Here is a 72089-nt window from a genome sequence, read left to right as displayed (position 1 = left end):
TGGACAAAAAATATTATTTTCTAGGAAAAATGGAAAAATTACATTACTTCTTAATAAAGAGAAATCAAAACTATTATGTATGCACAAGGAAAGAAAAAAAGAAAACTGATATTGTATTGGCTAAACATGGTACTTTAATTTAAATGCAATTATTCTTATATGATTTTTATAGGTCATCTTTTTATAAGTCAGAAAATATATAACTCTTATTAATATTATAAATATTATCAATATTTCCATTTCTTTAGAAAACCAAGCTGTACTTGAAAATATTGAAAATAATTTAAATATGAAAATACCTTACGTGTATATAAGAAAACTTAACAATGGAATGGGTAAGAAAATAAGATGTATTTAATAGCGTCTTCCATTGGGAAGAACTCGCAGCACTGAGTGCTTGAAGCGTGTATCATTGGTAATTTTAATGAGCATGTTCTGAATGCTGCACATTTCATTGGGAGTGCAAACTATTTTCAGTGCTCATTGAGAGCATTTTGCACTCCCAATGAATATGCAGTATTTAGAACATTTTATTAATATTACTAATAATATACGCTTCAAGCACTCAGTGCTGCAAGTTTTTCCCAATGGAAGACGCTATAATATTATTATTTTTGAAAATTATATCAAATAAAACTTATCCAATATTTGTAACATTATTATATAATTTTCTGATATCTTTGTTTATAAATTAGATGAAACGCACTTTAAAAAGCGACAGCTTCCAATCATAATAGAAGAAAAAGTATTATTAAACAAATTTCAAATAAAAGGTATTTTCTTTTTTTAATTTATAATCTTATTATAAATTTTATATTTTTTATTTTATATGCTGGTTGCTGAATGCTTGTAGAGAATTTGAAATCTAATCATTGAATTATTATATTATTATTATATTTTTATTTTATTTCCATTAAAATCTTTCGATTGCTAATTATCATGCCAAAATAATAATTATTAAAATTATTAATAATATGTCATAATTTTTGAAATTATTAATTGCAGTTGTAAAAAATAAGTTAAATGCAAATCATAAAAAAAGAAAAAGAGAAGATCAAATTGAAATATTTAATAACTGTGAAAAAAACAAAAGCGAAATAATGGTAAAAATAGAAAAGATAAAAGGAAGTAAAATAAATTCAGACATTAATCTGCGTAATATTGATAGTGAAGAACCGGATGATCACATGGATAAGAAAAATAAAAAAATTAAGTTACATGATACTCTGCAAGATAAATCATGTATGTTGAATTATTATATTTAAAATATTTATTAAAAACTTTTAATCTGCGATTGTATGCATGTAATGTTATTATTACTTGCACAGCTAGTAAAATGTATGTCTCGCAAAACAATTGTGAAGATAGAAATATGGATAATAGGAATGAAACAACTATAGAAACGAAAATGAAGGATAAAAGTAATATACGCTTAGATATCATTTTACAAAAAAATGAAAGCAAGAATAATAATGAACTATGCAATAGCCATGAAATTAAAAGAAAGAGTAAATTACAATCATATGATAATGAACAGAATGAATTAGGAGATACAGGTATGTATTTAATTTTTGTGTCATAAAAAATCGTCAATTAAAAAATATAAACGTAATGTCTGCGTATTATTGCATATTATATATTAATACATAAACAAATGGAATTGAAAGTAGTAAAATAAACTATATAAATTATAACAAAATGTTTCATAAAATTATCGGAAGAGTAAAAAAATAAACAATTGTTTAATAGTACACAAAATAATTCAAATTCGAAAATAAATATCTGATAGATAAATTTTGACCTCTATTTGAAATATTTTACAGTAATCGTACTTATCACATTTACCAATATTAGTTTACTTATCAGTATTTGTCTACTTTTTTAATCTGTTATTTTGAAAATTTTGTTTCAACATCTGGTTATTTTTTATAGATCATCCATTTTTACTTGCTGCATTTAACCGCGCATTTTACAAAAACTTACCAAATAATAAAAATTCTAATAAAGATTTAATATGTAATAACAAGGAAAACAATGCTAAAATAATTACAATAAAGCCAGAAATGTGCAGGTAAATATGTATATTCTTATATGTAAATTCTCTTAATATTGCATAATATTATTGTTATAATTCCAAAATTCAAATAATTTATTAGTTATTAGATATGTGTAGTGAACTATAATTTCCTCTATTAGGAGTTGCGGAGTTATAAAATTATGTGAAGAATTTGACATAATCTATGACAGCAGAATTCTATTTTGTAAGCAAATATGAAATACATAATTTTATGTACTTCAGATATATATATATATCTGAAGTACATAAAATTATGTATTTATATTATATAGTATAATATCAATACTTGTGAAAGTTGTCAATAATGAAAATATATATGTATAAATTTTATTTCTAAACCAGATTTTTTATTAGATATATAAACAAACTTTATACATATGAGAGTTTACAACATATATGAATAATTAACTTCTTATATAAAAAATTTCTTAAAATGTTGTTTTTCTTGCAAACATCTTTTTGTTAAAAATACTTTTTTCGCTAGTTTAAGAAAGTTTTACTTTATTATTTTATATCCGCGATAGTTTATAACTCAAGTTTTTCACATCTGTATAAACACACACATATACATATATGCATAGTTTTGTTTTAATATGGTTGATTTTTCTATTTTCATAAATATACTATAAATTGCTTATGTGTCTGTATTATATGCTCTATAAATTACTATATTGTTGAGAATATTTTACTTTTTTTGGTGGCGAAAGAAATTTTTATGCAAAGCATATTTTCTACTTGTTGAGCTGCAGATATTTTTTTATTTTTTATTTCCACTTTCCTTTTTGTGATTAGTTTACATCAAAATTTATTATATGCATTTTTATATAATATGTTAAAGTTATATCATAAATATGTATATTATATTTGATTATAGGTATGAATCTCAAAGCGACCTGCTAAATTTATCTATATTTGACGAAGAATCAATTTTAAAACAGATTGAAAATAATGAAAAGAAAGGAAACTACTTGTTAAACTATAGTGATATTAACAATATATCTTTTATAATGGATGAATCAATACTTCTCAATAATACATATACGATAGAAAATTTTCCTGAAATAGAAAATACTATCAATAGTAAGTTAATAATAGTTTTGATTTTATTAATAATATTTTGCTTAAATATCATATTTATGTTTTATTAAAACATTGTTATTCAATTCACATTATACAATGGTTAATTCATGCTATAAATAATGTATATGTATATATATATATATATATATATTTATTTATATATATGCATTATACATATGTGATATATGTGACATATATATATATATAATGATATTTAATATATAGTATATTATACATATACATATAAAATGAGCTAATATATTTAATTAAACATACAGTAAAATTTTAATGTTTAATAGAATTAGAAAATATAAAACAAACGGAAGATAAACTGGAGGAAGAACAAAATACCGAAAATATCAAAGATGATAACAATCTTGATAGAGATTATGAACCATCGGAAGATTCAACAAGTGATACTGATTATGAAAGCAATGACGGCGAGCTAAGCAACGAACATATAAACGAAAATGAAACAAATACATCTAATAACTTACGCAGATCGACTTTATTAAATCTATCGTCAACGGCAAATGCACCGGGTACGTCGGGATGTGATGATGCACAGCTTACGATTGATAATTCTTGTAGTGGCATAAAGAAATACTACTGTCTTTTTTGTAAATTACCAAAATCAAAAATTGCAAGACATTTAGAAAATGTACATCGTAATGAAGAAGATGTTAAAAAATTCGCTCAATTGCCAAAAGGATGTCTTGAACGTAAAAGAATAATTGAAACAATACGCCGGCAAGGAGAATTTCAATTAAATACGGATAAAATGTTAAATGATGGCAAATTATATGTTGTTAGACGACCGAACATTAAATTTAATAAGAAAGCTAGTGAATATGGAGTGTGTATCAAATGCTATGAATTTTTTTCGAAGAACACCTTACGTAATCATACTCGAAAGTGTGTAAATTTAAAATATTCTAAAAATCGAACAATTACAGTTTTGGGACGGACAATTCTCGGAAGAATTAATGAAATAGCTTCTCAAACTCTAAAAAAAATGATTTTTCCGGTATTAAGAGAAGATTCTATTACACGTCTCATAAGATATGACGAGTTAATTATTCGATATGGTAATAAACTTTGTATGAAATATAAGCCTCAGCATCAACACGATATGGTGCGAAACAGATTACGAACACTTGGACGGTTTCTACAAGCATTAAAAAACATAAATAATGAAATTACGGATTTTGCCTCATTGTATCAGCCAAAATATTACGATGACTGCATTAAAGCAGTATATCAAGTAGCTCGATATAATCCAGAAACTCAGAAATTTGGTGCTGCTTCTACAGCATTTCAATTAGGTACATTATTAAAAGAAGTCGGTGAATTATGGCGATCACAATGTATTAAAAATCACGATTCTATTAAAAAGATTCTAGTTGAAGATTTTCTTTCGCTTCGTAAAGAAGATTTTGGCCATTCAGTTAATAAAACAGTAATGGAAACAAGAGCACATATCACACGACAAAAAGTGGAAATAGCTCCAAGCATAAACGATATAAAAAAGCTTTATAATTATGTAAATACTAAGAGATGTGAAGCATATAAGATTTTGAAAGAAAAATTTTCTTATAATGTATGGCAAGCTCTGGGTGAATGTACATTAATTTCTATGCAAATATATAACAGAAAACGTGCTGGTGAAATACAAAGAATATTATTGGAAGATTTTTATACTTATGAAGATTTAAATGAACAAAGTGATCCGGATCTTTTTAAATCCCTTTCAGATTCAGCCAAAGAAATTGCACGTAAATATGTGCGATTTCAAATTAGAGGGAAGTTAGGTCGTCCTGTTCCCGTTTTATTACAATCTGATGTTTTAGATTGTATAAAATTATTTATACAATGCCGAAATCAGGCTAATGTACATCCAAAAAATCCATATGTTTTTGGAATAGCAGGTTTCAATAAGCAAAGATTTAAATTTTTAAGAGCGTGTGACCAGATGCGGAAATTTGCATATGAGTGTGGAGCTGATCATCCTGAAAGACTACGTGGTACTCTTCTTAGAAAACATATCGCAACTAATTGTCACAAATTAAAATTAACAGAACATGAAGTATACGAATTAGCGAATTTTATGGGACACCAAGAAAATATACATAAAAAGTACTATAGATTACCTCAAAAAGAAGCTGATATTCTTAATATCAGTAAATATCTGGAAGCTGCACTCGGTACAAATAATAGTAACTCTGATATAGATAGCTCTGATATAGATGATAGCAATACTCATGACCATGATAATGATAGTATCAGCTATAATAATAGTGATATCAGCTTAAATGATACTAATGCTGACGATGATCTAGCTAATAATAATTTAGATAATAATAACACGCAAGGTACGAAATAGCAATCATTATCGCTGCTTTATAGATATTAAATTTTATATAAAAAGAAAACAATTGTTTTTATATAGATATAATTAACAATACTATATTATTTATAGAATCTTCCTATCTATTTATTAACAACAATCTCGCTCCGAAAAGAAAGAAAAGTGAGATTACAAAAGATCTAAAAAAATTATATAACAGTAAGTGTGTTAATTCTATACATGATTGAATTCGAAATAATTCATTTACGCATTATTTTAATTTTACATATATACTTCTATCCTATATACATATTTAATAAGTTAAAGTTTTATAATTATCATTATATATTGACGTACAAGTTTTATTTAGATTAATTATCTAATTCTATATATATATATATATATATATATATATATATATATATATATATATATATATATATATATTTATCTAAAAAATTTATCTTCTTACAGAAAATGAAATACAATTGAAGTGCAAACGTACACGCTGGAATGACGCAGAAAAAAATATAGTGCTGAGAAAATTTGGCACATATCTAAATACTTATAAATGCCCTACAAATAAAGAAATTGCAGCTTTAATAGCAGCTAATTCTTGTTTACAAACACGAACTGTGAACCAAATAAAAACCTGGTTTAATAATCAGCAAAAGATTTTACGTACTAAGTTTTAAATTTTACGATTTATTTTTGTTGTTTAACGATGAACAATGTTTTTGTTTAACAATGAGCAAAAGATTTTACGTATTGAATTTTAAATTCTACGATTTATTTTTCTTGCTTAACAATCAACAATGTTTCTGTTTAACAATTAACAGAAGATTTATTTTTGTTTTGATAAATATTTATAAAGTGTTTAAAACTCTCTTATTACGATGTTTTCAGTTGCTTAAATATAATTATTAAATTTATATAATTTATATAATAATGTATAATAATATAAAAATTATATAAATTTAAATAATAATTTTTATAATAAGAATATAATTTAAAATATTAATTATTTGGAAGAAACAAAAAATATTTTGTTACCTCAATCTCTTCAATCCACATAATTGAAAAAATTTTTGTTTTATTTTAAAAATTTCGTTCTTTTGTTTTAGTGGTTAATTCAAAAGTTCAACTTTTTATATTAACGTTAATAGTTTGTAGTCAAGTACAAATGTATTTTAATATTTTAATGTCTTGTATTAAGTATAAAGAGGTGAAAAGCATCTATACATGTTATAAAAATATAACGATATTTTATTATATGTTATAAATAAAAAAAACTATATGTTTTGTTTAGTACAAACTATTTAGTATAAAATAAAATTTAATACAAAGGATAAATAAAATATGTAAAACGTATAGAAAATATATGAATAAATTATTTGATATTGATATGATATTGATGCATATTTTTTATTTGTTTACTGAAATTAGGAATCTGCAATTACGATTATATGCATATACATATGTAACAAAACGATATAAACAAACTTGCTTATTAAACTCTTGGAAATGACATTTTCCTAGAAAATAAATTTTTATAACATTTATATATTTTTTTTAAATTGAGTTTTTTAGATTGCGCTCTAAGGTCAGATTTTGCAACCATCGTATCCATTCTCAAATTGTTATAAAATTTAATAAAAATATAGTGCTTGCAAATCATAAATGCTTGCAAATAAATATATTTAAAAAGATTTTCGTTACAAGCAGAAATTAATCAAAAAAATATTTGGAAAAGTAATTTTTAATTTCACGTAACTCATTCATTAATAGACGTACAAATTTTTTACTTCCTATAATCTGTGATGTATTAAACAGAAGATCTTTAACACGTTATTAAAAAAGATCTCTGTGCAAAACTTTAATTTAAATATTTCAAATAATAAAAATATTTTTTTTACTTTTATTTAAAATATATTGGTTAATATAGATATAGTTGTACAGGTATTATGTCTATAAATCGTACACATTATTGCCATAAAAGTCACAAAATTATAAATATAGCTGAATGCGTGTTTTTATACTATTGTATTGTATTAAGTGTATAAGTGCGTATGTATGCATGTGCGCGCGCGCGCATGTGTTTGTGTGTGTATATGTAAATATGATGTGATGTATGTATTTAATATGGGTAGCATATATCTCATATATTAATTTTTTTTTATTATCGATCTTTATATAAATTGTATTAAAACAATTATTTTACTTTTATGTCAAATGAATGCATGGACGAAAGAGAATCGAAACCATACACATTAATTTTTTGAATGTGAAATATATTAGAATAGAAAATAAAATTATTTAAAGAATTATATAAAGAATTAATAAAGAAAGAGAATTTTTAGACTGTTTCGCATCGAAAACACCGAACGTAAAATATAGAGTGAACCTCGCTTTGCATAAAAAAAGTGGAGGAACTATAAGGATTTATACTTTTTTAGATCTCGTTTTACATCCGAAACATGAGTGATATGAAGTAGATTCTTTATGCTAATATTTTCTAAAGATGTGAGAGCGATATTTAATATTTTTTTAAAAATATTGTCATTGTCATATTCTTTTATGTAGTTATATACATTTTATATTTATATAGATTATTTTATATATTTATGCAAATTATATGTACCGATTATTTTGAGGACAATTTATGAACGCAATGGTTATTTCGGGGACAATCTCTCTCTCTCACTCTCTCTCTCTCTCTCTCTCTTTCTCAACATGTATAATTAAATATATAGAAGATGGACATATTTGTTAATGTATACAATAATTACATTTCTTAGTATATACTCATTTTTAATTAATTATATTTTTATATATGTATATATAGGATAGATATCCCGCTTTTAATTTTGCAAACAGATAATTTAAAAATTGAAGAAAATACGAGAAAAAATGTTTCGAATACAAGTTCGACTCTTATGTGATATTCGTCTTAAGGTTTGTTGATTTTTCCTGATTTGTGTAATGATGCAAAAATAATGATTTATTTCTCTTCATTAGTTGAAGTTTTGCTTATCATCTGCAGAAATTGAAAATTTCATAAATAAATCAGATTTTTTGTATTTAAATTTTTTGAGATCAGTTTCATCGTTTTGCCCCATATGTGGATAAAATGACTTTTGTAGTAGATAAGATGAGAAAATAAAAAATAATATTTTTGTGAATAGAAAAATTAATTATCTAATAATGGATATATGTACAGATAAATATATAATGATTAGTTTGCGGACTTTAGATGTATATTGATTATTTTAGAATGTGTATTTCATATATTCTGAATATAAACTTATTTTAATATGTTTAAATATGATTTAAAAGAAGAACAGACATGTAATATTAACGATATAACAATTGGTCAATCACATTAATGAAGTACGAATAATTAATCAGCGAAAACAGTGAACAATCGCAGCATGGCTAAATAAAATACTTTCTTTTTTGAGTTCTACAAAGACTTTGGATCTCTTTAAAATCTTTGGATCTCTTTTTAAAATAAATAAAATTTAACACATTAAATCGTTTGATAAAAACAGTAACGTTAAAATATATTATTACTGGAAATTTTTTTTATATAGAAAATATAATTTCTTTTTTATTTATGTAATCACCTTTGATAACAATTGTGTCGTAAATAATATATTGTTATGCCTCGGGTGAGGCACGGTAATTTTCGGGATCGTTGCCGGATTTAGATTTAGGAATCTGGGATACGTCTGGCGGGTTACCCGAAATTCTGGACACTTTTTATATTCAATAAAACTTTTATTCACTACAAATGGTCTTAATTATAATTCGTCCTCGTGTCTATCATCTACTCGTGTCGCGTATCGCGTTATCTGACACTCGCGGACGCGTGTTTGGAGTCGGGTTTACGTCGCGAGACTCGCTTCTCGATCTTCACGATTTTCACTAAGTGTGACTACTCGCGACTATTAGCGTTACGGCCCGCGTAATATTAATGGTAAAGACTGCCCGCCGTTCGTTAGCAGTGGGCCTTTTTATTAACTCCCCTTGGTTTCCCAGGAGGGGATCGTTTAGCGACAAGACCATGCATCGTGTCGCTCGATTTTGCGGCAAGATCCGGATGCAAGCTAAGGAGTTCTAAGTAGGACTTCTTTGCTTGCATTTTCGCAATTTCCTTTCTGCTTTTCGGTAGGACTTCTACGTTGCATTTTCGCAACATCCTTATTCCGCGTGCCTTGGTTTCCGCGTTTTCGTAATGGGTGATTGCGCGGTCGCTCGGGCTTCGCGCGTGGCTCGCGTTGTCAGCGCTTCGTTCGGTCAACGTTCGTAACGTGATCTGTATTCGCGTTACACGTCGAGCAATATCTTATTGTACAAAATAATATCTCTCTAAAATAATATGTATCTAATAATTCGTATATAGCCTTCTCGGGCTATAACAATATGTTTCTGTTCTTTTAAATCATATTTAGAATAAGTTTATATTCTCTTTTTCTTTCAGAATATAAAATAAAAGTAATCAATATACATCTAAAGTCCCTAAAGTAATCACTATATACTTATCTGTACGTATATCCATTATTAGGTATCATACATTAAATACATGTAAAATACACAAATCAATAGCTAATTACGCAATGTATACAATTGTCATTTTAATCGAAAAAAAAGGTCCCCAAAATAATCGATTTGTGTATATATATATATATATATATATATATATATATATATATATATAATATTTATTACAATTTTTAAAGCGTTTGAATTGTCTGTCTGATTGTGCAATGCAAATATTAGGTTTTAGTTATTTCTATGGTTTATTCATATGATAGTTATTTCCGCGTTACCCGCTGGCGCGCTCGAGCGTCGGCTATATACGGGGTGACTCTCGAGTATGGATACTATTTTATAAGTTAGAACTTTGTCTTGGACGAATAATTTTTCCCGGATTTTTACTTCTTTCACCTCCTATGGGTGAATTAACAATAAATATATTGTTTAACTAAAATTTGACGTGCGGCTAAGACGTCACACCACCCCCCTTAGTTTAAATTTCGGAGTAACGAGTTATGATGAAATTTATTCGTCCAATCTGGCACGTAGGTCTCTGAATGTGTATACTATAGGTATAGTAGGTGGTTCTGTGTTTTCTGCTGGCGCATTTGGTACTATGTTTGTGTCTGTATGTTCCGGTGGATTTTCGGGAATTACTTGCGGTTGCGGTTGTGGTCTATTCGCCAAATACAATAATAAATGTGTGAAAGAGCTCCAAATGGCTCCGAGTAAGTGTAAGCTACAGCCGTAAGCTGCGTGTAGCGCATAGCCGTGTATCAATGTGTCAAATACAATTTTTATTACTCTTATAATTATAAATATTCCGAATACACCGGCGGTTGCTGCGCCGAATGTGGTGAAACCGTCCCATATTTTTGTTAATGTATTATTATAAATTTTATTTAACGCGCCTTCATCTAATAAGTTTTGTAACGAAACCGTGTCTGATTGTATCGATTGTCCGGTAAAGCCTCGGGCGATGGTATGTAAAACTGCGTTTTTTTCTGCAGGAAACATAATATGATCCCTTAGTTCGTCTAAGTCTTGTTGCGTATATATGCCGCTAGTGGCTAAGGATTTTGGGGCTAGGTATTTCCAGGATAATTTTGTAAGGGGTTTAATTTCGTGTGGGGAGGTTGCCATGGATGGGGTAGGATTAAACTGGAGCCATGTCCCTTCAATGTTATATAGGATTGGGAGTAATGGATTACAGTCCCTTATAGTACTGTGTCTGATTACTATATGGGATTTTGGTGTCATGAATAAAGAAGCATTTCTAAAGGTCACGGGCAGTTCCGTATGGCAAGTGATGGTCTTTCGCAAAGCAACTTCTATCGCTATGCATTTGATAATATGGATCCCTTCGCCTGAAGTCACTGCCATATAGCCAGGTGATTTCATCATTCGATAGGCGAATTCGTCCGGCTGTATTGCTGCCAGAGACAAGGTATTTTGAATTACTTGTTTTTCTAATTCACATTTCTGTATAATGATGTCTCTGTATAATGACGTGATTTGGTTTCTTATATATTTTTCAACATACACAAATTTTGAATTTGCGTATGTAAACAGATCCAAATTAGTTACTGCGATTTTAGACCTTGCCTTAAAAATGTTTCCCTTTTGGGTCTCAAAGATAAATAATTTTGGATGCTCCGTTCCGTATAGAGTATAGCCGCAAATAGTGTGTCTTCGCGTTAATGTCAATGCAAAAGTAGTGTCTTGGGATTCTAAAGTAAACATTGTGGTGTTTTGGGAATTGTGAGGCCTTGGATTTTAGTGGAAGTGCCCTCATATAATACGTCATAGGATTCAAATCCGCATGCAGTGTTTGGTACACCTTCCCAAAAGGTGTATCCATCGTCCAAGTCGATACAGGATTCGTCAGCTAGGTCGCAAACTGTGCCCGATTTTAGCATTATTTTTCCTGCGTTTAATCTAACCGGTACGTATGAATCTCTGAGGGAGATTTTTAGGGTTGCTTGGACTATTACGTCATCCCATGTGCCATAATAATCCGAGTATTGAATTCCCTTACAAGTTCCGTCTACGTTCACCTTGCCGGCAAGCGTGACGCTTCTATAATACGTGTGATTTGACTTAAGGCCATCAATAATTTGAGCGGTTCCTACTTTCAAAAGACCCTCCTTGTGCATCTGAATGCATCTAGGGCGGGATGTCTCTTATAAGTAGTTTGCGTAGCCATTATGAACGGCTGAAATATGCGAGTGCATTCCGCAATGTAATATGGTTCTTAAGATTTCTACCTTACATTGAGTTATGTGAGTTTGCGCGTAATTTGACAGTTGTAGCAGCTGTATGTATGTGTTGATTGTCGCAGGCGTCTCAATGTCGATGTCGCATTCGCCTGAACGTAGTAAAGATACAGTGGTTACGTTCAAGTAAGCTCCTCCACAATCGTAGGCTATTATGGCCCTTGTGCCAGAGAACATTGTGGTAATTAGAAGTATTGGAATGTAGTAGACCTTAAAATAGAAATATTATATTTGAGTATAAAATACAAGAGTAATATAGGTTGTTCGTGTTGTTTTATGTTACAAGATGTGTCAAGTATGTGCGTATGTGTTGTTAGAACAAAAATCTCTAATACTAATATGAAGGTATCTTAAAATTACTGGATCCGGGGGTCCAGGCCGTGCTTACAAAATTTCTCTTTTTCGCGCTTTCTTTCATCCCGGATCTATAAAATATGTGCCTTTGCACAACTTCAATTTATTTACGTGAACTACGCGTGGTTTTCCGCGGAAGTCTATCCTCGCGTTGTTCATTGGTAATAATTCTAAAATTTTGTATGGCCCAGTATATTGATCATCTAGCTTTCCTTTTGTGGGCTCTTTTAATAGATAAACTTTATCGTTAGCCTTAAAGTTTCGAATATTGATTTTTTTGTCATAATATGTTTTACTCTTTTCTTTCGATTGTATCAAGTTTTGTTTTGCTAGACCTTGTGAGTTTTTCAAAGTTTCAAAAAGGTTAGTGAGATAGTCCTGATAAGGCTGTTCGGTGACGTCCTCGGGAACTACGGAGGAGGATGGAGTTCTGGGAAGATGTCCAAAAATTAGGGAATAGGGAGTATAGTTGGTTCCTTCGTGGACTGACGTATTGTAAGCAAACATAGCAGGCTTAATGTGCTCGTCCCATTCATCATTCCGGTTGGTGTACATCTTCAAGTATTCTGTCAATACGTGATGTGAGCGTTCAATTGACCCATTTGATTGCGGGTAGTAAGCAGTTGTACGGCATTGCTTAATTTTAAAGTAGCTAGCGATTGCTTTCATCAAAGAAGTAAAAAAGGTCGGAGCTTGGTCTGTTAATAAGGCTCTCGGTGCTCCATATATGCATATGAAATCTTTTATGAAGGCGTTAGCTATTGAGAGGGAGTCTGCTGTTTCCATCGGAGTAGCAACTGAGTATTTCGTTAAAAGGTCTTGTATAGTTAGAATATAAGAGTTGTTTCGGCTCGTTACTGGCAATGGTCCCACTACGTCCATGGATACTTTATCAAATGCAGTTCCTGGGGTGTCAGTGATCATCATGGGTTGTTTTGTTTTTACTCTTGTCAATTTCTTGATTTGGCAATTCCTGCAATTCCTTATGTAATCCTGTATGTCTTTTTTCATTGTGGGCCAATAGTAGTTTTGTTTAATTCGATGATAAGTTTTATTCACACCTTTGTGTCCTCCAATCTTCGTAGCATGTTTTTCATAGATAATGTTAGCTCTTTCTTCTAGGCCAAGACATCTTATTAAGGACTTGCAAACTGTTACTATTATCGGCAAGTCTGAAAGGAATCTTTTTAAATTTTTGTATACAAAAATCCATGGAACTGTATCGTATAGGTCGTGTTGCGCTATACTGACGGTTTTTAGATTTAGTTCTATTATGGCATCCCTCAATGATCTTATTCCGTCTATAATGTCGTTGTGTTCTATTTGCGCTCTTTCATTTTGTTTAATAGGGATGTTTATTAAATATTTCCCGCTATTCAGGTTCGTTATTTTTACTCTTGTGAAAGTTAAGTCTTTATACGTGGGGAGTTTATTTCATGCTGAATAATCCTTTGCGCCCTTATCGTAGGGATGTCCTTCGAGTGTGGTAAAGATGACATGGTTATCCTTTCGGGAAAGCAGTGAATCTCGCGTTTCATTTACTTTAAAATCGTTCTCTTCACCTGAAGAGCGAGGTTGTGGAGATGCAGATTCATTACACTCACTTTCGTTTTCTGGATCTTCTTCCGACGTCTCCGAATTGCTTTGGTCGAACTCTTGCTCTTGTTCGTCTAGATCTTCATTTAGATTTTCGGGGAAGAAGATTTGGGATGGGATTTTTGTGGTTACCGGTGGAGTTAGCAAGGCATTTTCGTTTAGGTCTTTGATAATTGTTTGTTGTTGGTGGTCAGGATTTAATGTGTGATTAGTATCATTGGAAGAGAAGGTGATTGACGGTCTAGACTGTTGTGTAGCTGTCTGGTATGAGAAAAGAGATTCGTTTGAATTATCGTCTGGTTCTACTAGGGGGAGTATGGAAACGTTAGGAATAGGCGGGTTTCTAGAAAGTGCGTCTGCTACTACGTTAGTCTTTCCTGTTTTATATTGTATTTCATATTCGTACTCTGATAATTTTAATCTCCATTTCCACAATCGGGAGCTGGGATCCTTGACCGAATGTAGCCAAACTAGTGGTTTATGATCTGTGAGGATTGTAAATTTCCTGCCGTATAAATAGTGCCGGAAGTACGTTACACAGTAGACTACGGCTAAGCACTCCTTTTCTATGGTGGAATATCTGCCTTCTGCTTCATTCAAAGTCCTGGAAATATATGAAATAGGTAAGTCTTTCCCTATTTGTCCTTGGCTCAGTACGCCTCCTATAGCGTATCCACTGGCGTCGGTAGTTAATAAGAATGGCTCTCTAAAATTCGGATATTGCAACACAGGTTCTTTCAATAATTCATGCGTTAGTTTGTTAAATGCTGCTTCCTGCGACAGTGTCCATACAAAAGGCTTATCTTTCTTTAATAAGTCCGTGAGTGGTTTCGCGATTTTTGAAAAGTCCCTAATGAATCGGCGGTAGTATCCCACAAGACCCAAGAATTGCTTAATGTTTTTATGATTCCTTGGTTTTGGGAAATGTTGGACTGCGATAATTTTATTTGGATCTGGTCTTACTCCATCTGATCCGATAATATGCCCTAGGTAAACTACTTCGTGCCTTAGAAATTGACATTTGTCGGGCTGTAATTGCAGCTTTGCTTCTTTTAGTCTTTGCATTAATTCTTTGATTTTTATATCATGTTCCTCTAAGGATCTTGCATAAACAACTATGTCGTCTAGGTAAACGAATAGTTCGTTTCCTTGCAATCCGGTGAGGACGTTGTCCATCAACCGTTGGAATGTGGCGGGTGCATTTTTCAGACCGAAAGGCATCCGCTGGTACTCGTAATGTCCATATGGTGTGGAGAAAGCTGTCTTTCTTGATCCTCGAGGGCCATAGGTTAGGTTAGGTTAGGTTCAGATTTCATCTGATGAAATCCTTGTGCGAGGTCAAAAATGGAGAAGTATTTCGCACTACCCAACTGGTCTAATATTTCCACTATATTAGGCAGTGGGTACGCATCTCCTATCGTTTTTTCATTCAGCTTTCGGAAATCTATTACCATCCTCCATTTCTTTTGTCCATCGGCCGCAGATTTTTTGGGAACGATCCATAGAGGGGCATTATATGGTGATGCTGAAGGCGTTATTATTTCATCCTTCAAAAGCTTCGTCACCTGCCTGTCTATTTCCTCCTTGTGGACAGGCGGGTACCTATATTGTTTCACGTGTATTGGTAAATTGTCCGTGGTTGGAATAGTATGTTTAACCGCGGTGGTGAACTTGAGTTTTTCTCCCGGAAGATGGAAACAATCTCCATATTCTTCAAGTATCGCGACAACGTGGTCTTTTTCTTCTTCGTTCAAATATTCAGTATTTATAATGGGTTTAAGTCGTTCTATACGACTGAGAGATACAGGAAGTGCTGGAAGCAGATCAGTTGTATCTTTCCATCTAGAAAATGCTGGCTGCGCAGCTTGTTCAATAAAAGGACCTTCTTGGTCTGGAAGAGTATGAAACAAGGTTGATTCAGAAGATTTCCCGTCTTCGGAGAGCTCTTCTTGGCTCATGGTAGACTCCATAGGATCCCTGGAAGCGGGAGGTTGAGTGGAATTGGTTAGACTTGAAACAGCGGAATTAGTAATAGAGAGCTTGTTTAAGCTCTTAGAATTAGTATTTTCAGAATGTAGAAGATCCTCAAGTCCTATTGACCCTGGAAGCATGTCAATAGAATGTTCGAGGCTCGAAGATGCTGGCAAAGCATCTTGAGTAATGGCAAGACCTTCGTGGTCTTCTGGAACGGAAGATTTCCCATCTCTGGAGAGCTCTTCTTGGCTCATAGGATTCATGAAAATAGAAGAATTCAGTGAAGTTAGGTGCTCCTCGGAGTCATTGGGTATAAAGTAATCCTCAAGAGGCATTGGATAGACCTCTATGGTGTAGTTCTGCTCTGTTAAATTGTAAGCTTTTATATGCCCCTTCCCTCGGGAATTTTTAACAAGAGCTTCGCCCAGAAATAATCCCTTTGTTGGCTCATTTCGAGGGATATAACCTTCCCCTTTTTCCGGGTTTGTTATGTTAAATGCAATGTCCACGATAGTGCGCGAGAGCACTATGATCTTTTCTCTTTTGTAAAACGGTACCTGTATGTTATCAAAGGTAAGACATTCTTGTTGGTAATTGATGATAGCATTATTATCTTTCAAAAAACTGGCACCTATTATACCGTCAGCAGGTATACCGAAATTGTCTCTGACGACATAAAATTTTGTTTCCTTTCCCATAATTTTGAATACCGCCGAACCTAATGTCCTTATTGGCTTCTGGGAAATGCCTTTTAATCTTAGTGTGTCTTTTGAGTTTATGGGGGTATTCCTCAATATTTTTATTTTAACTAAATTTACGGAAGATCCTGAGTCTATCATAAAAAAACAGTATCCTTTAAAGTTTCTGCAAGTGAGGGCGATCCTTGGTTGACACGTTTTGGGTCCTAGGTTCGCCATTCCAATACTGGCTTTTTCATTTAGGGGTTCCTTGTTTACTGGTCTGATGACCGACGCTGGGTCATCGTATTTCTTTAATAGAATTTTAGGAAAATTAGAGCCTTGATTTTTATCGTTAATGCTCAAGTTTGGCTCGTTGATGGTTCTGCTTGTATCGTTATGGGATGCGCTGTCGCTTGGGCCGGTTCCTTGGTCGCGCTCACCGTCGGGCGGCCCTCCGCGTTTCCCGACGCTTGCGTTGCGTTTCGATATGCTAATTTCCGACATTCAGTGACCTTGTGTCCAGGATATTTGCAATAATTACATACGATAGGTGAATTCGGTCCCGGCTGTCCTGGTACCAAGGGTCTGATCCATGGTCGCGGAACAAAATTGTTATTAGGATTCTTTAATATGAATTTTGGTTGTTCTGGTTCTATAGGTCTAGGGTTATTTATGTCCGATCGCGTAACAGGGAATTGTCGAGGTGTAAATTGTCTTTCGCGCTGTTTCTCTATTTCCAAATTCCTCGTAATTTTGACAGCCCATTCAATTGCTTCGTCTAGGGTGCCTATGTTCCGGTGTTCCATTCGCGTGATTACGTTAGAGGGTAATCCATTCACGAAAGCTTCTAAAACCTCTCCTTCAACTTCGTTATTGAATAACCGAGGGTTGTTGATGCCCTGTCGTCTGTTTCCATCTAGTATGGCGAGTTTCAAGTCTTTAATTTTACCCGCGTACTTCAAGACTGTCTCGTTTGGCATTTTATACGCGTTGGCTAATTCTCCGCGATACTGTGCTACGGATTTATTCGGAGCGAAGATATTCTTTAGCTTGTCTAATAAATCCACGACGCGCGTATATATGTTTCCTTCTATGACTTGATATGCGTCGCCTTCAATTTTGTTAATGATGAATTGTACGAGTTGTGGTTCTTGTGCGGTCGGTAGTAAATCACGAGCACGTTCACACGCTCGGGCGAACTGGAAGATCGAAATCTTATAACCGTTAAACGGGGGAATGTTGGCAACTACATCTTTTATTTTTAAGGTTGGCATAACTACAGGGAGTTCTTCGCGTACATGATCATCAATACAATCGTCGTATGCCGACGCGGCGCGCGAAGCTTCGCTCATCCTTTGTTCTAGATTATTCACTTGCTCTGGTAATTTCCGTAATTGCGATAGCTCTGATTGTATTTGCGAGAGTACGCTAAATAACGAATTTGCGTCTATTGACTCGTTAGGGCGTTTGGTTGTTTCTTCCCGCTCCTTAAGCGACATCTTGGAATTCGATGATTTTTCGCGGTCTTCTATGTATTTTTGCTTCCTTTCGACTTCCGGGTCGACGCTTACTGTACCGTGCGACCGCGTAATTTGGGCCATAACTTGGGGTATTATATTTTGTTTATTTGCGCAGCAACTATAGCAGTATAAAATGGGGCAATCTTTTTGTAATTCAGCGGGGATGTACACAGTAGTCTCTATTTTATATATATATAACTTCAAAATTCTATGTCCAAAAATGAAAGTTTATAAATTTTATTTTGAGTTAAATTTTGGAATTAGAGGGGTGAAAATTATCTCATATATTCCCCTCTTTTAGCTGAGTAAAATGAAATCAACCCCGTCCTTCTCCGATAGCGCGTTAAGAACAAGATGGCGGAAAATTTTATTTTTCTTTTCGTCTTAGAACGCGTATGCTTTTTCCAATCGGACTGAAATTCTGCACTAATGGTCAGTGGGCTTCCCTGCGTCGAAGGAACTCACTCTTGACCCTTTACGGTTACGCGTTAAAAAGAAAATGGCGGATTTTTTGATCATTCGGATTTATTTGAAATTTTGCATGGACCTTATTTTGAGTGTTTAAAATTTATCTAGAGCAATTTCGATCCGAAAATCTCACGTATATGAAAAAACAAGATGGCGGCCAAAATCTTATTTCCTTCCGAAACGCCTAGTGCCAGAATTTCATTAAAATCGGAGATGGTCTCTTATTTCGTGTGTATTTCCGAAAAAGGTTAGTAATTTTAAAACGTTTATTGGTTTATGTTGTCTTTATACAATAATTGTGAAAATAATATTTAATAATATGAACTTTGTGGCAATACATACATTTAAATAGCGTATAAATGCTATGGTTCCTTAATCCTGTAAGAATATAGGTTAGTACAACAGAGTGGTTCGAGGATTAAATAATACACGTATGAAATGGGCTTAATCCTTCAACCTTACAAATATGGTATAATTTAGTAGTAATAAAAAGAAATATTATGGTATACAAGATTAATCAATATATTAAAAGATAATAATAAAAAGACTGTAACAATTCTAGCAACAATATATCAAAAAGCAAATGTGTAAATGCATATGATAAAATAAAGCAGGATAGAAATATATATATATATATATATATATATATATATATATATATACGTATATAAATAAGTTATGCGATAAAATATAAGAATATTCCGAAAATAAGATAATGCAATTATAGGGTAAGGTATAATAAAACACACTACAATAGTAGTACAACAATGTATAGAAATAGCAATGGTATATATATTTTTCTTTATTTGTCGCTGGCGCTAACGTCTGGAATTTGAGTCTGTGCGTAACATTCGCGACGCGGATCGTTCTCCGAAATTTCTGGATATGGCAACGGAGACTGTTTGACCGTGATCGGAATCAATTTATAAACGAAAGTTTCTCTCTCGGTTAGCTGTTCGCGACCTGGGGCACTCGAATTGTCTGTAATATTTAACCCGTCGGAACAATTCGCTGCTTCACTAAGTTGCGCTCTTATTAGGCGTCGGAACTGGTATTTCTTTCCTGCGCGACGCGTTTTTGGCATGTCTTGTCTTTACAATATCCGCTCCTTGTTTCGCTCCAAATGTGCGGAATCCTGCCTCACCAGAAGGAACGAACAGGGCGAGAGCGTGCGGCGTTTCCTCACCACTCTCAACGGCCTATTGATTGTGTAGGATTTTGCCGCAACGACGAGCGGCCTATCCGCTCAAAGCCGTCGCTCTCAACTCCGTTCACAAAGAACACGCAATTTTCTGTAACAATTCGGCGAGTTTAGAAACACGAAATTAGGATAAGGATTCAACTTTAGTTTCGTGCAGTGACTCTCTAAGGCACTTATTTTGCCCACATAACGATATCCGTCATCCTATTCCAATCTCAGTGTGCGGAATCCTGCCTCACCAAAGAGAAGGAACAAGAAAGAGCGTGCGGAATCCTGACTCACCACTCTCCGTTTATCGCATGTACACAAAAAAGCCCAAAGCAACGACGAGCGGCTTATCCGCCCAGAGCCGTCGCTCCGAGTTTGCGGCAATTCAAAGAATCAACTTCCACTTTTACCAAAATCAATCACTTCTCTACTGCGTGGCGTGTCTTATTGGCTTTATAAAAATATTTAAACACTGATGTCTGTGTTACATTCGCGTTCTCAACGTGCGGAATCCTGCCTCACCGGAGAGAACGCTCCTGTTACTAGTGACGAGCGGCGTATATACCAGCTACCAAGACACTGTCACAGAACCAGGTATTGTTCAATAATTCTTTCGTAGTGATGAGCGAAATATATTCGCTCCAACTCACAACGTCAGAATGTCGTTATGCCGTCTTAATATTGCAATCAAGCACACGCAGTCGAGAATAATCACAAAATTCTATCAGCGTTAATGGAAATAAAATCCGACACGAATATGACGTGTAAATTAAATGAATTGGCAAAATCTAAATAACGCGGTGTATAATAATCGAATAAAATTATAACAGCACTGTAATTCTCGAAATAATTCAAGAAAATAACTGAGACTCAAATTAACGTTATATCGCGCACAATTCACTTCCTGAAATAAAATATGATTATCAATACACAAAAAGATGACAAGTTGGCTTCTGCGATCCCACCGCTGCCACCAAAAATTTAATATGTCACGTCCCAGTAGTCGAAGTTAAGAAAAAAAAGGAAATTGTATTACTGATGTTAAAGGACTTATTAGAACGCGACTATATTGTTTAAGTAGTTGTTAAATTGAGTTTAATCTTTTACTGGTAAGTATTTATGGAAAAGATATTACTTTTGGGTCACTCTGCATTTCACCGAGTCTACCCGGGATCAGAAGATGTCAACTTGTCATTCAATGCTCAGTGGTACCTCAACTTACCAGGTTTTACGTATTTGAATATATGGTAGAGCAACTGCCTATGTAGCACGCTGAATTCCCTTCTACTTAATAGTCCTCCAAAGATTTCGATTGTCGTGCGATGAGTGACGGTCGATCAAGGAAGTAGGAACAGCCGGTTGTCGAATAAATTGCAATCCGTAATATAAAATAATACTCTTTATTTCTATATGACGTTAAATTAACAATATTACAGTCGCAAGACTTGCGGCTGGTAAACTCACTATTCTACAATGTAGTATGTCTAAGAGTCTCGAAGACTCGTATGAAATTTGTCGACGCCGTCGAGATTCGAGTACGCCGGATTATTAAATGCTAAACGCCACGGCAATGGAGACAGAGAATGAATTTAGTACGAAAGTAGTAACTGTGTTAACCGTATGAGCGTCGAATTAATAATGCTGGATGTCGGACTTGCACTGAGCTCCTCCGGTCTTCGGGTGTTGGTGGGAGAGATGCTGCAGTGGGATCACCTCTTGTAGATGGTGGGATATTCTTCCTATGCTTCGCCTTAGACTTCTTGATGCTGGTGGGAGACCCATGGGCGGGAGCAATGGCAAGTGGAAGCGCCGCTGGTAGGGATCTCTGTGCGAGAAGGACAGCTATATCGTACCCTCGCAACATTCCAACTTATTTGTCCGGCCTAATCTTATCGAGCGGGCGGATAAGAATATCGATCGACGGCCAGTCCGCATACCATGCACAGTTTAAAGCTCTTATAAACTCTTATAATACTATAGTGAATAAAATATTATTTTTTATACTCCTAATTTCGCATTAATAATAATAAAGCGCTATGTTATATAGAATGCGTATTAGCGTAGCATAAAATGCATAAATGCGTATGAAGATTACTAATATAATATAATATAATGTTATATGCATAATATAATATTATGATGTGCAAATAAATGTGTGTGTACTTAAATTATTATATTAAAGCGTTACATTTGCATTGTTCACTGTTTCATTCTTTCCGCTTGTATTTCTTAATTGAATTTAATGCCTTTAAACTTAGATCTCTTGTATGCTCATATATATATATATATATATATATATATATATATATATATATACATATATATAATATTTATTACAATTTTTAAAGCGTTTGAATTGTCTGTCTGATTGTGCAATGCAAATATAAGGTTTTAGTTATTTCTATGGTTTATTCATATGATAGTTATTTCCGCGTCACCCGCTGGCGCGCTCGAGCGTCGGCTATATACGGGGTGACTCTCGAGTATGGATACTATTTTATAAGTTAGAACTTTGTCTTGGACGAATAATTTTTCCCGGATTTTTACTTCTTTCACCTCCTATGGGTGAATTAACAATAAATATATTGTTTAAATAAAATTTGACGTGCGGCTAAGACGTCACACCGTGAAGCGGTTATTCTCGATTTCCTTGATGTTGTACAAGAATTTTAGACAAATCTCACTTACTGACACGTAACGAAGACGTTCCGAACGAACAAAACTTGCGTACATAGCGATGTCAGCTTTGTGCGCAGAAAAACGTATATCCTCAACTTCCTTAATGTTGTACAAGAATTTTCGACTAAACTCACTTACCGCTACGTAACTAAGACGTTCCGAACGACCAAAACTTGCGTACATAGCGATTTTAACAATGTATGCCGTGAAGCGGTTATGCTCGATTTCCTTGATGTTGCACAAGAATTTTAGACAAATCTCACTTACTGACACGTAACGAAGACGTTCCGAACGAACAAAACTTGCGTACATAGCGATCTCAGCTTTGTGCGCAGAAAAACGTATATCCTCAATTTCGGTAACGTTGTACAAGAATTTTCGACTAAACTCACTTACTGACACGTAACTAAGACGTTCCGAACGAACAAAACTTGCGTACATAGCGATTTTAACAATGTATGCCGAGAAATGGTTCTTCTCAATTTCCTTAATGTTGCACAAGAATTTTCGGATAAACTCACTTACTGACACGTAACTAAGACGTTCCGAACGAACAAAACTTGCGTGCATAGCGATTTTAGCTTTGTGCGCAGAAAAACGTAAATCCTCGATTTCCTTGATGTTGCACAAAAGTTTTCGACTAAACTCACCTACTGACACGTAACTAAGACGTTCCGAACTATCAAAACTTGCGTACATAGCGATATTAACAATGTATGCCGAGAAACGATTTTTCTAAATTTTCTTGATGTTGGAGAATAATTTTCGACTAAACTCACTTACTGACACGTAACTAAGACGTTCCGAACGAACAAAACTTGCGTACATTGCGATCTCAGCTTTGTGCGCAGAAAAACATATATCCTTAATTTCCTTGATGTTGCACAAGAATTTTCGACTAAACTCACTTACTGATACGTAACTAAGACGTTCCGAACGAACAAAATTTGCGTACAAAGCGATCTCAGCTTTGTGCGCAGAAAAACGAATATCCTCAATTTTCTTGATGTTGCACAAGAATTTTCGACTAAACTCACTTACTGGCACGTAACTAAGACGTTCCGAACGAACAAGACTTGCGTACATAGCGATATTAACAATGAATGCCGAGAAGCGGTTCTTCTCAATTTCCTTGATGTTGCACAAGAATTTTCGACTAAACTCGCTTACCGATACGTAACTAAGACGTTCCGAACGACAAAACTTGCGTACATAGCGATCTCAGCTTTGTGCGCAGAAAAACGTATATCCTTAATTTCCTTGATGTTGCACAAGAATTTTCGACTAAACTCACTTACTAACACGTAACTAAGACTTTCCGAACGAACAAAACTTGCGTACATAGCGATTTTAGCTTTGTGCGCAGAAAAACGTAAATCCTCAATTTCTTTAATGTTGCACAAGAGTTTTCGACTAAACTCACTTACTGACACGTAACTAAGACGTTCCGAACTATCAAAACTTGCGTACATAGCGACTTTAACAATGTATGCCGTGAAGCGGTTCTTCTCAAATTCCTTGATGTTGCACAAGAATTTTCGACTAAACTCACTTACTGACACGTAACTCAGCCGTTCCGAACGAACAAAATTTGCATACATAGCGATTTTAACAATGTTGCCGAGAAGCGGTTTTCCTCAATTTCCTTGATGTTGCACAAGAATTTTCGACTAAACTCACTTACTGACACGTAACTAAGACGTTCCGAATGAACAAAACTTGCGTACATAGCGATTTTAACAATGTATGCCGAGAAGTGGTTCTTCTCAATTTCCTTGATGTTGCACAAGAATTTTCGATTAAACTCACTTACTGACACGTAACTAAGACGTTCCGAACGATCAAAACTTGCGTACATTGCGATCTCAGCTTTGTGCGCAGAAAAACATATATCCATAATTTCCTTGATGTTGCACAAAAATTTTCGACTAAACTCACTTACTGATACGTAACTAAGACGTTCCGAACGAACAAAACTTGCGTACATAGCGATCTCAGCTTTGTGCGTAGAAAAACAAATATCCTCAATTTCCTTGATGTTGCACAAGAGTTTTCGACTAAACTCACTTACTGACACGTAACTAAGACGTTCCGAACTATCAAAACTTGCGTACATAGCGACTTTAACAATGTATGCCGTGAAGCTGTTCTTCTCAATTTCCTTGATGTTGCACAAGAATTTTCGACTAAACTCACTTACTGACACGTAACTAAGACGTTCCGAACGAACAAAACTTGCGTACATTGCGATCTCAGCTTTGTGCGCAGAAAAACAAATATCCTCAATTTCCTTGATGTTGCACAAGAGTTTTCGACTAAACTCACTTACTGACACGTAACTAAGACGTTCCGAACTATCAAAACTTGCGTACATAGCGACTTTAACAATGTATGCCGTGAAGCTGTTCTTCTCAATTTCCTTGACGTTGCACAAGAATTTTCGACTAAACTCACTTACTGACACGTAACTAAGACGTTCCGAACGACAAAATTTGCGTACATAGCGATCTCAGCTCTGTGCGCAGAAAAACGTATATCCTTAATTTCCTTGATGTTGCACAAGAATTTTCGACTAAACTCACTTACTAACACGTAACTAAGACTTTCCGAACGAACAAAACTTGCGTACATAGCGATTTTAGCTTTGTGCGCAGAAAAACGTAAATCCTCAATTTCCTTAATGTTGCACAAGAGTTTTCGACTAAACTCACTTACTGACACGTAACTAAGACGTTCCGAACTATCAAAACTTGCGTACATAGCGACTTTAACAATGTATGCCGTGAAGCTGTTCTTCTCAATTTCCTTGATGTTGCACAAGAATTTTCGACTAAACTCACTTACTGACACGTAACTAAGACGTTCCGAACGACAAAACTTGCGTACATAGCGATTTTAACAATGTATGCCGAGAAGTGGTTCTTCTCAATTTCCTTGATGTTGCACAAGAATTTTCGACTAAACTCATTTACTGACACGTAACTAAGACGTTCCGAACGAACAAAACTTGCGTACATTGCGATATCAGCTTTGTGCGCAGAAAAACATATATCCATAATTTCCTTGATGTTGCACAAGAATTTTCGACTAAACTCACTTACTGATACGTAACTAAGACGTTCCGAACGAACAAAACTTGCGTACATAGCGATCTCAGCTTTGTGCGTAGAAAAACAAATATCCTCAATTTCCTTGATGTTGCACAAGAGTTTTCGACTAAACTCACTTACTGACACGTAACTAAGACGTTCCGAACTATCAAAACATGCGTACATAGCGACTTTAGCTATGAATGCCGTGAAGCTGTTCTTCTCAATTTCCTTGATGTTGCACAAGAATTTTCGACTAAACTCACTTACTGACACGTAACTAAGACGTTCCGAACGACAAAACTTGCGTACATAGCGATCTCAGCTTTGTGCGCAGAAAAACTTGTATCCTTAATTTCCTTGATGTTGCACAAGAATTTTCGACTAAACTCACTTACTGATACGTAACTCAGACGTTCCGAACGAACAAAATTTGCGTACATAGCGATCTCAGCTTTGTGCGCAGGAAAACAAATATCCTCAATTTCCTTGATGTTGCACAAGAGTTTTCGACTAAACTCACTTACTGACACGTAACTAAGACGTTCCGTACTATCAAAACTTGCGTACATAGCGACTTTAACAATGTATGCCGTGAAGCTGTTCTTCTCAATTTCCTTGAAGTTGCACAAGAATTTTCGACTAAACTCACTTACTGACACGTAACTAAGACGTTCCGAACGACAAAACTTGCGTACATAGCGATCTCAGCTTTGTGCGCAGAAAAACTTATATCCTTAATTTCCTTGATGTTGCACAAGAATTTTCGACTAAACTCACTTACTGATACGTAACTCAGACGTTCCGAACGAACAAAATTTGCGTACATAGCGATCTCAGCTTTGTGCGCAGAAAAACGAATATCCTCAATTTTCTTGATGTTGCACAAGAATTTTCCACTAAACTCACTTACTGGCACGTAACTAAGACGTTCCGAACTATCAAAACTTGCGTACATAGCGACTTTAACAAAGTATGCCGAGAAGCGGTTCTTCTCAATTTCCTTGATGTTGCACAAGAATTTTCGACTAAACTCACTTACTGACACGTAACTAAGACGTTCCGAACGAACAAAACTTGCATACATAGCGATATTAGCAATGTATGCCGAGAAGCGGTTCTTCTCAATTTCCTTGACGTTGCACAAGAATTTTCGACTAAACTCACTTACTGACACGTAACTAAGACGTTCCGAACGAACAAAACTTGCGTACATTGCGATATCAGCTTTGTGCGCAGAAAAACATATATCCATAATTTCCTTGATGTTGCACAAGAATTTTCGACTAAACTCACTTACTGATACGTAACTAAGACGTTCCGAACGAACAAAACTTGCGTACATAGCGATCTCAGCTTTGTGCGTAGAAAAACAAATATCCTCAATTTCCTTGATGTTGCACAAGAGTTTTCGACTAAACTCACTTACTGACACGTAACTAAGACGTTCCGAACTATCAAAACATGCGTACATAGCGACTTTAGCTATGAATGCCGTGAAGCTGTTCTTCTCAATTTCCTTGATGTTGCACAAGAATTTTCGACTAAACTCACTTACTGACACGTAACTAAGACGTTCCGAACGACAAAACTTGCGTACATAGCGATCTCAGCTTTGTGCGCAGAAAAACTTGTATCCTTAATTTCCTTGATGTTGCACAAGAATTTTCGACTAAACTCACTTACTGATACGTAACTCAGACGTTCCGAACGAACAAAATTTGCGTACATAGCGATCTCAGCTTTGTGCGCAGGAAAACAAATATCCTCAATTTCCTTGATGTTGCACAAGAGTTTTCGACTAAACTCACTTACTGACACGTAACTAAGACGTTCCGTACTATCAAAACTTGCGTACATAGCGACTTTAACAATGTATGCCGTGAAGCTGTTCTTCTCAATTTCCTTGAAGTTGCACAAGAATTTTCGACTAAACTCACTTACTGACACGTAACTAAGACGTTCCGAACGACAAAACTTGCGTACATAGCGATCTCAGCTTTGTGCGCAGAAAAACTTATATCCTTAATTTCCTTGATGTTGCACAAGAATTTTCGACTAAACTCACTTACTGATACGTAACTCAGACGTTCCGAACGAACAAAATTTGCGTACATAGCGATCTCAGCTTTGTGCGCAGAAAAACGAATATCCTCAATTTTCTTGATGTTGCACAAGAATTTTCCACTAAACTCACTTACTGGCACGTAACTAAGACGTTCCGAACTATCAAAACTTGCGTACATAGCGACTTTAACAAAGTATGCCGAGAAGCGGTTCTTCTCAATTTCCTTGATGTTGCACAAGAATTTTCGACTAAACTCACTTACTGACACGTAACTAAGACGTTCCGAACGAACAAAACTTGCATACATAGCGATATTAGCAATGTATGCCGAGAAGCGGTTCTTCTCAATTTCCTTGACGTTGCACAAGAATTTTCGACTAAACTCACTTACTGACACGTAACTAAGACGTTCCGAACGAACAAAACTTGCGTACATTGCGATCTCAGCTTTGTGCGCAGAAAAACTTATATCCATAATTTCCTTGATGTTGCACAAGAGTTTTCGAATGAACTCACTTACTGTCACGTAACTAAGACGTTCCGAACTATCAAAACTTGCGTACATAGCGACTTTAACAATGTATGCCGTGAAGCGGTTCTTCTCAATTTCCTTGATGTTGCACAAGAATTTTCGACTAAACCCACTTACTGACACGTAACTAAGACGTTCCGAACTATCAAAACTTGCGTACATAGCGACTTTAACAAAGTATGCCGAGAAGCGGTTCTTCTCAATTTCCATGATGTTGCACAAGAATTTTCGACTAAACCCACTTACTGACACGTAACTAAGACGTTCCGAACGACAAAAGTTGCGTACATAGCGATCTCAGCTTTGTGCGCAGAAAAATGTATATCCTTAATTTCCTTGATGTTGCACAAGAATTTTCGACTAAACTCACTTACTAACACGTAACTAAGACTTTCCGAACGAACAAAACTTGCGTACATAGCGATTTTAGCTTTGTGCGCAGAAAAACGTAAATCCTCAATTTCCTTGATGTTGCACAAGAGTTTTCGACTAAACTCACTTACTGACACGTAACTAAGACGTTCCAAACTCTCAAAACTTACGTACATAGCGACTTTAACAATGTATGCCGTGAAGCGGTTCTTCTCAATTTCCTTGATGTTGCACAAGAATTTTCGACTAAACCCACTTACTGACACGTAACTAAGACGTTCCGAACGACAAAACTTGCGTACATAGCGATCTCAGCTTTGTGCGCAGAAAAACGTATATCCTTAATTTCCTTGATGTTGCACAAGAATTTTCGACTAAACTCACTTACTGACACGTAACTAAGACGTTCCGAACGAACAAAACTTGCGTACATAACAATCTCAGCTTTGTGCGCAGAAAAACGAATATCCTCAATTTCCTTGATGTTGCACTAGGATTTTCGTCTAAACTCACTTACTGACACGTAACTAAGACGTTCCGAACAATCAAAACTTGCGTACATATCGATTTTAACAATGGATGCCGAGAAGAGGTTTTTCTCAGTTTCCTTGATGTTGCACAAGAATTTTCGACTAAACTCACTTACTGACACGTAACTAAGACGTTCCGAACGAACAAAACTTGCGTACATAGCGATTTTAACGTGTGGCCTTCACTTGGACACAGTACAATTGGACACGGTGCAAATGGACACGTTACAAATGGACACGAGATTGTGCACACGGTTCAATTGGACACAGTGCATTTGGACACAGTAATTTTGGATACAGTAGCTTTTGGACACATAAGAAAATACGCATCGTTTACTTGGACACCGCTCACTTGGACACTGTTCATTTGGACACCGTTCGTTTGGACACAGAAAAATGCGCACCGTTGTTTGCCCACCGTTCGTTTGGACACCGTTCATTTGCCCACCGTTCGTTTGGACACCGTTCATTTGCCCACTGTTCGTTTGGACACCGTTCATTTGCCCACCGTTCGTTTGGACACCGTTCATTTGCCCACCGTTCGTTTGGACACCGTTCATTTGTACACAGCACATACGCACTGTTTGTTTGAATATGTAACAGATAGAGAGAAATAAAAATCATTTTGGGAAAATATAATCAGTATTCTTATAACATTTTATACTGGTAAATCTATATAAAATATGAAATCGTGAAAAGGAGATACATTTGAAGGTTATAATATCAGTCAAAATAAAATATATTCATACTTATATATCTCTGATACTGATGTCATTAATTTTACATTGCTTTTAGCACTTTGTTTAGCCTTTCGCATATTTGAATGTCATGCATGGATACAGTGGGTTCCGCCCCCCCCTGCGGGGGGGCACCACTTCCGCAAGATATAATCTAACCCAAACCTATTTCTTATTTAAAACAAAAATTTGGTGTGGATTACGTCGTATAACTTAAATCAAATTTTGGTGTCCAAACGAACGGTGTCCAAACGAACGGTGGGCAAATGAACGGTGTCCAAACGAACGGTGGGCAAATGAACGGTGTCCAAACGAACAGTGGGCAAATGAACGGTGTCCAAACGAACGGTGGGCAAATGAACGGTGTCCAAACGAGCGGTGGGCAAATAACGGTGTCCAAACAAACGGTGTCCAAATGAACGGTGCGCATCTTTCTGTGTCCAAACGAACGGTGTCCAAATGAACAGTCCAATTGAACGGTGTCCAAGTAAACGATGCGTATTTTCTTATATGTCCAAAAGCTACTGTATCCAAAATTACTGTGTCCAAATGCACTGTGTCCAATTGAACCGTGTGCAAAATCTCGTGTCCATTTGTAACGTGTCCATTTGCACCGTGTCCAATTATACTGTGTCCAAGTGCACCACTCCCGGGGAGCACTAGCCTCCCCCAGGTCGAAGAAATAAAAATGTTGATAATAAATTGCCCCGGCTGACAGACCGGGGCAATGTACATCACAATCACAGCATTTCGCCCCCGGGCCAATCACAGATAAGAGGTCGGAGATAAAAGGATCCGGGGGCGCGCACGCGGCAAAGATTAAATAAAATTAAATATGTAAATCGCGGTGCATTCATACTCGACTAAAATACAATAGTAGGTACGCGGCATTCATACTCGGAACAAATAGGCCCACACAACATGCAATAAAATATAAAAACAAAACAGGGTAAAATAATAAATAGAGCAGGGCAAGACCCTGCTCCCTCGCCGCTGCGAGCAAATAAATAGATAGGAGTGGGCAAGGCAACGCACTAAATAAATTACGCGACACACAGACTCGGAACGCAGAGAAAATAAATAGGACGAAGAGGCATGAAGTGCCGCACCTACGCATTGGTGGGCCAACGCCGGCGAATCGCGCGGGGGGGTGTCGCGAGCACCCCCTCAGCCGAGGGGTGGGAAGGAGCGGCGTACTGGCGCACGCCAGACACGTGCTCCACGTAGATGTCCCTAGACCAGCGAATGGTATCCGAGACCATGAGGCGGCGCATCATCGAGGCGTAGGCGTTGCCGATCCTAAGCACTCTCAACACCGCCTCATTCCTCGGATCCCACGAGCCAAGGGCACCGACGACGAAGGCCGTCACTACGACGCGATATCCCCGCCGCTGGAGCTCCTCAGCCAAGGGCGAGTACTTGGCAACTTTCCTCGCCCTAGCCTCATCGAAGGACACCCAGCGGTTTTCGAAGGGGATCGTCACGTCGCAGATGACGACACACTTGGAGCGCTCGTGCCAGACCACAAGATCGGGCCGTAGCTCCCCAAGTTCGCCCTCCATGCCCTCAAACCGCCGGTTTACCCGCTTCTCCCCAGGCATACGGCAAGCCTTCCAGAGGCGGTGCAACACGGCGTCGTGCCTCAGCTGAATGGCGGCGGAGTGTACCCCACAATGACCTAAAACTTGGGGAAGGGTCTCGGCTGCTGCCCCGCAACGCCGACACCTTCGGTCTGCCTACCCCCAACGGCGTGCACCGTTGAGAGGGAGGACATCCAATTTGGCGCGATGGATAAAGCGCCAGTCGGCGAAGCGAGTAAAGCTGCCGCCGCGGACATAGTGATTACTCACGCCCGCCCGCGACGACACCTCGAACACCTTCCCCTGGTCCGGCTTACGCAACAGCGTACCCGAATAGAAAGCCGCCACCGCTGAGCGCAGACGAGTAACCACCTGGTTACGAGCACCAGGTGGCACCTTTACCGCGTCGCCTCCGGGACGTCGGCACCCGACAATGAGCTCCTCGGTCGCCTCACACCATTCCCACCGAAGGGACAACCTCTCGGACTGCCTCCGCGTAGCATTCCGAGCCGTCGACCACAGGGAGCGCTCCCCTCCCTCGCGTAACCTCCCCTCCTGCGAACCAGAAAGGAAGGCCGCGATGTCCTCGTTGGTCGGAGGACCGCCAATCCGTCTGGCCACAACTCTCCGCAGAGACGCCCACGCGAGCGTCCTGACCGCCGCGCCGCCAGCCGTAAGCATACGGAAGACGTGCGCGACGGACAGGACGTCCGCGAGGTCAGCTAGCGGAAGTAGCCCACAACCCCCTCGTTTCGGGGGGAGGTAGACCACTTCCGCGCTGGCTCTCTGCGGGAGGTTGAGCCAGGCCTTGGCTTTACGGCGGATCTCTAGGTCCGCCGCCTTCAGGGGACGCTTCTCCACTGTGGCCCCCCGCAGCAGAAAGTCCATACGCGGCAGGATGTTAGTTGCCACTACCTCCAGTTTCTGCCACGGAGCAAGGAGGGATCGGTCAACCGCGCGAAGATCCTCAAGGAGGCCCCCGATAGTAGCGAATGGCGTTTGGTCGACCGAGCAACCCGTCGGAATACCGAGATGGTGATACGGCTCACCGGACGCAAGGGGATGGACGGGCTCTCCCTGGATTTCGAAGGTCGTCGGTAGGACCCCGCTGCCTGCTCCTGCACCGATGTGCAGGGTGGCACATTTAGCAGGGTTGAACCGCAACCCCACCGACGATGCTCCGTCCTCTGCAGCAGCCAGAAGCCGCTGCATTCCCTCGGGCGTATCGGCAACGAGTGCAATGTCGTCCGCATACGCTAAAACGCTAAAGCGCGAGCCCAATAGATCGAACCCCGCATCGACATCGGTAATTGCACGCAGTACCGAGTCGATAGCGAGGTCAAATACTATCGGGCTCAGCGGACAACCTTGCCGAACCCCCGAACGAACAGGGATGGGGTCGGTGAACCCGTCGGCCGCGCGCACCCGCGTGGTGCATCCCTCATACATGGACTGCCATGTACGAACGATGCCCCCCGGCACCCCGGAGCGAACGAGAGCACGGCGGATCACCGCGTGCGGGACCGAACCAAACGCGTTGGAAAGGTCCAGCCACGCGACGACCGCCTGCCGCCTAGTCCTCCGCGCATCAGTCAGGATCTCCTGCAGGACAAAATTGTGCTCAAAGCACCTCTCGTCCCGCAGGAATCCCTTCTGTGCCGGACTAAGCTTGTTGTTGGTGACCGCCCAGTCGGTCAGACGATCGGCAACAAGCGCCGCGAAAAGTTTGGGGGCAGTGTCCCCCAGCGCGAGAGGGCGCCAGTTTTCTAACATGTCCCGGTCGCCTTTCTTATACACCAATACGGTGTTGGAGGTCTTCCAGGACGCTGGGACTGCCTCGAGCCGATAACACGCATTGAATAATGCGGTGAGGAGCCGCACTCCCGGATCCGCTCCACGAAGGTCACGGTAAGTGATACCGTCGGGACCCGGCGCAGAATTCGTTATACGCCGGAGCCGACGGTCCACCTCCAACTCCGTGAAGGGATCCAGGAGCGCGGACTCCCCCTCATCGGCCAAGGGGTCAGCACGCTCCACCTCCGCGCCCAGGCCGTCCAGGAGTTCGCCGCCGCGGTATAGCCCTTCGAAGTACGCCTGAACCCGCTGTCTCGGCACTTGGCACGATTCAGCGGGCCCCTGCAGCACTTCTCGGACCGCCTTGCGACGGTTCGCCCTGTACAGTGCCTGTATGCGCGTAGCTTCGCGCACCCAGCCCCCGCGCCCTTCTCCCTGCTGCTGGGGACCGGCCGGTGCCGGCCCCCTCCTGACGCCGTCTCTCGCCGGCACCCCCCCCCCTCACCCCGACGCGCCCGCGCCTCACGCGACCGATCCGGACGGTCGCGGGCGCCGGGTGCACCCCCGCCAACCGCTCTCGCTGCATCCTCCCCGAAGAAGGTGGCGACAGCAGCCGCCACCTCCTCCAGGTCCGCAATCGAGGCGACGGCCTCCACCCGCCCGACCAGCGCGTCACGGGCAGCCACACGTTGCCGCCTGTGCTGTCTTGCGACAGCCGCAGGGGCCGGTTGGCCACCGGACGGCAAGCCGGGCGGGGGGTTAGCACGTCGCGGGTTTCGGTGGTGCCCCCCGCCCCCGCTCCTAGAGACCGGCGGTGCCTCACCGCTCGCTCCGGAGCCGCCGGCTACGGGAACGCCCCGCCGACGGCCCATCACCCCAGGGACACTTACTTGGGCACTCGGATGTCCCGCGATGCCTTCTTCAGCACGCTCGCCCGGTGCCCCCTCCACGCTGGTCCCCGGCTGTGGGATGCCCGCGGCAGCCCCTCGAACAGAGCGGACCAATGTCCGCTGTAGGACGACCGCGCAGGGTCGTATGTTGTGCGACGTTGTTACATTCGCCGGCGTTTGTGGCGGATGACCGGGCGTCCGCCTCAGCCCCACCGGCGCCGGATCGTCGCTCCCGCTGGAGTCGCCGCTCCACCTCCTCCTCGCTCTTCGCCCCACGTGCCTCCTCCACGGCCCACCAGAGTCCCCCTCGTCCTCCGATGGCGATGAGGGGGGCGCCGCCCCCTGTTGCCGCCGCACCTCCTGCCCGGGTGTTGTGGGTGTTGAAGGAAGGCGCATCCCGCCGACCACCTCCAACGGTGACCCCTCCAAGATGGTCGGGAGGGGGGAGGGTCTCGATGGGGTGACCCTCCCCGCGGTGTACCCCGTGGCCATCACGGGGGACCCGCATGTCGATGTGGTCACCGTCTGGGTGGTCAGCGTGGCGGATCCCGACGCTGCAGGCAAAGCTGGAGGTGTAATGACCCCCGCGCACACGCCGCAGATGGAAGGCGGCGTGGTGGGGGTCATTCGGGGGGCGGGGTCCCTCGTTGCGGGGTGGGCGTCCTCGCCCCACCCCTCGCCCCCCCGGATGCCTGCAGCGTCAGCGCGGCACTGAGATTGCGTACCGCGGTGCCGGCTGGGGATGTCATCACCGGCTGGGCCCCCCTGGTGTTCCTCCCTGAAGAAGGGGGCCCCCGCGGTACGCCCCTGGCCGATGGTCGGGCCAGGGGGCCCGTCCGTGGCGCGCACTTCTCGGCCGGCACGCTTGACGCCCGAGATCTGCTTCTTGTTGTGGGACCCCCACAGGATGTCGTCGGGGGGGTCCTCTCGGGCGTCCTCCTCCAAGCGCCCCCCATGCCGCCGAAGGATGGTGAATCGGCGGCAGGGGACCTCCTGGGGGGCGCGCGTGCCGGTCTGGATGCGCCGCTCTTCACGAGAGGCGCGCTCGTGGAACGCCGCAAATTCCGGTTATATATGGGCCCCGCCTGGCTGGTGGTTGACGGCGGGGCCCCTGCGGCACTCCCTGTAGATGATTTGCCCCCGCTGGATGGTCTGCGGGGGCTTTTGCGCGCCTCTCTTGCCGCTTGTCCGGACGGGCATCTCCTATTGGCCGCGCCATCTTGCCCTGTGGATCCGCCTTTATCCTGTGGATGCGCCTTACCTGTAGTTGCGGCGGCCGACGTCCTCCTCGTGGCGGCGCCCAATATGGCGGCTGTCATGGCGGCCTGGGATGTCAAAATGGCCGCCCCACGTGTTGATGTTGTGGCCAGCGACGGAGATGTTCTTCTTGTCGCTGGCCCCGCTGCGGTGACAGCCGCGTATGAGGGGGACTCTCCTGCTGCTCCGGATGGTGTGTGAGCTCCCGTGGATGATGTAGTTGCAGGTGGTGATGTTCGTGTGGACGTCGTGGCCGCGGAGCGTGACGTGGGTGGCCGCGAGGAAGTGAGGCTTCGCGACGATGCTCCAGCCGACGCCGATGCAGATGGGGCCGATGCAGAGGCCCGGGTCCGCACACCTGAAACTCCACCAATATTATTTAAAGTTCTCTGTGCTCCGCGTACTGTGCGACACGCAGCTTCCGTCCGGGGGACGTGCTCCTTCTCAAAATGTTCTTTAACGCGTCGGTAGGGGACCGCGCCTGTCCCCCTATAGTCGCATATGGAGCACACATACGCTATTGTGTCCCCCGGATGAAATTTACGTATGTGACGCGATAGATGCTGCGTGTCGCAGAAGTCACCCCTCGACCTGACGTTTCGGTCGGTGCTGCCCCAGCATCGCGGGCAACATACCCGCTCCGCCAAGGGGTACGTCAGCACCACCTCCAACGGGCTCTGCGCCATAACAACAATTAATAAATAAATAAATAACAATAAATAAAGTTAAGACGCGCGGCAAGCGCGGAACCCCGCGCGCGGAACGCGGAGGCGGCACGCGGCGGGATAACCTACACACGTGTGTATGCAGGCACCCCGCGGCGGCGGATCGCGATGCGGCGCCCCGCCGTCACAACAACAGGTGCAACGATGCACCGCCGCACCGCGATGCACCACACGCACGCACCACACCCGCGCACCGCACACTCACCGCACTGCCGCACGTCACTCTCGGCGCAGAGCCCCAGGTCGAGGGAGCCCTAACCACAAAACTCGCGGAGCACACGCGCCGCGGCACTTCACTTTTACGCACGCGGAAACACAAAATCACAATGTCGCTTCCCGGCAAAACGAAAATCGCGGACACACACTCGCGGATTTAAAATATACAATAAATAAAGCTTCTCTGAGCTAAGTCAAACACTCTATATATGACTAGAAGCCCACGCGCGAGAGAGAGGTTAGGTGCACGTGGGCACCCCGAGGATCCAGCGTATCGCACCGAACTTCGGAAACCTGGTGCAAGCAGGTTATCTGCCACGGGGTTGATACCTAATAACCTGATGGGGTTGTGCTTTACCAGATTATTAGGCCGTTCCTGACGGTACTGCAATGCCAGGCCGACCCGCGGCAGAGTCGGAGCAAGCTCCGGTCACCCGCCAGGTTCCAAAAATCAGTTTAATATTCTGAATCCCCTATGGGGATTGTATCAGATATTAAGCTGATAAGAACAGATAAATTGCCGTTTATTTCACAATTAATGTTCCCCGGGGGGACAGCACCCCCCCGGGGTGCGAATACAATTAAAAGCGGCAATTAGCCGCGCGCAATATGATTAAAACTATGGGCGGGAGACATTAGCCCCTCCCGCCAGTGGGCACTAAAATTAACGCGCTGGGGGAGCACTAGCCTCCCCCAGGTCGGCGGTATAAAAAGATGATAAATAGATTGCCCCGGCTGACAGACCGGGGCAATGTACATCAGGATCACAGCTGTTCGCCCCCGGGCCAATCACAGATAGGAGGTCGAGAATAAAAAGACCCGGGGGCGCGCACGCGGCAAAAATATAATTAAAAATAAATATGTAGATCGCGACGCACACACACTCGGCTAAAATACAATAATAGGTACGCGGCATTCACACTCGGAACAGACAGGCCCACACAACATGCAATAAAATAAATAAACAAAACAGGGTTAAGAAATAAAAATAGAGCAGGGTGGGACCCTGCCCCCTCGCCGCCGCGAGCAAATAACTAAATAGAAGTGGGCAAGACAACGCACTTAATAAATTACGCGACACACTCACTCGAAACGCAGAACAAATAAATAAATAAAAACGAGGACGTTGGAAGTGCCGCACCTACGCATTGGTGGGCCAACGCCGGCGAATCGCGCGGGGGGGTGTCGCGAGCACACCCTCGGCCGAGGGGCGGGAGGGAGCGGCGTACTGGCGCACGCCAGACACGTGCTCCACGTAAATGTCCCTAGACCAGCGAATGGTATCCGAGACCATGAGGCGGCGCATCATCGAGGCGTAGGCGTTGCCAATCCTCAGCACCCTCAGTACCGCCTCATTCCTCGGATCCCACGAGCCAAGGGCACCGACGACGAAGGCCGTCACTACGACGCGATATCCCCGCCGCTGGAGCTCCTCAGCCAAGGGCGAGTATTTGGCGACTTTCCTCGCCCTAGCCTCATCGAAGGACACCCAGCGGTTCTCGAAGGGGATCGTCACGTCGCAGATGACGACACACTTGGAGCGCTCGTGCCAGACCACAAGATCGGGCCGTAGCTCCCCAAGTTCGCCCTCCATGCCCTCAACCCGCCGGTTCACCCGCTTCTCCCCAGGCATACGGCAAGCCTTCCAGAGGCGGTGCAATACGGCGTCGTGCCTCAGCTGAATGGCGGCGGAGTGTACCCCACAATGACCTAAAACATGGGGAAGGGTCTCGGCTGCTGCCCCGCAACGCCGACACCTTCGGTCTGCCTCCCCCCAACGGCGTGCACCGTTGAGAGGGAGGACATCCAATTTGGCGCGATGGATAAAGCGCCAGTCGGCGAAGCGAGTGAAGCTGCCGCCGCGGACATAGTGATTACTCACGCCCGCCCGCGACGACACCTCGAACACCTTCCCCTGGTCCGGCTTACGCAACAGCGTACCCGAATAGAAAGCCGCCACCGCTGAGCGCAGACGAGTAACCACCTGGTTACGAGCACCAGGTGGCACCTTTACCGCGTCGCCTCCGGGACGTCGGCACCCGACAATGAGCTCCTCGGTCGCCTCACACCATTCCCACCGAAGGGACAACCTCTCAGACTGCCTCCGCGCAGCATTCCGAGCCGACGACCACAGGGAGCGCTCCCCTCCCTCGCGCAACCTCCCTTCCTGCGAACCGGAGAGGAAGGCCGCGATGTCCTCGCTGGTCGGAGGACCGCCAATCCGCCTGGCCACAACTCCCCGCAGAGACGCCCACGCGAGCGTCCTGACCGTCGCGTCGCCAGCCGTAAGCATACGGAAGACGTGCGCGACGGACAGGACGTCCGCGAGGTCAGCTAGCGGAAGTAGCCCACAACCCCCGCGTTTCGGGGGGAGGTAGACCACTTCCGCGCTGGCTCTCTGCGGGAGGTTAAGCCAGGCCTTGGCTTTGCGGCGGATCTCTAAGTCCGCCGCCTTCAGGGGACGCTTCTCCACTGTGGCCCCCCGCAGCAGAAAGTCCATACGCGGCAAGATGTTGGTAGCCACTACCTCCAGTTTCTGCCACGGAGCAAGGAGGGATCGGTCAACCGCGCGAAGATCCTCAAGGAGGCCCCCGATAGTAGCGAATGGCGTTTGGTCGACCGAGCAACCCGTCGGGATACCGAGATGGTGATACGGCTCACCGGACGCAAGGGGATGGACGGGCTCTCCCTGGATTTCGAAGGTCGTCGGTAGGACCCTGCTGCCTGCTCCTGCACCGATGTGCAGGGTGGCACATTTAGCAGGGTAGAACCGCAACCCCACCGACGATGCTCCGTCCTCTGCAGCAGCCAGAAGCCGCTGCATTCCCTCGGGCGTATCGGCAACGAGTGCAATGTCGTCCGCATACGCTAAAACGCTAAAGCGCGAGCCCAATAGATCGAACCCCGCATCGACATCGGTAATTGCACGCAGTACCGAGTCGATAGCGAGGTCAAATACTATGGGGCTCAGCGGACAACCTTGCCGAACCCCCGAACGAACAGGGATGGGGTCGGTGAACCCGTCGGCCGCGCGCACCCGCGTGGTGCATCCCTCATACATGGACTGCCATGTACGAACGATGCCCCCCGGCACCCCGGAGCGAACGAGAGCGCGGCGGATCACCGCGTGCGGGACCGAACCAAACGCGTTGGAAAGGTCCAGCCACGCGACGACCGCCTGCCGCCTAGTCCTCCGCGCATCAGTCAGGATCTCCTGTAGGACAAAGTTGTGCTCAAAGCACCCCTCGTCCCGCAGGAATCCCTTCTGTGCCGGACTAAGCTTGTTGTTGGTGACCGCCCAGTCGGTCAGACGATCGGCAACAAGCGCCGCGAAAAGTTTGGGGGCAGTGTCCCCCAGCGCGAGAGGGCGCCAGTTTTCCAACATATCCCGGTCGCCTTTCTTATACACCAATACGGTGTTGGAGGTCTTCCATGACGCTGGGACTGCCTCGAGCCGATAACACGCATTAAATAGTGCGGTGAGGAGCCGCACTCCCGGATCCGCTCCACGGAGGTCACGGTAAGTGATACCGTCGGGACCCGGCGCAGAGTTAGTCATACGCCGGAGCCGACGGTCCACCTCCAACTCCGTGAAGGGATCCAGGAGCGCGGACTCCCCCTCATCGGCCAAGGGGTCAGCACGCTCCACCTCCGCGCCCAGGCCGTCCAGGTGTTCCCCGCCACGGTACAGCCCTTCGAAGTACGCCTGAACCCGCTGTCTCGGCACTTGGCACGATTCAGCGGGCCCCTGCAGCACTTCTCGGACTGCCTTGCGACGGTTCGCCCTGTACAGAGCCTGTATGCGCGTAGCTTCGCGCACCCAGCCCCCGCGCCCTTCTCCCTGCTGCTGGGGACCGGCCGGTGCCGGCCCCCTCCTGACGCCGTCTCTCGCCGGCACTCCCCCCTCACCCCGACGCGCCCGCGCCTCACGCGACCGATCCGGACGGTCGCGGGCGCCGGGTGCACCCCCGCCAACCGCTCTCGCTGCATCCTCCCCGAAGAAGGTGGCGACAGCAGCCGCCACCTCCTCCAGGTCCGCAATCGAGGCGACGGCCTCCACCCGCCCGACCAGCGCGTCACGGGCAGCCACACGTTGCCGCCTGTGCTGTCTTGCGACAGCCGCAGGGGCCGGTTGGCCACCGGACGGCAAGCCGGGCGGGGGGTTAGCACGCCGCGGGTTTCGGTGGTGCCCCCCGCCCCCGCTCCTAGAGACCGGCGGTGCCTCACCGCTCGCTCCGGAGCCGCCGGCTACGGGAACGCCCCGCCGACGGCCCATCACCCCAGGGACACTTACTTGGGCACTCGGATGTCCCGCGATGCCTTCTTCAGCATGCTCTCCCGGTGCCCTCTCCACGCTTGTCCCCGGCTGTGGGATGCCCGCAGCAACCCCTCGAACGGAGCGGACCATCGTCCGCTGGAGTACGACCGAGCAGGGTCGTATGTTATGCGATGATGTAGAATTCGCCGGCGTTTGTGGCGGATGACCGGGCGTCCGCCTCAGCCCCACCGGCGTCGGACCATCGCTCCCGCTGGAGTCGCCGCTCCACCTCCTCCTCGCTCTTCGCCCCACGTGCCTCCTCCACGGCCCACCTGAGTCCCCCTCGTCCTCCGATGGTGATGAGGGGGGCGCCGCTCCTCGATGCCGCCGCTCCTCCTGCCCTGGTGTTGAGGGGGTTGAAGGAAGGCGCATCCCGCCGACCACCTCCAACGGTGACCCCTCCAAGATGGTCGGGAGGGGGGAGGGTCTCGATGGGGTGACCCTCCCCGCGGTGTACCCCGTGGCCATCACGGGGGACCCGCATGTCGATGTGGTCACCGTCTGGGTGGTCAGCGTGGCGGATCCCGACGCTGCAGGCAAAGCTGGAGGTGTAATGACCCCCGCGCACACGCCGCAGATGGAAGGCGGCGTGGTGGGGGTCATTCGGGGGGGCGGGGTCCCTCGTTGCGGGGTGGGCGTCCTCGCCCCACCCCTCGCCCCCCCGGATGCCTGCAGCGTCAGCGCGGCACTGAGATTGCGTACCGCGGTGCCGGCTGGGGATGTCATCACCGGCTGGGCCCCCCTGGTGTTCCTCCCTGAAGAAGGGGGCCCCCGCGGTACGCCCCTGGCCGATGGTCGGGCCAGGGGGCCCGTCCGTGGCGCGCACTTCTCGGCCGGCACGCTTGACGCCCGAGATCTGCTTCTTGTTGTGGGACCCCCACAGGATGTCGTCGGGGGGGTCCTCTCGGGCGTCCTCCTCCAAGCGCCCCCCATGCCGCCGAAGGATGGTGAATCGGCGGCAGGGGACCTCCTGGGGGGCGCGCGTGCCGGTCTGGATGCGCCGCTCTTCACGAGAGGCGCGCTCGTGGAACGCCGCAAATTCCGGTTATATATGGGCCCCGCCTGGCTGGTGGTTGACGGCGGGGCCCCTGCGGCACTCCCTGTAGATGATTTGCCCCCGCTGGATGGTCTGCGGGGGCTTTTGCGCGCCTCTCTTGCCGCTTGTCCGGACGGGCATCTCCTATTGGCCGCGCCATCTTGCCCTGTGGATCCGCCTTTATCCTGTGGATGCGCCTTACCTGTAGTTGCGGCGGCCGACGTCCTCCTCGTGGCGGCGCCCAATATGGCGGCTGTCATGGCGGCCTGGGATGTCAAAATGGCCGCCCCACGTGTTGATGTTGTGGCCAGCGACGGAGATGTTCTTCTTGTCGCTGGCCCCGCTGCGGTGACAGCCGCGTATGAGGGGGACTCTCCTGCTGCTCCGGATGGTGTGTGAGCTCCCGTGGATGATGTAGTTGCAGGTGGTGATGTTCGTGTGGACGTCGTGGCCGCGGAGCGTGACGTGGGTGGCCGCGAGGAAGTGAGGCTTCGCGACGATGCTCCAGCCGACGCCGATGCAGATGGGGCCGATGCAGAGGCCCGGGTCCGCACACCTGAAACTCCACCAATATTATTTAAAGTTCTCTGTGCTCCGCGTACTGTGCGACACGCAGCTTCCGTCCGGGGGACGTGCTCCTTCTCAAAATGTTCTTTAACGCGTCGGTAGGGGACCGCGCCTGTCCCCCTATAGTCGCATATGGAGCACACATACGCTATTGTGTCCCCCGGATGAAATTTACGTATGTGACGCGATAGATGCTGCGTGTCGCAGAAGTCACCCCTCGACCTGACGTTTCGGTCGGTGCTGCCCCAGCATCGCGGGCAACATACCCGCTCCGCCAAGGGGTACGTCAGCACCACCTCCAACGGGCTCTGCGCCATAACAACAATTAATAAATAAATAAATAACAATAAATAAAGTTAAGACGCGCGGCAAGCGCGGAACCCCGCGCGCGGAACGCGGAGGCGGCACGCGGCGGGATAACCTACACACGTGTGTATGCAGGCACCCCGCGGCGGCGGATCGCGATGCGGCGCCCCGCCGTCACAACAACAGGTGCAACGATGCACCGCCGCACCGCGATGCACCACACGCACGCACCACACCCGCGCACCGCACACTCACCGCACTGCCGCACGTCACTCTCGGCGCAGAGCCCCAGGTCGAGGGAGCCCTAACCACAAAACTCGCGGAGCACACGCGCCGCGGCACTTCACTTTTACGCACGCGGAAACACAAAATCACAATGTCGCTTCCCGGCAAAACGAAAATCGCGGACACACACTCGCGGATTTAAAATATACAATAAATAAAGCTTCTCTGAGCTAAGTCAAACACTCTATATATGACTAGAAGCCCACGCGCGAGAGAGAGGTTAGGTGCACGTGGGCACCCCGAGGATCCAGCGTATCGCACCGAACTTCGGAAACCTGGTGCAAGCAGGTTATCTGCCACGGGGTTGATACCTAATAACCTGATGGGGTTGTGCTTTACCAGATTATTAGGCCGTTCCTGACGGTACTGCAATGCCAGGCCGACCCGCGGCAGAGTCGGAGCAAGCTCCGGTCACCCGCCAGGTTCCAAAAATCAGTTTAATATTCTGAATCCCCTATGGGGATTGTATCAGATATTAAGCTGATAAGAACAGATAAATTGCCGTTTATTTTACACAATTAATGTTCCCCGGGGGGACAGCACCCCCCCGGGGTGCAGTACAATTAAAAGCGGCAATTAGCCGCGCGCTATATAATTTAAAACTATGGGCGGGAGACAATGGCCCCTCCCGCCAGTGGGCACTACAACTAACGCTCTGGGGGAGCACTAGCCTCCCCCAGGTCGGAAGAAATAAAAAGTTGATAATAAATTGCCCCGGCTGACAGACCGGGGCAATGTACATCAGATCACAGCAATCGCCCCCGGGCCAATCACAGATAAAAAGGTCAGAGATAAAAGGACCCGGGGGCGCGCACGCGGCAAAGAAAATAAATAAAATTAAATATGTAAAAACGCGGCACACACATACTCGGCTAAAATACAATATTAAATACACGGCATTCACACTCGGAACAAACAGGCCCACACAACATGCAATAGAATATAAAAACATAACAGGTTAAAATAATAAGTAGAGCAGGGCACAACCCTACTCCCTCGCCGCTGCGAGTAGATAAATAAGTACAAGTGGGCAAGACAACGCACTTAATAATTTACGCGACACACACACTCGGAACGGAGAAATAAATAATACGAGGACGCATGAAGTGCCGCACCTACGCATTGGTGGGCCAACGCCGGCGAATCGCGCGGGGGGGTGTCGCAAGCACCCCCTCAGCCGAAGGGCGGGAGGGAGCGGCGTACTGGCGCACGCCAGACACATGCTCCACGTAGATGTCCCTAGACCAGCGAATGGTATCCGAGACCATGAGGCGGCGCATCATCGAGGCGTAGGCGTTGCCAATCCTCAGCACCCTCAGTACCGCCTCATTCCTCGGATCCCACGAGCCAAGGGCACCGACGACGAAGGCCGTCACTACGACGCGATATCCCCGCCGCTGGAGCTCCTCAGCCAAGGGCGAGTATTTGGCGACTTTCCTCGCCCTAGCCTCATCGAAGGACACCCAGCGGTTCTCGAAGGGGATCGTCACGTCGCAGATGACGACACACTTGGAGCGCTCGTGCCAGACCACAAGATCGGGCCGTAGCTCCCCAAGTTCGCCCTCCATGCCCTCAACCCGCCGGTTTACCCGCTTCTCCCCAGGCATACGGCAAGCCTTCCAGAGGCGGTGCAAGACGGTGTCATGTCTCAGCTGGATGGCGGCGGAATGCACCCCGCAGTGCCCTAAAACGTGGGGAAGGGTCTCGGCTGCTGCCCCGCAACGCCGACACCTTCTGTCCGCCTCCCCCCAACGGCGTGCACCGTTGAGCGGGAGGACGTCCAATTTGGCGCGGTGTATAAAACGCCAGTCGGCGAAGCGAGTGAAGCTGCCGCCGCGGACATAGTGATTGCTCACACCCGCCCGCGACGACACCTCGAACACCTTCCCCTGATCGGGTTTACGCAACAGCGTACCCGCGTAAAAAGCCGCCACCGCTGAGCGCAGACGAGTGACCACCTGGTTACGGGCACCAGGTGGCACCTTTACCGCGTCGCCTCCGGGACGTCGGCACCCGACAATGAGCTCCTCGGTCGCCTCACACCATTCCCACCGAAGGGACAACCTCTCAGACTGCCTCCGCGCGGCATTCCGAGCCGTCGACCACAGGGAGCGCTCCCCTCCCTCGCGCAACCTCCCCTCCTGCGAACCGGAGAGGAAGGCCGCGATGTCCTCGTTGGTCGGAGGACCGCCAATCCGCCTGGCCACAACCCCCCGCAGAGACGCCCACGCAAGCGTCCTGACCGCCGCGTCGCCAGCCGTAAGCATACGGAAGACGTGCGCGACGGACAGGACGTCCGCGAGGTCAGCTAGCGGAAGTAGCCCACAACCCCCGCGTTTCGGGGGGAGGTAGACCACTTCCGCGCTGGCTCTCTGCGGGAGGTTGAGCCAGGCCTTGGCCTTGCGGCGGATCTCCAGGTCCGCCGCCTTCAGGGGACGCTTCTCCACTGTGGCCCCCCGCAGCAGAAAGTCCATACGCGGCAGGATGTTGGTTGCCACTACCTCCAGTTTCTGCCACGGAGCAAGGAGGGATCGGTCAACCGCGCGAAGATCCTCAAGGAGGCCCCCGATTGTGGCGAATGGCGTTTGGTCGACCGAGCAACCCGTCGGGATACCGAGATGGTGATACGGCTCACCGGACGCAAGGGGATGGACGGGCTCTCCCTGGATTTCGAAGGTCGTCGGTAGGACCCTGCTGCCTGCCCCTGCACCGATGTGCAGGGTGGCACATTTAGCAGGGTTGTACCGCAACCCCACCGACGATGCTCCGTCCTCTGCAGCAGCCAGAAGCCGCTGCATTCCCTCGGGCGTATCGGCAACGAGTGCAATGTCGTCCGCATACGCTAAAACGCTAAAGCGCGAGCCCAATAGATCGAACCCCGCATCGACTTCGGTAATTGCACGCAGTACCGAGTCGATAGCGAGGTCAAATACTATCGGGCTCAGCGGACAACCTTGCCGAACCCCCGAGCGAACAGGGATGGGGTCGGTGAACCCATCGGCCGCGCGCACCCGCGTGGTGCATCCCTCATACATGGATTGCCATGTACGAACGATGCCCCCCGGCACCCCGGAGCGAACGAGAGCGCGGCAGATCACCGCGTGCGGGACCGAACCAAACGCGTTGGAAAGGTCCAGCCACGCGACGACCGCCTGCCGCCTAGTCCTCCGCGCATCAGTCAGGATCTCCTGCAGGACAAAATTGTGCTCAAAGCACCCCTCGTCCCGCAGGAATCCCTTCTGTGCCGGACTAAGCTTGTTATTGTTGACCGCCCAGTCGGTCAGACGATCGGCAACGAGCGCCGCGAAAAGTTTGGGGGCAGTGTCCCCCAGCGCGAGAGGGCGCCAGTTTTCCAACATGTCCCGGTCGCCTTTTTTGTACACCAATACGGTGTTGGAGGTCTTCCAGGACGCTGGAACTGCCTCGAGCCGATAACACGCATTAAATAGTGCGGTGAGGAGCCGCACTCCCGGATCCGCTCCACGAAGGTCACGGTAAGTGATACCGTCGGGACCCGGCGCAGAGTTAGTCATACGCCGGAGCCGACGGTCCACCTCCAACTCCGTGAAGGGATCCAGGAGCGCGGACTCCCCCTCATCGGCCAAGGGGTCAGCACGCTCCACCTCCGCGCCCAGGCCGTCCAGGTGTTCCCCGCCGCGGTACAGCCCTTCGAAGTACGCCTGAACCCGCTGTCTCGGCACTTGGCACGATTCAGCGGGCCCCTGCAGCACTTCTCGGACTGCCTTGCGACGGTTCGCCCTGTACAGTGCCTGAATGCGCGTAGCTTCGCGCACCCAGCCCCCGCGCCCCTCTCCCTGCTGCTGGGGACCGGCCGGTGCCGGCCCCCTCCTGACGCCGTCTCGCGCCGGCACTCCCCCCTCACCCCGACGCGCCCGCGCCTCACGCGACCGATCCGGACGGTCGCGGGCGCCGGGTGCACCCCCGCCAACCGCTCTCGCTGCATCCTCCCCGAAGAAGGCGGCGACAGCAGCCGCCACCTCCTCCAGGTCCGCAATCGAGGCGACGGCCTCCACCCGCCCGACCAGCGCGTCACGAGCAGCCACACGTTGCCGCCTGTGCTGTCTTGCGACAGCCGCAGGGGCCGGTTGGCCACCGGACGGCAAGCCGGGCGGGGGGTTAGCACGTCGCGGGTTTCGGGGGTGCCCCCCGCCCCCGCTCCTAGAGACCGGCGGTGCCTCGCCGCTCGCTCCGGAGCCGCCGGCTACGGGAACGCCCCGCCGACGGCCCATCACCCCAAGGACATTTACCTGGGCACTCGGATGTCCCGCGATGCCTTCTTCAGCACGCTCTCCCGGTGCCCTCTCCACGCTGGTCCCCGGCTGTGGGATGCCCGCAGCAACCCCTCGAACCGAGCGGACCATCGTCCGCTGCAAGACGACCGAACACGGTCGTAAGTTAGGCGTCGTTGTTGAATTCGCCGGAGTTTGTGGCGGATGACCGGGCGTCCGCCTCAGCCCCACCGGCGTCGGACCATCGCTCCCGCTGGAGTCGCCGCTCCACCTCCTCCTCGCTCTTCGCCCCACGTGCCTCCTCCACGGCCCACCTGAGTCCCCCTCGTCCTCCGATGGTGATGAAGGGGGCGCCGCTCCTGGTAGCCGCCGCTCCTCCTGCCCTGGTGTTGAGGGGGTTGAAGGAAGGCGCATCCCGCCGACCACCTCCAACGGTGACCCCTCCAAGATGGTCGGGAGGGGGGAGGGTCTCGATGGGGTGACCCTCCCCGCGGTGTACCCCGTGGCCATCACGGGGGACCCGCATGTTGATGTGGTCACCGTCTGGGTGGTCAGCGTGGCGGATCCGGACGCTGCAGGCACAAACGGTGGTGTAATGACCCCCGCGCACACGCCGCAGATGGAAGGCGGCGTGTTGGGGGTCATTCGGGGGGGCGGGGTCCCTCGTTGCGGGGTGGGCGTCCTCGCCCCACCCCTCGCCACCCCGGATGCCTGCAGCGTCAGCGCGGCACTGAGATTCCGTACCGCGGTGCCGGCTGGGGATGTCATCGCCGGCTGGGCCCCCCTGGTGTTCCTTCCTGAAGAAGGGGGCCCCCGCGGTACGCCCCTGGCCGATGGTCGGGCCAGGGGGCCCGTCCGTGGCGCGCACTTCTCGGCCGGCACGCTGGACGCCCGAGATCTGCTCCTTGTAGTTGGACCCCCACAGGATGTCGTCGGGGGGGTCCTCTCGGGCGTCCTCCTCCATGCGCCCCCCATGCCGCCGAAGGATGGTGATTCGGCGGCAGGGGACCTCCTGGGGGGCGCGCGTGCCGGCCTGGATGCGCCGCTCTTCACGAGAGGCGCGCTCGTGGAACGCCGCAAATTCCTGTTAAATGAGGGCCCCGCCTGGCTGGTGGTGGACGGCGGGGCCCCTGCGGCACTCCTCGTTGCTGTTTTGCCCCCGCTGGATGGTCTGCGGGGGCTTTTGCGCGCCTCTCTTGCCGCTTGTCCGGACGGGCATCTCCTATTGGCCGCGCCATCTTGGGCTGTGGATCCGCCATTATCCTGTGGATGCGCCTTACCTTTAGTTGCGGCGGCCGACGTCCTCCTCGTGGCGGCGCCCAATATGGCGGCTGTCATGGCGGCCGATGGTCTCAAGATGGCCGCCCCACGTGTTGATGTTGTGGCCAGCGACGGAGATGTTCTTCTTGTCGCTGGCCCCGCTGCGGTGACAGCCGCGTATGAGGGGGACTCTCCTGCTGCTCCTGGTGTTGTGCGAGCTCCTGGGGATGATGTGGATGTTGCAGGTGGTGATGTTCGTGACGTCGTGGCCGTGGAGCGTGACGTGGGTGGCCGCGAGGAAGTGTGGCTTCGCGACGATGGTCCAGCCGACGCCGATGCAGATGGGGCCGATGCAGAGGCCCGGGTCCGCACACCTGAAAGCCCACCAATATTAGAAATTGTTCTCTGTGCTCCGCGTACTGTGCGACACGCAGCTTCCGTCCGGGGGACGTGCTCTTTCTCGAAATGTTCTTTGACTCTTCTATAGGGGACCGCGCCTGTCCCCCTATAATTACATATCGAGCACACATACGCGATAGTGTCCCCCGGGTGGAATTTTCTGATATGACGCGATAAATGCTGCGTGTCGCAGAAGTCGCCCCTCGACCTGACATTTCTGTCCGTACTCCCCCAGCATCGCGGGCAACACACCCGCTCCGCCAGGGGATAAGTCAATACGACTTCGAGCGGGCTCTGCGCCATAACCACAATTAATAAATAAATATATAAACAATAAATAAAATTACGACGCGCGGCAAGCGCGGAACCCCACGCGCGGAACGCGGAGGCGGCACGTGGCGGGATAACCTACACACGTGTGTATGCAGGCACCCCGCGGCGGCGGATCGCGATGCGGCGCCCCGCCGCTACAACAACAGGTGCAACGATGCACCGCCGCACCGCGATGCACCACACGCACGCACCACACCCGCGCACCGCACACCCACCGCACTGCCGCACGTCACTCTCGGCGCAGAGCCCCAGGTCGAGGGAGCCCTAACCACAAAACTCGCGGAGCACACGCGTCGCGGCACTTCACTTATACGCGCGGAAAACACGATATCACAAGTCGCTTCTCGGCAAAACGAATATCGCGGACACACACTCGCGGAATATATAAATATACAATAAATAGAACTGCTTCTCTGAGCCAAGTCACAATAAATAGGTAAAATCCCACGCGCGAAAGAGAGGTTAGGGATCCAGCCTACCGCACCGATTTTCGGAAAACCTGAGTGCAAGCGGATTATCTGCCACGGGGTTGATACCCAATAATCTGACGGGGTTGTGCTTTTATCAGATTATTAGGCCGTTCCTGACGATACTGCAATGCCAGGCCGACCCGCGGCAGAGTCGGAGCAAGCTCCGGTCACCCGCCAGGTTCCAAAAATCAGTTTAATATTCTGAATCCCCTATGGGGATTGTATCAGATATTAAGCTGATAAGAACAGATAAATTGCCGTTTATTTTGAATTAATGTTCCCCGGGGGGACAGCACCCCCCCGGGGTGCGAATACAATAAAAAGTCGGCAATTAGCCGCGCGCAATATACTTAAAATATGGGCGGGAGACAATAGCCCCTCCCGCCAGTGGGCACTAAAACTAACGCTCTGGGGGAGCACTAGCCTCCCCCAGGTCGACCGAATAAAAGGGTGATAATAAATTGCCCCGGCTGACTGACCGGGGCAATGTACATCAATCACAGCTTTTCGCCCCCGGGCCAATCACAGATAAGAGGTCAGAGATAAAAAGGACCCGGGGGCGCGCACGCGGCAAAGAGTAAATAAAATTAAATATGTAAAAACGCGGCACACACATACTCGGCTAAAATACAATATTGGGACGCGACATTCGCACTCGGAACAGATAGGCCCACACAACATGCAATAAAATAAATAAACAGAACAAGGTTAAAAAATAAAAATAGCGCAGGGTGAGACCCTGCTCCCTCGCCGCTGCGAGCAAATAAATAAATATAAGTGGGCAAGACAACGCACTTAATAAATTACGCGACACACACACTCGAAACGCAAATATAATAAATAGGACGAGGACGCATGAAGTGCCGCACCTACGCATTGGTGGGCCAACGCCGGCGAATCGCGCGGGGGGGTGTCGCGAGCACCCCCTCAGCCGAGGGGTGGGAGGGAGCGGCGTACTGGCGCACGCCAGACACGTGCTCCACGTAAATGTCCCTAGACCAGCGAATGGTATCCGAGACCATGAGGCGGCGCATCATCGAGGCGTAGGCGTTGCCAATCCTCAGCACCCTCAGTACCGCCTCATTCCTCGGATCCCACGAGCCAAGGGCACCGACGACGAAGGCCGTCACTACGACGCGATATCCCCGCCGCTGGAGCTCCTCAGCCAAGGGCGAGTATTTGGCGACTTTCCTCGCCCTAGCCTCATCGAAGGACACCCAGCGGTTCTCGAAGGGGATCGTCACGTCGCAGATGACGACACACTTGGAGCGCTCGTGCCAGACCACAAGATCGGGCCGTAGCTCCCCAAGTTCGCCCTCCATGCCCTCAACCCGCCGGTTTACCCGCTTCTCCCCAGGCATACGGCAAGCCTTCCAGAGGCGGTGCAATACGGCGTCGTGCCTCAGCTGAATGGCGGCGGAGTGTACCCCACAATGACCTAATACATGGGGAAGGGTCTCGGCTGCTGCCCCGCAACGCCGACACCTTCGGTCTGCCTCCCCCCAACGGCGTGCACCGTTGAGAGGGAGGACATCCAATTTGGCGCGATGGATAAAGCGCCAGTCGGCGAAGCGAGTGAAGCTGCCGCCGCGGACATAGTGATTACTCACGCCCGCCCGCGACGACACCTCGAACACCTTCCCCTGGTCCGGCTTACGCAACAGCGTACCCGAATAGAAAGCCGCCACCGCTGAGCGCAGACGAGTAACCACCTGGTTGCGAGCACCAGGTGGCACCTTTACCGCGTCGCCTCCGGGACGTCGGCACCCGACAATGAGCCCCTCGGTCGCCTCACACCATTCCCACCGAAGGGACAACCTCTCAGACTGCCTCCGCGCAGCATTCCGAGCCGACGACCACAGGGAGCGCTCCCCCCCCTCGCGCAACCTCCCCTCCTGCGAACCGGAGAGGAAGGCCGCGATGTCCTCGCTGGTCGGAGGACCGCCAATCCGCCTGGCCACAACTCCCCGCAGAGACGCCCACGCGAGCGTCCTGACCGTCGCGTCGCCAGCCGTAAGCATACGGAAGACGTGCGCGACGGACAGGACGTCCGCGAGGTCAGCTAGCGGAAGTAGCCCACAACCCCCGCGTTTCGGGGGGAGGTAGACCACCTCCGCGCTGGCTCTCTGCGGGAGGTTGAGCCAGGCCTTGGCTTTGCGGCGGATCTCCAAGTCCGCCGCCTTCAGGGGACGCTTCTCCACTGTGGCCCCCCGCAGCAGAAAGTCCATCCGCGGCAGGATGTTCGTTGCCACGACCTCCAATTTCTGCCACGGGGCAAGGAGGGATCGGTCAACCGCGCGAAGATCCTCGAGGAGGCCCCCGATAGTCGCGAATGGCGTTTGGTCGACCGAGCAACCCGTCGGGATACCGAGATGGTGATACGGCTCACCGGACGCAAGGGGATGGACGGGCTCTCCCTGGATTTCGAAGGTCGTCGGTAGGACCCTGCTGCCTGCTCCTGCACCGATGTGCAGGGTGGCGCATTTAGCAGGGTTGAACCGCAACCCCACCGACGATGCTCCGTCCTCTGCAGCAGCCAGAAGCCGCTGCATTCCCTCGGGCGTATCGGCAACGAGTGCAATGTCGTCCGCATACGCTAAAACGCTAAAGCGCGAGCCCAATAGATCGAACCCCGCATCGACATCGGTAATCGCACGTAATACCGAGTCGATAGCGAGGTCAAATACTATCGGGCTCAGCGGACAACCTTGCCGAACCCCCGAGCGAACAGGGATGGGGTCGGTGAACCCGTCGGCCGCGCGCACCCGCGTGGTGCATCCCTCATACATGGACTGCCATGTACGAACGATGCCCCCCGGCACCCCGGAGCGAACGAGAGCGCGGCGGATCACCGCGTGCGGGACCGAACCAAACGCGTTGGAGAGGTCCAGCCACGCGACGACCGCCTGCCGCCTAGTCCTCCGCGCATCAGTCAGGATCTCCTGCAGGACAAAATTATGCTCGAAGCAACCTTCGTCCCGCAGGAATCCCTTCTGTGCCGGACTAAGCTTGTTATTATTGACCGCCCAGTCGGTCAGACGATCGGCAACGAGCGCCGCGAAAAGTTTGGGGGCAGTGTCCCCCAGCGCGAGAGGGCGCCAGTTCTCCAACATATCCCGATTGCCTTTCTTATACACCAGTACGGTGTTGGAGGTCTTCCAGGACGCTGGGACTGCCTCGAGCCGATAACACGCGTTAAACAACGCGGTGAGGAGCCGCACTCCCGGATCCGCTCCACGGAGGTCACGGTAAGTGACACCGTCGGGACCCGGCGCAGAGTTAGTCATACGCCGGAGCCGACGGTCCACCTCCAACTCCGTGAAGGGATCCAGGAGCGCGGACTCCCCCTCATCGGCCAAGGGGTCAGCACGCTCCACCTCCGCGCCCAGGCCGTCCAGGTGTTCCCCGCCGCGGTACAGCCCTTCGAAGTACGCCTGAACCCGCTGTCTCGGCACTTGGCACGATTCAGCGGGCCCCTGCAGCACTTCTCGGACTGCCTTGCGACGGTTCGCCCTGTACAGTGCCTGAATGCGCGTAGCTTCGCGCACCCAGCCCCCGCGCCCCTCTCCCTGCTGCTGGGGACCGGCCGGTGCCGGCCCCCTCCTGACGCCGTCTCGCGCCGGCACTCCCCCCTCACCCCGACGCGCCCGCGCCTCACGCGACCGATCCGGACGGTCGCGGGCGCCGGGTGCACCCCCGCCAACCGCTCTCGCTGCATCCTCCCCGAAGAAGGCGGCGACAGCAGCCGCCACCTCCTCCAGGTCCGCAATCGAGGCGACGGCCTCCACCCGCCCGACCAGCGCGTCACGAGCAGCCACACGTTGCCGCCTGTGCTGTCTTGCGACAGCCGCAGGGGCCGGTTGGCCACCGGACGGCAAGCCGGGCGGGGGGTTAGCACGTCGCGGGTTTCGGGGGTGCCCCCCGCCCCCGCTCCTAGAGACCGGCGCTCGCTCCGGAGCCGCCGGCTACGGGAACGCCCCGCCGACGGCCCATCACCCCAAGGACATTTACCTGGGCACTCGGATGTCCCGCGATGCCTTCTTCAGCACGCTCTCCCGGTGCCCTCTCCACGCTGGTCCCCGGCTGTGGGATGCCCGCAGCAACCCCTCGAACCGAGCGGACCATCGTCCGCTGCAAGACGACCGAACACGGTCGTAAGTTAGGCGTCGTTGTTGAATTCGCCGGCGTTTGTGGCGGATGACCGGGCGTCCGCCTCAGCCCCACCGGCGTCGGACCATCGCTCCCGCTGGAGTCGCCGCTCCACCTCCTCCTCGCTCTTCGCCCCACGTGCCTCCTCCACGGCCCACCTGAGTCCCCCTCGTCCTCCGATGGTGATGAAGGGGGCGCCGCTCCTGGTAGCCGCCGCTCCTCCTGCCCTGGTGTTGAGGGGGTTGAAGGAAGGCGCATCCCGCCGACCACCTCCAACGGTGACCCCTCCAAGATGGTCGGGAGGGGGGAGGGTCTCGATGGGGTGACCCTCCCCGCGGTGTACCCCGTGGCCATCACGGGGGACCCGCATGTTGATGTGGTCACCGTCTGGGTGGTCAGCGTGGCGGATCCGGACGCTGCAGGCACAAACGGTGGTGTAATGACCCCCGCGCACACGCCGCAGATGGAAGGCGGCGTGGTGGGGGTCATTCGGGGGGGCGGGGTCCCTCGTTGCGGGGTGGGCGTCCTCGCCCCACCCCTCGCCCCCCCGGATGCCTGCAGCGTCAGCGCGGCACTGAGATTTCGTACCGCGGTGCCGGCTGGGGATGTCATCGCCGGCTGGGCCCCCCTGGTGTTCCTTCCTGAAGAAGGGGGCCCCCGCGGTACGCCCCTGGCGGGCCAGGGGGCCCGTCTGTAAAGCGCGCTTCTCGACCGGCACGCTGGACGCCCGAGATCTACTCCGTGTAGTTGGACCCCCACAGGATGTCGTCGGGGGGGTCCTCTCGGGCGTCCTCCTCCATGCGCCCCCCATGCCGCCGAAGGATGGAGATTCGGCGGCAGGGGACCTCCTGGGGGGCGCGCGTGCCGGTCTGGATGCGCCGCTCTTCACGAGAGGCGCGCTCGTGGAACGCCGCAAATTCCGATTTAATTCGGGCCCCGCCTGGCTGGTGGTGGACGGCGGGGTCCCTGCGGCACTCCTCGTCGTTGATTTGCCCCCGCTGGATGGTCTGCGGGGGCTTTTGCGCGCCTCTCTTGCCGCTTGTCCGGACGGGCATCTCCTATTGGCCGCGCCATCTTGCCCTGTGGATCCGCCATTAGACTGTGGATGCGCCTTACCTTTAGTTGCGGCGGCCGACGTCCTCCTAGTGGCGGCACCCAATATGGCGGCTGTCATGGCGGCCTGAGATGTCAAGATGGCCGCCCCACGTGTTGTTGTGGCCAGCGACGGAGATGTTCGGCGTGTCGCTGGCCCCGCTGCGGTGACAGCCGCGTATGAGGGGGACTCTCCTGCTGCTCCTGGTGATGTTCGAGCTCCTGTGGATGTTGTTGTTGCAGGTGGTGCGTGTGCTGTTGACGTCGTGGCCGCGGAGTGTGACGTGGGTGGCCGTGAGGAGGTATGGCTTCGCGACGATGGTCCAGCCGACGCCGACGCAGATGGGGCCGATGCAGAGGCCCGGGTCCGCACACCTGAAACACCACCAATATTTGTTAATGTCCTTTGTGCTCCGCGTACTGTGCGACACGCAGCTTCCGTCCGGGGGACGTGTTCTTTCTCGAAATGTTCTTTGACGCGTCTGTACGGGACCGCGCCTGTCCCCCTAAAATTACATATAGAACACACATATGCTATCGTGTCCCCCGGGTGGAATTTTCTGATATGTCTTGATAAGTGCTGCGTGTCGCAGAAATCGCCCCTCGACCTGACATTCCTGTCAGTGCTCCCCCAGCATCGCGGGCAGCACACCCGCTCCGCCAGGGGATAAGTCAGGACGACTTCCAGCGGGCTCTGCGCCATAACAATGAATTAATAATAGATAAATAAAAACAATTAATAAAATTAGGACGCGCGGCAAGCGCGGAACCCCGCGCGCGGAACGCGGAGGCGGCACGTGGCGGGATAACCTACACACGTGTGTATGCAGGCACCCCGCGGCGGCGGATCGCGATGCGGCGCCCCGCCGTCACAACAACAGGTGCAACGATGCACCGCCGCACCGCGATGCACCACACGCACGCACCACACCCGCGCACCGCACACTCACCGCACTGCCGCACGTCACTCTCGGCGCAGAGCCCCAGGTCGAGGGAGCCCTAACCAACAAAACTCGCGGAGCACACGCGTCGCGGCACTTCACTTTTCGCGCGGAACACGATATCACAAAGTCGCTTCCCGGCAAAACGAATATCGCGGACACTCACTCGCGGAATATATAAATATATACAATAAATAAAGCTTCTCTGAGCTAAGTCTAATACTTTGAAGGCTAGAAGCCCACGCGCGAAGGAGAGGTTAGGTGCGCGTGGGCACCCCGAGGATCCAGCGTATCGCACCGATCTTCGGAAACCTGGTGCAAGCAGGTTATCTGCCACGGGGTTGATACCTAATAACCTGATGGGGTTGTGCTTTACCAGATTATTAGGCCGTTCCTGACGGTACTGCAATGCCAGGCCGACCCGCGGCAGAGTCGGAGCAAGCTCCGGTCACCCGCCAGGTTCCAAAAATCAGTTTAATATTCTGAATCCCCTATGGGGATTGTATCAGATATTAAGCTGATAAGAACAGATAAATTGCCGTTTATTTTCAATAAATGTTCCCCGGGGGGACAGCACCCCCCCGGGGTGCGAATACAATAAGAATCGGCAATTAGCCGCGCGCAAATAACTTAAAATATGGGCGGGAGACAATAGCCCCTCCCGCCAGTGGGCACTACAACTAACACACTGGGGGAGCACTAGCCTCCCCCAGGTCGAAGAGATAAAAAATGTGATAATAAATTGCCCCGGCTGACAGACCGGGGCAATGTACCTCAGATCACAGCAATCGCCCCCGGGCCAATCACAGATAAAAAGGTCAGAGATAAAAGGACCCGGGGGCGCGCACGCGGCAAAGAGTAAATAAAATTAAATATGTAAAAACGCGGCACACACATACTCGGCTAAAATACAATATTGGGACGCGACATTCGCACTCGGAACAGATAGGCCCACACAACATGCAATAAAATAAATAAACAGAACAAGGTTAAAAAATAAAAATAGAGCAGGGTGAGACCCTGCTCCCTCGCCGCTGCGAGCAAATAAATAAATATAAGTGGGCAAGACAACGCACTTAATAAATTACGCGACACACACACTCGAAACGCAAATATAATAAATAGGACGAGGACGCATGAAGTGCCGCACCTACGCATTGGTGGGCCAACGCCGGCGAATCGCGCGGGGGGGTGTCGCGAGCACCCCCTCAGCCGAGGGGCGGGAGGGAGCGGCGTACTGGCGCACGCCAGACACGTGCTCCACGTAAATGTCCCTAGACCAGCGAATGGTATCCGAGACCATGAGGCGGCGCATCATCGAGGCGTAGGCGTTGCCAATCCTAAGCACTCTCAACACCGCCTCATTCCTCGGATCCCACGAGCCAAGGGCACCGACGACGAAGGCCGTCACTACGACGCGATATCCCCGCCGCTGGAGCTCCTCAGCCAAGGGCGAGTATTTGGCGACTTTCCTCGCCCTAGCCTCATCGAAGGACACCCAGCGGTTCTCAAAGGGGATCGTCACGTCGCAGATGACGACACACTTGGAGCGCTCGTGCCAGACCACAAGATCGGGCCGTAGCTCCCCAAGTTCGCCCTCCATGCCCTCAACCCGCCGGTTTACCCGCTTCTCCCCAGGCATACGGCAAGCCTTCCAGAGGCGGTGCAAGACGGTGTCATGTCTCAGCTGAATGGCAGCGGAATGCACCCCGCAGTGCCCTAAGACATGGGGAAGGGTCTCGGCTGCTGCCCCGCAACGCCGACACCTTCTGTCCGCCTCCCCCCAACGGCGTGCACCGTTGAGAGGGAGGACGTCCAATCTGGCGCGATGGATAAAACGCCAGTCGGCGAAGCGAGTGAAGCTGCCGCCGCGGACATAGTGATTGCTCACACCCGCCCGCGACGACACCTCAAACACCTTCCCCTGATCGGGTTTACGCAACAGCGTACCCGCGTAAAAAGCCGCCACCGCTGAGCGCAGACGAGTGACCACCTGGTTGCGGGCACCAGGTGGCACCTTTACCGCGTCGCCTCCGGGACGTCGGCACCCGACAATGAACTCCTCGGTCGCCTCACACCATTCCCACCGAAGGGACAACCTCTCAGACTGCCTCCGCGCGGCATTCCGAGCCGTCGACCACAGGGAGCGCTCCCCTCCCTCGCGCAACCTCCCCTCCTGCGAACCGGAGAGGAAGGCCGCGATGTCCTCGTTGTTCGGAGGACCGCCAATCCGCCTGGCCACAACTCCCCGCAGAGACGCCCACGCGAGCGTCCTGACCGTCGCGTCGCCAGCCGTAAGCATACGGAAGACGTGCGCGACGGACAGGACGTCCGCGAGGTCAGCTAGCGGAAGTAGCCCACAACCCCCACGTTTCGGGGGGAGGTAGACCACCTCCGCGCTGGCTCTCTGCGGGAGGTTGAGCCAGGCCTTGGCTTTGCGGCGGATCTCCAAGTCCGCCGCCTTCAGGGGACGCTTCTCCACTGTGGCCCCCCGCAGCAGAAAGTCCATACGCGGCAAGATGTTAGTAGCCACTACCTCCAGTTTCTGCCACGGAGCAAGGAGGGATCGGTCAACCGCGCGAAGATCCTCAAGGAGGCCCCCGATTGTGGCGAATGGCGTTTGGTCGACCGAGCAACCCGTCGGGATACCGAGATGGTGATACGGCTCACCGGACGCAAGGGGATGGACGGGCTCTCCCTGGATTTCGAAGGTCGTCGGTAGGACCCTGCTGCCTGCTCCTGCACCGATGTGCAGGGTGGCACATTTAGCAGGGTTGAACCGCAACCCCACCGACGATGCTCCGTCCTCTGCAGCAGCCAGAAGCCGCTGCATTCCCTCGGGCGTATCGGCAACGAGTGCAATGTCGTCCGCATACGCTAAAACGCTAAAGCGCGAGCCCAATAGATCGAACCCCGCATCGACATCGGTAATTGCACGCAGTACCGAGTCGATAGCGAGGTCAAATACTATGGGGCTCAGCGGACAACCTTGCCGAACCCCCGAACGAACAGGGATGGGGTCGGTGAACCCGTCGGCCGCGCGCACCCGCGTGGTGCATCCCTCATACATGGACTGCCATGTACGAACGATGCCCCCCGGCACCCCGGAGCGAACGAGAGCGCGGCGGATCACCGCGTGCGGGACCGAACCAAACGCGTTGGAAAGGTCCAGCCACGCGACGACCGCCTGCCGCCTAGTCCTCCGCGCATCAGTCAGGATCTCCTGCAGGACAAAGTTGTGCTCAAAGCACCCCTCGTCCCGCAGGAATCCCTTCTGAGCCGGACTTAGCTTGTTGTTGCTGACCGCCCAGTCGGTCAGACGATCGGCAACGAGCGCCGCGAAAAGTTTGGGGGCAGTGTCCCCCAGCGCGAGAGGGCGCCAGTTTTCCAACATATCCCGGTCGCCTTTCTTATACACCAATACGGTGTTGGAGGTCTTCCAGGACGCTGGGACTGCCTCGAGCCGATAACACGCATTAAATAATGCGGTGAGGAGCCGCACTCCCGGATCCGCTCCACGAAGGTCACGGTAAGTGATACCGTCGGGACCCGGCGCAGAGTTCGTCATACGCCGGAGCCGACGGTCCACCTCCAACTCCGTGAAGGGATCCAGGAGCGCGGACTCCCCCTCATCGGCCAAGGGGTCAGCACGCTCCACCTCCGCGCCCAGGCCGTCCAGGTGTTCCCCGCCGCGGTACAGCCCTTCGAAGTACGCCTGAACCCGCTGTCTCGGCACTTGGCACGATTCAGCGGGCCCCTGCAGCACTTCTCGGACTGCCTTGCGACGGTTCGCCCTGTACAGAGCCTGTATGCGCGTAGCTTCGCGCACCCAGCCCCCGCGCCCTTCTCCCTGCTGCTGGGGACCGGCCGGTGCCGGCCCCCTCCTGACGCCGTCTCTCGCCGGCACTCCCCCCTCACCCCGACGCGCCCGCGCCTCACGCGACCGATCCGGACGGTCGCGGGCGCCGGGTGCACCCCCGCCAACCGCTCTCGCTGCATCCTCCCCGAAGAAGGTGGCGACAGCAGCCGCCACCTCCTCCAGGTCCGCAATCGAGGCGACGGCCTCCACCCGCCCGACCAGCGCGTCACGAGCAGCCACACGTTGCCGCCTGTGCTGTCTTGCGACAGCCGCAGGGGCCGGTTGGCCACCGGACGGCAAGCCGGGCGGGGGGTTAGCACGCCGCGGGTTTCGGTGGTGCCCCCCGCCCCCGCTCCTAGAGACCGGCGGTGCCTCGCCGCTCGCTCCGGGGCCGCCGGCTACGGGGACGCCCCGCCGACGGCCCATCACCCCAGGGACACTTACTTGGGCACTCGGATGTCCCGCGATGCCTTCTTCAGCACGCTCTCCCGGTGCCCTCTCCACGCTTGTCCCCGGCTGTGGGATGCCCGCAGCAACCCCTCGAACGGAGCGGACCATTGTCCGCCGAAGCACGACCGAACATGGTCGTATGTTTTGCGGCGTTGTAGAATTCGCCGGCGTTTGTGGCGGGTGACCGGGCGTCCGCCTCAGCCCCACCGGCGTCGGATCGTCGCTCCCGCTGGAGTCGCCGCTCCACCTCCTCCTCGCCCTTCGCCCCACGTGCCTCCTCCACGGCCCACCTGAGTCCCCCTCGTCCTCCGATGGTGATGAGGAGGGCGCCGCTCCTGGTTGCCGCCGCTCCTCCTGCCCGGGTGTTGTGGGGGTTGAAGGAAGGCGCATCCCGCCGACCACCTCCAACGGTGACCCCTCCAAGATGGTCGGGAGGGGGGAGGGTCTCGATGGGGTGACCCTCCCCGCGGTGTACCCCGTGGCCATCACGGGGGACCCGCATGTCGATGTGATCACCGTCTGGGTGGTCAGCGTGGCGGATCCGGACGCTGCAGGCACAAACGGTGGTGTAATGACCCCCGCGCACACGCCGCAGATGGAAGGCGGCGTGGTGGGGGTCATTCGGGGGGGCGGGGTCCCTCGTTGCGGGGTGGGCGTCCTCGCACCACCCCTTGCCCCCCCGGATGCCTGCAGCGTCAGCGCGGCACTGAGATTGCGTACCGCGTTGCCGGCTGGGGATGTCATCGCCGGCTGGGCCCCTCTGGTGTTCCTCCCTGAAGAAGGGGGCCCCCGCGGTACGCCCCTGGCCGATGGTCGGGCCAGGGGGCCCGTCCGTGGCGCGCACTTCTCGACCGGCACGCTGGACGCCCGAGATCGGCTCCTGGTTGTAGGACCCCCACAGGATGTCGTCGGGGGGGTCCTCTCGGGCGTCCTCCTCCATGCGCCCCCCATGCCGCCGAAGGATGGTGAATCGGCGGCAGGGGACCTCCTGGGGGGCGCGCGTGCCGGTCTGGATGCGCCGCTCTTCACGAGAGGCGCGCTCGTGGAACGCCGCAAATTCCGATTTAATTCGGGCCCCGCCTGGCTGGTAGTGGTCGGCGGGGCCCCTGCGGCACTCCTCGATGATGATTTGCCCCCGCTGGATGGTCTGCGGGGGCTTTTGCGCGCCTCTCTTGCCGCTTGTCCGGACGGGCATCTCCTATTGGCCGCGCCATCTTGCCCTGTGGATCCGCCTTTATCCTGTGGATGCGCCTTACCTCTAGTTGCGGCGGCCGACGTCCTCCTCGTGGCGGCGCCCAATATGGCGGCTGTCATGGCGGCCTGGGATGTCAAAATGGCCGCCCCACGTGTTGATGTTGTGGCCAGCGACGGAGATGTTCTTCTTGTCGCTGGCCCCGCTGCGGTGACAGCCGCGTATGAGGGGGACTCTCCTGCTGCTCCGGATGGTGTGTGAGCTCCCGTGGATGATGTAGTTGCAGGTGGTGATGTTCGTGTGGACGTCGTGGCCGCGGAGCGTGACGTGGGTGGCCGCGAGGAAGTGAGGCTTCGCGACGATGGTCCAGCCGACGCCGATGCAGATGGGGCCGATGCAGAGGCCCGGGTCCGCACACCTGAAACACCACCACTATTAGTTATTGTTCTTTGTGCTCCGCGTACTGTGCGACACGCAGCTTCCGTCCGGGGGACGTGCTCCTTCTCAAAATGTTCTTTTACTCTCCTGTAGGGGACCGCGCCTGTCCCCCTATAATTGCATATGGAGCACACATATGCGATAGTGTCCCCCGGGTGGAATTTCCGGATGTGGCGCGATAAATGCTGCGTGTCACAAAAGTCGCCCCTCGACCTGACGTTTCGGTCGGTGCTGCCCCAGCATCGCGGACAACACACCCGCTCCGCCAGGGGGTACGACAGCACCACCTCGAGCGGGCTCTGCGCCATAACAATGAATAATAAATAAATATATAAACAATAAATAAATTAAAGACGCGCGGCAAGCACGGAACCCCGCACGCGGAACGCGGAGGCGGCACGTGGCGGGATAACCTACACACGTGTGTATGCAGGCACCCCGCGGCGGCGGATCGCGATGCGGCGCCCCGCCGTCACAACAACAGGTGCAACGATGCACCGCCGCACCGCGATGCACCACACGCACGCACCACACCCGCGCACCGCACACTCACCGCACTGCCGCACGTCACTCTCGGCGCAGAGCCCCAGGTCGAGGGAGCCCTAACCACAAAACTCGCGGAGCACACGCGTCGCGGCACTTCACTTTTACGCACGCGGAAACACAAAATCACAATGTCGCTTCCCGGTGAACGAAAAATCGCGGACACTCACTCGCGGATTAAAATAGAACAATAAATAAATACTTCTCCGAGCTAAGTCAAACTCTAAGTGACTAGAAGCCCACGCGCGAGAGAGAGGTTAGGTGCACGTGGGCACCCCAGGGATCCAGCGTACCGCGCTGATCTTCGGAAACCTGGTGCAAGCAGGTTATCTGCCACGGGGTTGATACCTAATAACCTGATGGGGTTGTGCTTTACCAGATTATTAGGCCGTTCCTGACGGTACTGCAATGCCAGGCCGACCCGCGGCAGAGTCGGAGCAAGCTCCGGTCACCCGCCAGGTTCCAAAAATCAGTTTAATATTCTGAATCCCCTATGGGGATTGTATCAGATATTAAGCTGATAAGAACAGATAAATTGCCGTTTATTTTGAATTAATGTTCCCCGGGGGGACAGCACCCCCCCGGGGTGCGAATACAATAAAAAGTCGGCAATTAGCCGCGCGCAATATACTTAAAATATGGGCGGGAGACAATAGCCCCTCCCGCCAGTGGGCACTAAAACTAACGCTCTGGGGGAGCACTAGCCTCCCCCAGGTCGACCGAATAAAAGGGTGATAATAAATTGCCCCGGCTGACTGACCGGGGCAATGTACATCAATCACAGCTTTTCGCCCCCGGGCCAATCACAGATAAGAGGTCAGAGATAAAAAGGACCCGGGGGCGCGCACGCGGCAAAGAGTAAATAAAATTAAATATGTAAAAACGCGGCACACACATACTCGGCTAAAATACAATATTGGGACGCGACATTCGCACTCGGAACAGATAGGCCCACACAACATGCAATAAAATAAATAAACAGAACAAGGTTAAAAAATAAAAATAGAGCAGGGTGAGACCCTGCTCCCTCGCCGCTGCGAGCAAATAAATAAATATAAGTGGGCAAGACAACGCACTTAATAAATTACGCGACACACACACTCGAAACGCAAATATAATAAATAGGACGAGGACGCATGAAGTGCCGCACCTACGCATTGGTGGGCCAACGCCGGCGAATCGCGCGGGGGGGTGTCGCGAGCACCCCCTCAGCCGAGGGGCGGGAGGGAGCGGCGTACTGGCGCACGCCAGACACGTGCTCCACGTAAATGTCCCTAGACCAGCGAATGGTATCCGAGACCATGAGGCGGCGCATCATCGAGGCGTAGGCGTTGCCAATCCTCAGCACCCTCAGTACCGCCTCATTCCTCGGATCCCACGAGCCAAGGGCACCGACGACGAAGGCCGTCACTACGACGCGATATCCCCGCCGCTGGAGCTCCTCAGCCAAGGGCGAGTATTTGGCGACTTTCCTCGCCCTAGCCTCATCGAAGGACACCCAGCGGTTCTCGAAGGGGATCGTCACGTCGCAGATGACGACACACTTGGAGCGCTCGTGCCAGACCACAAGATCGGGCCGTAGCTCCCCAAGTTCGCCCTCCATGCCCTCAACCCGCCGGTTTACCCGCTTCTCCCCAGGCATACGGCAAGCCTTCCAGAGGCGGTGCAATACGGCGTCGTGCCTCAGCTGAATGGCGGCGGAGTGTACCCCACAATGACCTAATACATGGGGAAGGGTCTCGGCTGCTGCCCCGCAACGCCGACACCTTCGGTCTGCCTCCCCCCAACGGCGTGCACCGTTGAGAGGGAGGACATCCAATTTGGCGCGATGGATAAAGCGCCAGTCGGCGAAGCGAGTGAAGCTGCCGCCGCGGACATAGTGATTACTCACGCCCGCCCGCGACGACACCTCGAACACCTTCCCCTGGTCCGGCTTACGCAACAGCGTACCCGAATAGAAAGCCGCCACCGCTGAGCGCAGACGAGTAACCACCTGGTTGCGAGCACCAGGTGGCACCTTTACCGCGTCGCCTCCGGGACGTCGGCACCCGACAATGAGCCCCTCGGTCGCCTCACACCATTCCCACCGAAGGGACAACCTCTCAGACTGCCTCCGCGCAGCATTCCGAGCCGACGACCACAGGGAGCGCTCCCCCCCCTCGCGCAACCTCCCCTCCTGCGAACCGGAGAGGAAGGCCGCGATGTCCTCGCTGGTCGGAGGACCGCCAATCCGCCTGGCCACAACTCCCCGCAGAGACGCCCACGCGAGCGTCCTGACCGTCGCGTCGCCAGCCGTAAGCATACGGAAGACGTGCGCGACGGACAGGACGTCCGCGAGGTCAGCTAGCGGAAGTAGCCCACAACCCCCGCGTTTCGGGGGGAGGTAGACCACCTCCGCGCTGGCTCTCTGCGGGAGGTTGAGCCAGGCCTTGGCTTTGCGGCGGATCTCCAAGTCCGCCGCCTTCAGGGGACGCTTCTCCACTGTGGCCCCCCGCAGCAGAAAGTCCATCCGCGGCAGGATGTTCGTTGCCACGACCTCCAATTTCTGCCACGGGGCAAGGAGGGATCGGTCAACCGCGCGAAGATCCTCGAGGAGGAACCGATAGTCGCGAATGGCGTTTGGTCGACCGAGCAACCCGTCGGGATACCGAGATGGTGATACGGCTCACCGGACGCAAGGGGATGGACGGGCTCTCCCTGGATTTCGAAGGTCGTCGGTAGGACCCTGCTGCCTGCTCCTGCACCGATGTGCAGGGTGGCGCATTTAGCAGGGTTGAACCGCAACCCCACCGACGATGCTCCGTCCTCTGCAGCAGCCAGAAGCCGCTGCATTCCCTCGGGCGTATCGGCAACGAGTGCAATGTCGTCCGCATACGCTAAAACGCTAAAGCGCGAGCCCAATAGATCGAACCCCGCATCGACATCGGTAATCGCACGTAATACCGAGTCGATAGCGAGGTCAAATACTATCGGGCTCAGCGGACAACCTTGCCGAACCCCCGAGCGAACAGGGATGGGGTCGGTGAACCCGTCGGCCGCGCGCACCCGCGTGGTGCATCCCTCATACATGGACTGCCATGTACGAACGATGCCCCCCGGCACCCCGGAGCGAACGAGAGCGCGGCGGATCACCGCGTGCGGGACCGAACCAAACGCGTTGGAAAGGTCCAGCCACGCGACGACCGCCTGCCGCCTAGTCCTCCGCGCATCAGTCAGGATCTCCTGCAGGACAAAGTTGTGCTCAAAGCACCCCTCGTCCCGCAGGAATCCCTTCTGTGCCGGACTAAGCTTATTATTATTGACCGCCCAGTCGGTCAGACGATCGGCAACGAGCGCCGCGAAAAGTTTGGGGGCAGTGTCCCCCAGCGCGAGAGGGCGCCAGTTCTCTAACATGTCCCGGTCGCCTTTCTTATACACCAATACGGTGTTGGAGGTCTTCCAAGACGCTGGGACTGCCTCGAGCCGATAACACGCGTTAAACAACGCGGTGAGGAGCCGCACTCCCGGATCCGCTCCACGGAGGTCACGGTAAGTGATACCGTCGGGACCCGGCGCAGAGTTAGTCATACGCCGGAGCCGACGGTCCACCTCTAACTCCGTGAAGGGATCCAGGAGCGCGGACTCCCCCTCATCGGCCAAGGGGTCAGCACGCTCCACCTCCGCGCCCAGGCCGTCCAGGTGTTCCCCGCCGCGGTACAGCCCTTCGAAGTACGCCTGAACCCGCTGTCTCGGTACTTGGCACGATTCAGCGGGCCCCTGCAGCACTTCTCGGACTGCCTTGCGACGGTTCGCCCTGTACAGAGCCTGTATGCGCGTAGCTTCGCGCACCCAGCCCCCGCGCCCTTCTCCCTGCTGCTGGGGACCGGCCGGTGCCGGTCCCCTCCTGGCGCCGTCTCTCGCCGGCACTCCCCCCTCACCCCGACGCGCCCGCGCCTCACGCGACCGATCCGGACGGTCGCGGGCGCCGGGTGCACCCCCGCCAACCGCTCTCGCTGCATCCTCCCCGAAGAAGGTGGCGACAGCAGCCGCCACCTCCTCCAGGTCCGCAATCGAGGCGACGGCCTCCACCCGCCCGACCAGCGCGTCACGGGCAGCCACACGTTGCCGCCTGTGCTGTCTTGCGACAGCCGCAGGGGTCGGTTGGCCACCGGACGGCAAGCCGGGCGGGGGGTTAGCACGCCGCGGGTTTCGGTGGTGCCCCCCGCCCCCGCTCCTAGAGACCGGCGGTGCCTCGCCGCTCGCTCCGGAGCCGCCGGCTACGGGAACGCCCCGCCGACGGCCCATCACCCCAGGGACACTTACTTGGGCACTCGGATGTCCCGCGATGCCTTCTTCAGCACGCTCTCCCGGTGCCCTCTCCACGCTGGTCCCCGGCTGTGGGATGCCCGCAGCAACCCCCCGAACAGAGCGGACCATTGTCCGCTGAAGAACGACCGCGCAAGGTCGTATGTTGTGCGTCGTTGTTATATTCGCCGGCGTTTGTGGCGGATGACCGGGCGTCCGCCTCAGCCCCACCGGCGTCGGATCGTCGCTCCCGCTGGAGTCGCCGCTCCACCTCCTCCTCGCTCTTCGCCCCACGTGCCTCCTCCACGGCCCACCCGAGTCCCCCTCGTCCTCCGATGGTGATGAGGGGGGCGCCGCTCCTGGTAGCCGCCGCTCCTCCTGCCCGGGTGTTGTGGGTGTTGAGGGAAGGCGCATCCCGCCGACCACCTCCAACGGTGACCCCTCCAAGATGGTCGGGAGGGGGGAGGGTCGTGATGGTGTGACCCTCCCCGCGGTGTACCCCGTGGCCATCACGGGGGACCCGCATGTCGATGTGGTCACCGTCTGGGTGGTCAGCGTGGCGGATCCCGACGCTGCAGGCAAAGCTGGAGGTGTAATGACCCCCGCGCACACGCCGCAGATGGAAGGCGGCGTGGTGGGGGTCATTCGGGGGGGCGGGGTCCCACGTTGCGGGGTGGGCGTCCTCGCTCCACCCCTCGCCCCCCCGGATGCCTGCAGCGTCAGCGCGGCACTGAGATTGCGTACCGCGGTGCCGGCTGGGGATGTCATCACCGGCTGGGCCCCCCTGGTGTTCCTCCCTGAAGAAGGGGGCCCCCGCGGTACGCCCCTGGCCGATGGTCGGGCCAGGGGGCCCGTCCGTGGCGCGCACTTCTCGACCGGCACGCTGGACGCCCGAGATCTACTCCGTGTAGTTGGACCCCCACAGGATGTCGTCGGGGGGGTCCTCTCGGGCGTCCTCCTCCAAGCGCCCCCCATGCCGCCGAAGGATGGTGAATCGGCGGCAGGGGACCTCCTGGGGGGCGCGCGTGCCGGTCTGGATGCGCCGCTCTTCACGAGAGGCGCGCTCGTGGAACGCCGCAAATTCCTGTTATATATGGGCCCCGCCTGGCTGGTGGATGACGGCGGGGCCCCTGCGGCACTCCTCGTTGTCAATTTGCCCCCGCTGGATGGTCTGCGGGGGCTTTTGCGCGCCTCTCTTGCCGCTTGTCCGGACGGGCATCTCCTATTGGCCGCGCCATCTTGCCCTGTGGATCCGCCTTTATCCTGTGGATGCGCCTTACCTTTAGTTGCGGCGGCCGACGTCCTCCTAGTGGCGGCACCCAATATGGCGGCTGTCATGGCGGCCTGGGATGTCAAGATGGCCGCCCCACGTGTTGTTGTGGCCAGCGACGGAGATGTTCGGCGTGTCGCTGGCCCCGCTGCGGTGACAGCCGCATATGAGGGGGACTCTCCGGATGTTCCTGCTGGTCGGGATGTTCCTGCCGATGGTGTAGTTGTTGCAGGTGCTGTGCTGGTGGACGTCGTGGCCGCGGAGCGTGACGTGGGTGGCCGCGAGGAAGTGAGGCTTCGCGACGATGGTCCAGCCGACGCCGACGCAGATGGGGCCGATGCAGAGGCCCGGGTCCGCACACCTGAAACTCCACCAACATTTGTTATTGTTCTTTGTGCTCCGCGTACTGTGCGACACGCAGCTTCCGTCCGGGGGACGTGCTCCTTCTCAAAATGTTCTTTTACGCGCCTATAGGGGACCGCGCCTGTCCCCCTGAAGTTACATATTGAGCACACGTACGCTATTGTGTCCCCCGGATGAAATTTTCTTATATGACGCGATAAGTGCTGCGTGTCGCAAAAGTCGCCCCTCGACCTGACATTTCTGTCCGTACTCCCCCAGCATCGCGGACAACACACCCGCTCCGCCAGGGGGTACGTCAGGACGACTTCGAGCGGGCTCTGCGCCATAACAATAAATTAGTAATAAATAAATAAACAGTTAATAAAATCTAGACGCGCGGCAAGCGCGGAACCCCGCGCGCGGAACGCGGAGGCGGCACGCGGCGGGATAACCTACACACGTGTGTATGCAGGCACCCCGCGGCGGCGGATCGCGATGCGGCGCCCCGCCGTCACAAACAGGTGCAACGATGCACCGCCGCACCGCGATGCACCACACGCACGCACCACACCCGCGCACCGCACACTCACCGCACTGCCGCACGTCACTCTCGGCGCAGAGCCCCAGGTCGAGGGAGCCCTAACCACAAAACTCGCGGAGCACACGCGTCGCGGCACTTCACTTTTCGCGCGGAAGACACAAAATCACAAGTCGCTTCCCGGTGAACGAAAAATCGCGGACACTCACTCGCGGAATATAAATATACAATGAATAAAATGCTTCTCTGAGCTAAGTCAAATACTTAAATAGGCTAGAAGCCCACGCGCGAGAGAGAGGTTAGGTGCACGTGGGCACCCCGAGGATCCAGTCTACCGCGCCGATTTCTGGAAACCTGGTGCAAGCAGGTTATCCGCCACGGGGTTGATACCTAATAACCTGATGGGGTTGTGCTTTACCAGATTATTAGGCCGTTCCTGACGGTACTGCAATGCCAGGCCGACCCGCGGCAGAGTCGGAGCAAGCTCCGGTCACCCGCCAGGTTCCAAAAATCAGTTTAATATTCTGAATCCCCTATGGGGATTGTATCAGATATTAAGCTGATAAGAACAGATAAATTGCCGTTTATTTTGAATTAATGTTCCCCGGGGGGACAGCACCCCCCCGGGGTGCGAATACAATAAAAAGCGGCAATTAGCCGCGCGCTATATAATTAAAACTATGGGCGGGAGACAATGGCCCCTCCCGCCAGTGGGCACTACAACTAACGCTCTGGGGGAGCACTAGCCTCCCCCAGGTCGAAGAAATAAAAATGTGATAATAGATTGCCCCGGCTGACTGACCGGGGCAATGTACATCAATATCACAGCATTTCGCCCCCGGGCCAATCACAGATAAGCGGTCAGAGATAAAAGGACCCGGGGGCGCGCACGCGGCAAAAGTATAATTAAAATTAATAATGTAAAACGCGGCACACACATACTCGACTAAAAAATAATATTAGGTACGCGGCATTCACACTCGAGACAGACAGGCCCACACAACATGCAATAAAATAAATAAACATAACAGGGTAAATGATAAAAATAGAGCAGGGTAGAGACCCTGCCCCCTCGCCGCCGCGAGCAAATAAATAAATAAAAGTGGGCAAGACAACGCACTTAATAAATTACGCGACATGTACACCCGGAACGCAAAATACAATAAATAAATAATAGACGAGGACGCTGGAAGTGCCGCACCTACGCATTGGTGGGCCAACGCCGGCGAATCGCGCGGGGGGGTGTCGCGAGCACCCCCTCAGCCGAGGGGCGGGAGGGAGCGGCGTACTGGCGCACGCCAGACACGTGCTCCACGTAAATGTCCCTAGACCAGCGAATGGTATCCGAGACCATGAGGCGGCGCATCATCGAGGCGTAGGCGTTGCCAATCCTCAGCACCCTCAGTACCGCCTCATTCCTCGGGTCCCAAGAGCCAAGGGCACCGACGACGAAGGCCGTCACTACGACGCGATATCCCCGCCGCTGGAGCTCCTCAGCCAAGGGCGAGTACTTGGCAACTTTCCTCGCCCTAGCCTCATCGAAGGACACCCAGCGGTTTTCGAAGGGGATCGTCACGTCGCAGATGACGACACACTTGGAGCGCTCGTGCCAGACCACAAGATCGGGCCGTAGCTCCCCAAGTTCGCCCTCCATGCCCTCAACCCGCCGGTTTACCCGCTTCTCCCCAGGCATACGGCAAGCCTTCCAGAGGCGGTGCAAGACGGTGTCATGTCTCAGCTGGATGGCAGCGGAATGCACCCCGCAGTGCCCTAAGACATGGGGAAGGGTCTCAGCTGCTGCCCCGCAACGCCGACACCTTCTGTCCGCCTCCCCCCAACGGCGTGCACCGTTGAGAGGGAGGACGTCCAATCTGGCGCGATGGATGAAGCGCCAGTCGGCGAAGCGAGTGAAGCTGCCGCCGCGGACATAGTGATTGCTCACACCCGCCCGCGACGACACCTCGAACACCTTCCCCTGATCGGGTTTACGCAACAGCGTACCCGCGTAGAATGCCGCCACCGCTGAGCGCAGACGAGTGACCACCTGGTTACGGGCTCCAGGTGGCACCTTTACCGCGTCGCCTCCGGGACGTCGGCACCCGACAATGAGCTCCTCGGTCGCCTCACACCATTCCCACCGAAGGGACAACCTCTCGGACTGCCTCCGCGCAGCATTCCGAGCCGTCGACCACAGGGAGCGCTCCCCTCCCTCGCGTAACCTCCCCTCCTGCGAACCAGAAAGGAAGGCCGCGATGTCCTCGTTGGTCGGAGGACCGCCAATCCGTCTGGCCACAACTCCCCGCAGAGACGCCCACGCGAGCGCCCTGACCGTCGCGTCGCCAGCCGTAAGCATACGGAAGACGTGCGCGACGGACAGGACGTCCGCGAGGTCAGCTAGCGGAAGTAGCCCACAACCCCCTCGTTTCGGGGGGAGGTAGACCACTTCCGCGCTGGCTCTCTGCGGGAGGTTGAGCCAGGCCTTGGCCTTGCGGCGGATCTCCAAGTCCGCCGCCTTCAGGGGACGCTTCTCCACTGTGGCCCCCCGCAGCAGAAAGTCCATACGCGGCAGGATGTTGGTTGCCACTACCTCCAGCTTCTGCCACGGAGCAAGGAGGGATCGGTCAACCGCGCGAAGATCCTCAAGGAGGCCCCCGATAGTAGCGAATGGCGTTTGGTCGACCGAGCAACCCGTCGGGATACCGAGATGGTGATACGGCTCACCGGACGCAAGGGGATGGACGGGCTCTCCCTGGATTTCGAAGGTCGTCGGTAGGACCCTGCTGCCTGCTCCTGCACCGATGTGCAGGGTGGCACATTTAGCAGGGTTGAACCGCAACCCCACCGACGATGCTCCGTCCTCTGCAGCAGCCAGAAGCCGCTGCATTCCCTCGGGCGTATCGGCAACGAGTGCAATGTCGTCCGCATACGCTAAAACGCTAAAGCGCGAGCCCAATAGATCGAACCCCGCATCGACATCGGTAATCGCACGTAATACCGAGTCGATAGCGAGGTCAAATACTATCGGGCTCAGCGGACAACCTTGCCGAACCCCCGAGCGAACAGGGATGGGGTCGGTGAACCCGTCGGCCGCGCGCACCCGCGTGGTGCATCCCTCATACATGGACTGCCATGTACGAACGATGCCCCCCGGCACCCCGGAGCGAACGAGAGCGCGGCGGATCACCGCGTGCGGGACCG

General features: G+C 50.7%; 2 protein-coding genes and 6 pseudogenes across 2 annotated transcripts; 1 reads left to right on the top strand and 7 right to left on the bottom strand.

The window, feature by feature from the left end:
• Positions 1–1100: 1100 nt before the first annotated feature.
• LOC138940822 (putative uncharacterized protein DDB_G0282133) lies at positions 1101–10034 on the top strand. The gene is made up of 7 exons (XM_070310044.1): positions 1101–1242; positions 1329–1556; positions 1933–2071; positions 2916–3157; positions 3457–4932; positions 5086–5529; positions 9988–10034. The coding sequence occupies exons 1-7, from the start codon at positions 1101–1103 to the stop codon at positions 10032–10034; spliced, it is 2718 nt and encodes a 905-aa protein (XP_070166145.1).
• Positions 10035–34994: 24960 nt separating this feature from the next.
• Positions 34995–36314, bottom strand: LOC138940821 (mucin-1-like). The gene has a single exon (XM_070310043.1). It carries the CDS (start codon positions 36312–36314, stop codon positions 34995–34997), a length of 1320 nt encoding a protein of 439 aa, XP_070166144.1.
• A 615-nt stretch (positions 36315–36929) lies between these two features.
• LOC138940934 (U2 spliceosomal RNA) lies at positions 36930–37109 on the bottom strand (annotated as a pseudogene).
• A 6313-nt stretch (positions 37110–43422) lies between these two features.
• On the bottom strand, positions 43423–43604 carry LOC138940924 (U2 spliceosomal RNA; annotated as a pseudogene).
• A 6286-nt stretch (positions 43605–49890) lies between these two features.
• On the bottom strand, positions 49891–50069 carry LOC138940912 (U2 spliceosomal RNA; annotated as a pseudogene).
• Positions 50070–56353: 6284 nt separating this feature from the next.
• On the bottom strand, positions 56354–56534 carry LOC138940921 (U2 spliceosomal RNA; annotated as a pseudogene).
• Positions 56535–62835: 6301 nt separating this feature from the next.
• On the bottom strand, positions 62836–63014 carry LOC138940958 (U2 spliceosomal RNA; annotated as a pseudogene).
• Positions 63015–69311: 6297 nt separating this feature from the next.
• LOC138940957 (U2 spliceosomal RNA) lies at positions 69312–69490 on the bottom strand (annotated as a pseudogene).
• Positions 69491–72089: the final 2599 nt, after the last annotated feature.

Source organism: Polyergus mexicanus, unplaced genomic scaffold, assembly GCF_030449975.1.
Source record: "Polyergus mexicanus isolate NDT 795.1 unplaced genomic scaffold, iyPolMexi1.0 SCAF_17, whole genome shotgun sequence".
Classification (NCBI taxonomy): domain Eukaryota; kingdom Metazoa; phylum Arthropoda; class Insecta; order Hymenoptera; family Formicidae; genus Polyergus; species Polyergus mexicanus.
This window is presented reverse-complemented; position numbering and strand designations above follow the sequence as displayed.

Coding starts and splice junctions, on each gene's coding strand:
- LOC138940822 (XM_070310044.1), top strand. CDS start 1,101: ATGGTAAAAATAGAAAAGATAAAAGGAAGTAAAATAAATTCAGACATT. Junction 1,243..1,328: donor TACTCTGCAAGATAAATCAT/GTATGTTGAATT, acceptor TTACTTGCACAG/CTAGTAAAATGTATGTCTCG. Junction 1,557..1,932: donor GAATGAATTAGGAGATACAG/GTATGTATTTAA, acceptor TATTTTTTATAG/ATCATCCATTTTTACTTGCT.
- LOC138940821 (XM_070310043.1), bottom strand. CDS start 36,314: ATGGCGCAGAGCCCGTTGGAGGTGGTGCTGACGTACCCCTTGGCGGAG.